At 43.6% G+C, this 71,714-nt stretch overlaps 2 protein-coding genes and 1 long non-coding RNA gene across 5 annotated transcripts; 1 reads left to right on the forward strand and 2 right to left on the reverse strand.

Annotated features, from left to right (window-relative positions):
- Positions 1 to 7,977: 7,977 nt before the first annotated feature.
- Positions 7,978 to 18,733, reverse strand: LOC309336128. Its single transcript, XR_014153898.1, has 5 exons — positions 18,616 to 18,733; positions 17,784 to 17,822; positions 12,488 to 12,582; positions 9,438 to 9,491; positions 7,978 to 8,170 (listed from the first exon to the last, which is right to left on the reverse strand). It is a non-coding gene; the product is annotated as an uncharacterized lncRNA (long non-coding RNA).
- A 5,200-nt stretch (positions 18,734 to 23,933) lies between these two features.
- Positions 23,934 to 42,275, reverse strand: FAM114A2 (family with sequence similarity 114 member A2). The gene is made up of 14 exons (XM_081851543.1): positions 42,124 to 42,275; positions 39,558 to 39,766; positions 38,348 to 38,447; positions 37,697 to 37,792; positions 34,718 to 34,830; positions 32,777 to 32,911; positions 32,434 to 32,592; positions 31,828 to 31,951; positions 31,044 to 31,123; positions 29,721 to 29,849; positions 29,370 to 29,509; positions 28,201 to 28,273; positions 27,393 to 27,446; positions 23,934 to 25,649 (listed from the first exon to the last, which is right to left on the reverse strand). The coding sequence occupies exons 2-14, from the start codon at positions 39,750 to 39,752 to the stop codon at positions 25,548 to 25,550; spliced, it is 1,500 nt and encodes a 499-aa protein (XP_081707669.1). The 5' UTR covers positions 39,753 to 39,766; positions 42,124 to 42,275; the 3' UTR covers positions 23,934 to 25,547.
- Positions 42,276 to 42,405: 130 nt separating this feature from the next.
- MFAP3 (microfibril associated protein 3) lies at positions 42,406 to 55,730 on the forward strand. 3 transcript variants are annotated; one of them, XR_014153897.1, is made up of 4 exons: positions 42,406 to 42,545; positions 48,599 to 49,016; positions 50,504 to 52,411; positions 54,548 to 55,730. XR_014153897.1 is itself a non-coding variant. In XM_081851568.1 (3 exons), the coding sequence occupies exons 2-3, from the start codon at positions 48,734 to 48,736 to the stop codon at positions 51,274 to 51,276; spliced, it is 1,056 nt and encodes a 351-aa protein (XP_081707694.1). In that variant the 5' UTR covers positions 42,406 to 42,545; positions 48,599 to 48,733; the 3' UTR covers positions 51,277 to 52,739. The 3 variants fall into 3 exon arrangements, 2 of the variants coding, with proteins under 2 accessions (XP_081707694.1, XP_081707695.1); XM_081851568.1 differs by lacking the exon at positions 54,548 to 55,730 and having other exon boundaries at positions 50,504 to 52,739; XM_081851569.1 differs by lacking the exons at positions 42,406 to 42,545; positions 54,548 to 55,730 and adding an exon at positions 42,753 to 43,084 and having other exon boundaries at positions 50,504 to 52,739.
- The last annotated feature ends 15,984 nt before the right edge of the window (positions 55,731 to 71,714 follow it).

The following is a 71,714-nucleotide window of genomic DNA, read 5'->3' on the forward strand; positions in this document are numbered from 1 at the left end:
TGAGCCATCAGGATAATTTAGTTCCCCTGCTGTTTGTCCCCCATCACAGGAGTGGAATGGCCAATCCATAGGCCCGTTTAGGTCCCCCAGGCTTCTCCATTTGGCCCACCAGACCATTTTGGCCAAGGCACAACCCTGAGATCAGGTGTGGGATACATAAACACAGGGGGGTGGGGATTGGAAGACACTTTGAAGCTCCAAACAGTCATCAGATTGAGCTTTAAAGTGCAAATTGCACCAACGATCAGCTGATTGTCAGTTCACACACATTCATCGCTGAGCTTAGAGCCAGTTTGCATGTTACCACAGCCACACAGAAGCCATCACAGGAAATGTTTTCTCAGACCATGGACTCCATTCCAAACCAAGACTTTCAAAATGGTCTTCAGTGTAGGAAATCAAGAGCTGTCTTCATTCTCTTGGGCATAACACGAATTTCCCACAGTTTACCAATGTCTTTTGATGCAAAGTTTGCTAATCATACACCATCTTATGTATCCTTCCCCTTAGTATTCAAAGTTACACATGACTTCCCACCCCCCTCACAAAGAAGTTATCGGGGGTAATTTCAAAGAAGAAAATTGGAATAGCTGATTGCCATGGAAACAAACTCTCTACGCATTACTTCGTCATGCAGATCATGGAATAAATGCATTTTAAGATGTGAAATGCTACCGAGGGGGGGGGTGTGCTTATGCAGTAAAATAAGCAGATATCTCAGGGAGGGGAACTTGGTGCCCTCAGGATGTTGCAGAACTGCAGCTCCCAACAACCCTCTCCATTGGCCATGCTGACTGGAGCTGATGAGATTTGGAGTCCAGCCAAAGGTTTCCGCATCCATGCCTGATATTGTGAGGTTAACAGCCTGTCTTTTTTTGGTTGGTTGGTTGATTTTGCTTGTTCTGTAGAGGGCCAGGCATATTGATGGTTGTGTTATATAACTAATTAATAACAACGTTATTAACCCACAAAGTATACGTAAGCACTCTTACATATTTATCTAATACGTATCTAAAACTTATCTAATTATTTTAACAATACTCAACAACTTTTTTAAAAAGTATTTTTTAAGGGAGTGGCATGCCCCACTTCCCTTGCTAGTAAGAAATTCAAGAGGTGTGCCACTTATTGCTCCGTTTCCTTGCAATTAAAAAAAAAAACAGTGAAGAATTATGGTGTATTTGTAATTTCTAGTTATTTTCGAATATGCCAGCATAGCATATTGAGACCAAGGAAACTTACATCAGACAGAATAAATGCTAATACTGTTTTGGATTCCCCATTAGCAATAGTTGCATCCCTCCTTCAGACAGCTCCAGCTCTCAGTCTGTCATTGTCCAAATTCAAACTGCCATTGCTTTGTTTTTCTGCCGCACACAAAGTTTGTTTTCAGTTGTGATTGGAAGGCATGGTTTCACACAACATGAGGGAGCCTGACATGCTCCATCTCCCCTTATTTCCTGTTTCACACCCCAAGATGGATATTATAAGCTTCACTGACTGGTTTCAAACAAGCCATGGTGTTATGATGTTTGAACTTTGGGAACTCTGGTTTGTTTAAACCCTGGTTTGAGAGTAAGATCAAAACACTATTATAAAGGGACAGCAGCAGCTGATTCAAAAGTTGGCAATCCTATTTCAAATCAAGCAACACTGCCAAAGCTTGCAACAGTATGAGTTAATATGAACTGGGGCTCATTACGGAATATATTCTAGTATTGCAGAGTGTGATTTGGCCATAACTGGTGCTTGACTGAACAACAGAATACAGAATATGATACCTTTTAATGAAATGTGAAAGGATCTCTATACTGTAGATGCTTCCTTCATGCAACGTTGGAATTTTAAACAGGTTTATTAGGCACGCCCATTAAGAAACAAATCTATTACTGTTTTGTCTCCATTTCACCAGTATGCAAGGGAGCATTCATCCAAGAGTCAGTGTGGTTGCCCCGCCTCCCCAGTAGATTTAAAATCACTTCTATTTCTCACCAGTTTTAATGTTGGGCCATTTTTTTTCATCCACTTCTTTCCTGATTCGGATGCCGTCTGTTGGTGAGGGTTTTTAAAGAATAAATAAATAAGTGAGCATTTATGTACCGATAGGGGATTTGTTGCCCAACCATCTCAATCCCTATGGTACTGTTCGACCAAAAGCTTTCATGTTCAGATACAGTTGCAACCCTGAGTGTGACTGAAATCAAATGGATTTATTATGGGGTTCTTTTAAAAAGTGCAACTGACAGAAGTTTGCTCAGAGCAAAATTTCGCGTGGATAATTCATTCTCAACGGTACCATCTTCCATTATTCTAATTGCTACTGCGGTAGGAGCAGTCGGATTCTTCAAGCTCACTTTCAACTCATGGTTAAGTTTGTAGCCACATCCTTCGCTGCCCCATACCTGATGACGTCAGGTGAGGGGTGGGGGGGCATGTTTTGGTGGAAATGGTTTTGTGGGGCAAGTTGGGATCCCAGGTAGGTTTAATTTGGCCCATGAGCCAGAGGATCCTGACCCCATCTAAATTATCATAATTATTTCTAAAGCTGTCATCTTTCTATTTAATTATAATGTGCAGATTTAATGCAAGTCTGTATCCTCTTTTGTCCTTGGGGGGGAGGGGGTGATGTGTAGGTGACCTCCAAGAGTGTGATGGCCTGGGATTCAGGCTTGTACTTGGAACCAGAGGAGATTCAGTCTGCACCAGATCCTTTGCCTCAGGCATCATCTGAACCAAGTCTGGGGCCTGATCCTGAAGAGTCCTAGTCTGCACAGGTTCCCCTGCAACAAACACCAGCTGGGCCGAGTCAGGGGCCTGAGCCTGCCCCACTACCGGTTTGGTCAGGGGAGGCTGAGGCGGCCCCTGGGTCTAGTAACCCACCGACGTCTCCCGAGCTGCAGAGACTGAAGTCTGAGAGATCTGAGAGAAGGAGAGACCTGAGTACTCGCAGGAGGAGTGCTCACCTTCAGGCGAGACAGGGAGGTGAGTCGCCGGGGGATCAGTACCGGCTGCTACCCGGTACAAAGATAAAAGGCTGTCGGACCCCGCCCCAGGTTGCAGGAGCAACATTGCTGTAGGCTAGATACTGCACCTGTCCTTGCCTCGTGTCCTGCCTTGGCCCTGTCAGACTGACTCCCAGTGGAACCTTCGGGTTTCACGGGTTACTCCCGGGTCCAGCGCAAAGAGGGAGAGAGATTGAGAGAGAAAGAGTCTGGTTGAAAGCAAAGCACCTTAGGGCTCTCTCTTGGAATCAGATAACAAATCAACGGCTTTGATGTCTGTTTACAGGAGTCTGTATGCTTCTGGTCTGCTTGTTGCAATCACATCTTAAGTCCCAGAGTTCTTGCAACAAGATGAAACTAAAGCTGCAGTTCTCAGTGGCACACATACCTGGAAGCAGGGTGGATTTGATTTAAATCACTATTAGGTAAGACATGATTTAAATCTTTTTTTAAAAAGAAAGACTCATTCTTGCTGGTATAATCTTAATATTTACAACCAGATGAAGGTTTCATTTTTTGGAATAATAAGTAGTATTTACAGTTTATATCAAAAATTACTGATTTGGTTATACTGTTAGAAATACATATACAATTATGAAATTATTGTGAGGTTTAATAAGTTAACTGTTTATATTTGGACAATTTTTCTGCTTTACTTTATTGGAAGGAAAAAAATAATAATTTCCTTAATAACAATTAAACAATTTATTTAACTAAAAGAATAACATTATAGCATCTGTATCCATGTTTCTTAACTGATGTGGTTAAACAATTTTATTTAAAAGAAAACGTAGACTGAATTTTAGAACACAAGAAAAACTTGAAACAAATCCTTATTTCCTGATGAATAGCCTTTGGACTCTAACGTAACTTAAATAGAAAACAATCTTTAGAAAGATTTTTCCTCCTAAAGCGTTTTATTTTAAAAATCCAATTTAAAGTAAAAAAAAAATTCTGATTTATTTTTTTTTAAATCCATTTTATTTATTTTTAAATCATTGATTTTTATCCACCCAGCCTGGAAGAAAGTCCCATTGAATTCAGTAGAAGGTACTTCTAAGTAAGCACGTGTAGTTCTGTCTTAGAATAAAATATAGGGTTACGTGACACATCCAGCCTTGCCCTGGATGTTTCGCCACTTGTGGGAGTGGAAGCAGGCTTCCATCAAGCCAAAACATGAGGGAATTGTGGGGAATTGTTGATGAGACTCCATCATCTGTGCAAAATTCTCATCTTTCCAAAGCCTGCAGGTGGGTGGACTGCTATTTAGAAGACAGAAATGCTAACCAGCTCTTAAATTGGGACAAATATGTAATCTGTGGGGTTCTCCTCACCACCATCACCGTCATGTACTTAAGTGAATCATACTTGTTTTAATGATTCAGCAATCACAGGGAGTCTGAACACCAGCTTTTGCACACGCCGGGAGGTTGCTACATAACAGGAGCTTTCAAGTTCTGTCACAGCAAAGCCTACCATCTCAGCAAGGGAAGAACAAAACATTTATGGAGTTCTATATCCTTCCAAAGCACTTTGGTCAAGCCTAGAGACCTGCAACCCACCCTGTGGCCTTTTCCCAAGGTGTACCTTCAAGTGCATTTAAAAAGCAGGTTCCAATTGTAGAAAAATGAAACCTTTCTGGGAAAGAATGCAATTGATGCACCAACATGGGGGAAACCATGCAGCCTTTTCACAAAAACAGAAATGTTTCCACAGATCTGATAAATTTTGGGAAAGGAACTCTTGCAGGTAATGTTGCCCATTAAAAGGTGGGGGAAATCAAGATCTCAAAAACATGTTGCTAGCAGAAATGGATTTTGATTGTTTTGTACTTTTAGCATTAGAGCTGTGAGAACTCGCTTCTGGCATGAAAACCATCAACATAGTTTCTAATCATTATGTGCATCGCGCAAGTGCAGGCAACGACTGATTCAGCAATGATATGAAAGTCCGGTCAGGTTGACCTGGCTTGCAGTTCAGCTCTTTATGGCTCATCCTCCTTTCCCAAGTGGCTTTGGTCACATTCACACACCATCCATTTGAAGCACATGACTTCTCCCAAAGAATCCTGGGAATTGTAGTTCACCCCTCACAGAGATTGAGATTCTCAGCACTCATAACAAACTGTACTCCCCAAGGTACTTTGAAGGAAGCCACGCACTTTCTTTGAAGACTTCTTTTTCCCTCTCTCTGTCCTTTGGTTCAAACCCTTGCCTCTGACCATGTGCCTTTTCAATCCCTTGAAATAGCAAAGCATAGTTACATTTAATTTTGAAATATATATATATATATCATCTGTCTGGTTCTCTCCACATCATACAGAAAATTACTTTGAGAACTGGAGGAAAGCTGGCAAGGTGGTGTCCCAGTTACAGGAAAAGGGGTTTCTGGGGATCAGTGCTGGACCCTCTTGCTAGGGCCATGGGTTTAAGGATTCCCAAGGATGCCAGCCACTAGAATCTCCCTGATTCTTCTTCCTCATAAGAACTTTGCTTTCTGGCCAGCTCACAAATTTTATAGACACTGATTATGACCGCTACAAACTAAATAGGCTCATGTGCTTCTGTTGCTGCTACTATTAATCCCATTTCACAACAAGCTGCAGCTACTGGTAGTCATTCACATGATAGCTATCCCAATGCCAAAACCACAGATACCTTCCCTTCCAAAAGGGTGCCCTACCGTAACATTCCCCCCGAGTGTTCAGAACAGAAATCCATTAGAATACAATCACAACATTGCTACCCAGATGTTATTTGTTATTTTTAGAGTTTTAGATCTTCATGACATGCACACATAAATGCAGACCAACAATACAGACTTTGTTTTTCAGACAGTGCCTGACGCACAGAGATCCTGTAATTATTCCTGTATGCATGAGCTCGCCTGAGTATTTCTTATAATTAAGTAAGATGCTGCTATAGTTGTTGTTCAGGGACTCCTAAAGGAAACCTGTGTGTGATGACATGGTTATATAAATATGAGTGGATGCATGTAAACAAGATATCTCTTAAGTAATCATTACTGGCTCTCTTGCTTTCTCTGCTCCACCCTTCAATGCCTTATATAACAGGCATTTGGTTTATATACTGATTATTTTATGCAAGGTTGTGTGTCAAAGGGGGTAATGAAATACATGTGGGTGTTTTTCAATCCTAGCAAAGGGATTGGCTGGTTGGCTAGAACCCTGGAAAGGGTGTTACATTATACAGCCAGGTTATACAGCAACCAATCACCTATACTTGGCCAATTTAAATAACAAAAAAACAGGCTCCTTTGGTAGGTTAAGCTGGGGTTAGCCAGTATGGTGACCTCCTGAGGTTGCTGGACTCCAAACTCCCATCATCCATGACCTTGCTGGCTGGGGCTGATGAAAATCCAACATCATTGGCTACCCCTGACTTGAATAGTTCTGCTGTCCAGACCCCAGAGCCATAGAGCCATTAAGTTGCAAGGGACTTGAAGGTCATCTAGCTCATTCCATTCCCATTGCGGGGGGAGGGGGGAGGCAGGATATAAATATGATAAATGAATCTATGCCTAAAAGCACAAAGAGCTTCTCTCCAAATTGCCTTTCTATTGTCAATCCACATGACTTAAAAAAACAAAAACATTTTTTCTAATTGGGTTTCAAGATAAGAATACAAATATAAAGAAAAAAGAAAACCTATAACCAAACTTATCTCCTGCAACATTAGAATCATAGGGAAATGACTGCCTGAGACCAGTGTGACTTGCCACAAAGCAAGTTCAGAGCTCAGTAGGAACTGGAATTTAGGTGACCCAAGTCTATGAGTCTCCACATGTGGAATCAGAGAAACCCACAACAAAACACATTCCCCTCTTCTACTTTGTAGACATGCTTCATTTATGTAAAACGGATTCAAGTTGCAAGAGATTCCAACTAAACATCAGGAATAACTTTTTAACAGTAAGACCTCTTTGACAATAGAACAGTCTCCCTTAGAAGATAGTGGACTCTCCTTCCTGGAAGGTTTTAAAGCAGAGGTTGGATGGCCACCTGTCGTGCATGATCTAGCTGAGATTCCTGCATTGCAAGGGGTTGGACTAGATTACTTTCGGGCTCCCTTTCCAACTCTACAGTTCTATGATTTCAGATATATCCTATGTTATTTCACCTCTCGCTCCCACATTACTTTTTGATGAGCCCTGAGACCCCTAACATCTTCTCTGCTTTGTTAGGGATCACACAACGTCATCTGAACACTTGTTCGACATTTAGGATTAAAGATAGTAGCTTCTAATTTGCAGCTCCTGCACAGGTCTCTTCCAGTATCCTCCCGTCCCCACTTTGTGAAGCAATTTTTTTATTATATAAAAAAAGTACATACCCATAGTAGTCATTAGTTAAGAACAAACAGCAGGAATGTTCAAACGTGTTTGGCTAAATGTTTGATGAGCATGAGATGAGACCTTATGAGAATGCATATTATATTTCCTTCATGTGCGGGGGAGAATCCTGACTTGCCTGTGTTCTAGTAATTGTTTCTACATGTGCAGATAACCGTTAGCATATGCAAAATCTGTGTCCTCTCTTGTCTTCTGTTCTGGGGTTGCCCCCAACCTTCCAGAGCAGGTTTAGGGACTGTGGGGTGGGAGACGCTGGGGGGGGGGGTGGGAAAGTCCCATTGCACAATTGGACCATGTTCCATAATTACTTAACGAGTGCCAGAAGCCTAGCCTGCATGCTTAATACATTTTTGTTTTCTGTTGGGCACTGTGGAGTCATGCTGAAAAAGGCTTGACAAAGCATCCATTAGATAAGATTTAGAGTATAGATGTAGCAGTTTTGTAGCACCAGCTGGTGGCACTGCTACCTCACTTTTATAGAGCTGATTACGCCATCCTTCCTGCAACAGGGTATTCCACAATGTGAATCTTACCACAATGGTATTTAGTTATTATCACCTTTCACTAAGGCTAGAAGCAGATTGCTTATGAAGGGAGCATTAAACAGAGTATTAAGTTTTAATGGAAAACAAAACAAATACACTTCGTTTTACATGCATTGAACCCAGACACTTCTTCCTTCCTTTCCAAATGCCCTGAAGACATTCTTAGGCAACTCGGCTCATGTCCTCTGCTAGTTGTTGGCTGCCCCAAATTTAATCCTTTTCCTTCTTTTTCTTCTTGTCACCACTGCGAGCCTGCGGCATACAAGAAGAGAGAATGTAATTTGGAGCTGAGGAACATTTCACAATCCCTCAACCCTCTTTCGCCTTTCATTATGATAACCACATTCCAAAAAGCAGCGGCTTCTGTCAGTTCAAGCAGGGATATCTTTTATCAGGGAAAGTGTTCATCCTCACTGCCATTGCTTCTCTTTTCTTCAGAGACACAAGTGCTTTTGCACCTAAGACCACACAGTTTCTCACTGTATCTGCTCAGAGCATGCAAATACAGGGTAGGGTGATGATAGCAAGAAGGAGGGCAGTCTGGCCCAACCACCAGCTAAAGAAGGAGCAGTTATAGAAAACTATTTACCCCCCTTCCTTGCTAGAAAAAACACATTCAGCTTCAGCCGCCAGTTGCACTGGGACTTCAAAGGAATCATCTGCCGACTGACCATCCATCGGCAACAGGACTTAAAAGTGTGGTGTGGGTTTCAGGCTTATAAATGTCCATACATTATTGCAGTCTACTGTAAGCCGCCTTAACAATCATCCAATCTTAAGGTGGGATATAAATATTCCAATACTTCTAACAGGGGTACTAAAACCTTCAGACTGCCATTGGATGTGGATCGGGGGTGTTATGCGTTTGTGTGATTCTCCATACAGTGGTACCTCGGTTTACGAACAGCCCTGTTTATGAACTATTCAGTTTACGAACTCCGCAAAACTGGAAGTAGTGTTGCAGTTTGCAAACTTTACCTTGGTCTACGAACGGAAGCCGAACAGTGGAAGGGCACCGGCAGTGGGGGGGCCTCATTAGGAAAAACACACCTTGGTTTAAGAACAGATTTTGTTTAAGAACGGACTTCAGGAATGGATTAAGTTCGTAAACCAAGGTACCACTGTACAATGAAACTCCCACAGCATAAACTGGCATGTCAAGGAGATGGTGCTTGTTGATACCATGGAGTGCCTTGCAACATGAAAGTCCCCAACTGAAGTCTGAAGTGGTACAGCCCAGGCAAAGGTTTACCACCTCTGTGAAGGACTAGACTGTGTCTGCTGCTAGTACATTGGCAGTGAATACAGACAGGTCTGCCAATTAGCTTTCCAGCAGGCCTACTGAAAGGCAAATATTTAGAAAGTGGCTCTTTCTTTAACTTGGATAAAAGGTGGAGGGGAAAGTGTTGTCTGCTAAAATAATATGGGACCAAATAATAATCAGCATCAGCCTCAGCATCCCTACCTACCTGCCAGCAGTTGAACCCCTTCCCATTCAGTCTACCAAGCATCCAATTACCTTTTCAGAATCGCTGTCTGAGCTGCTGCTGCTGTCATCATCTTTCCCATCATGCTAAGGAGCAAAAACCAAGCGATTAGACCAGTGGTGGTACAGAACACAGAACTTGGCAGTCACAGGAACATACCATTGGTCCACCTGGCTTGCATCATCTACCCTGACTTACAGCAGCTCTTTAGAGTTTGAGACAGGGGTCTCTCCCAGCATGGTGTAGTGGTTAAGAGCGGTGGACTCATAATCTGGTGAACCGGGTTCACTTCCCCCGCTCCTCCACATGCAGCTGCTGAGTGACCTTGGGCCAGTCACACTTCTTTGAAGTCTCTCAGCCTCACTCACCACACAGAGTGTTTGTTGTGGGGGAGGAAGGGAAAGGAGATTGTTAGCCGCTTTGAGACTCCTTCGGGTAGTGATAAAGCGGGATATCAAATCCAAACTCTTCTTCTTCTTCTACCCTGGACATGCCAGGGATCAGATCTGCAGCCTTTGGCATACAAAGCATCTGGTCTGCCTCTGAGCCACAACCATCCCCCTTGCTTAGGGGAAAAAACCCCAGCTTTGTATATAGAAGGTATCAGATTCAATCCTGATATCTCTAGAAAGGCCTGGGAAAGACTCATGGGGAGCTGCTGCTAGTCAGTATATTTGTTTTTTTCAATTTCTTACCTATCCTTCCCCATAAGGACACAACAACAACATCAATTTAAACAAAAGCAACCATTTAAAAACCACCAACCCCAAACAGCCATACTTTTCAGGTAGGTCATAAAAACAACATTCCACAGCTGTCAGGGTAAGGAGATGAATTGTCAGCCTATGCTGAAAGCTATACAGTGCCACAGACTGGGTGGGTGCAGTCAAAATGGGGGGAAAGAGAAACCAGAGAACCCAAATTGACAGATCCATCCATCCATCACCATCACCAGATATATGGCAAATTTGGGGAATTTTTTTTTTTTAATGTGGCAGATAAATGGGTGGGAATCTTTTGAGATTTTGAATCCTTGACATTTGCCAAAGCTTACATAAATGAACAAAGCCTACTGCATCTTGCAGGATGAGAAGGTAACTGAAAGAAGGCACCTGGGGCCGAATTAGCATCTTGACTTCAATGCGTGTCGATGCACTTTGTGCCAGTCATGGACTTCTATGCTGTGATGTGGGAACATGAAAGTGGATTCTAAAGGGTAAAAAAAATCTTCTAGCTTAAAAGCTCACTCATCATGTGCCCTTTGAAAGATGCTACACACCCATCCAGCTGTTTTTTCCCTACATTTCACAACAGCGTCTTTCTATCTCCCTATTAAATGCTGAGTTCTGTAGGCATTTTCCCCAATTAAAAATTTCCCTTTAGTTATCCAAGCTGGGCCCAGGTTGACTCACATACAGAGCAGGGAGGAAACAGTCAACTGAACTGCATTGCTTTCAAAGGTCTTAAGAAAACAAGTGATGAATCATAGCCGAACAGTGATTGTGGCATGTCATGTCTTGCAGGCCCACTGTGTGGGAGCCTCACAGTTAGATAAACAGTTCTTCTCAGCAGTGGTTTACCAAGATGCACAATCTGAGCCAGTGTCTGTAAAAGATTCTGAGTTTTAAGCCTTTTTTCATAGCCTCCAGTCATAGGCCTTTATTCCAAACTTTCACTACCCTTCACATTCCTATATCTATCTTCTTGCCACCTAGACTCACACTGGCACAGAGAATATAAAAGTGAAGCAACTACTGTATATATCTTTTGGAAGTGTTACACAAATAAATGAATTTCCTGATCTGCGTAAATGTATTCCTCGTGGAGGACTTTGGTAGACTGTGGTCAGTCCTTTGCAGCCACTGACATCACCTATAATTTGAACTCCCATTGTAGGACAAATTCTCACAAACTGCAACATCATGCAATTAATTGGATCAATGCAGCTTTACAGGAGCAGCTGCTGCCTCAGAGTGATAAATAGTTCTGCCATCTGAGCAGAAGAAACGAGCTTGCAGTAGCTCCGATGTGATGATTTCATATGGCACAGACAGTGAATGAGCTATTAAAGATTTCCATGCTACTTCATAAAATTGGATTGTGTTTACTGTATTGATTTTTGGAAGTTCATGCATCAGGATATACAAAGCTAGCCAATGACCATCATTCTGTGGGGCATTTGGAATGGTTTTAAAGAGTAGTAGTAAACTAAATTTTATTCACAGTAGATACACTGAAATGAATGAACATGACTAAGGTCCATTACTTTCAGTGGGTCTACTGTCACTGGCGGAGGAAGATGGGGGCAGGGGGAGCGCACCGTCCCCAGCAGCACAATCCTGGTGGGGTGCCATTGGGGCTGCCCCCCCTGCCCATGCTGGGCACCACACCCCCGCAGGCAGCGCACCACACCCCCCAGAACATGCACCACGCCCCCGGGATGAATGCCAGCCACGCCCATGCCTACGCCCGCTCTCCGCCCCCCAGTGCTGGAGCATGAAGCTCCGCCACTGTCTAAGTAAAACTTAACTTGAAAACTACTCAAAGGGTTTCAGGACATTGTACTGAGGAATCATCTGTCTCACCAAACGAAAGAGACTGAAGCTAGCATATGCATAACCATTTACTCCGACTCCAGTGCTCTCTCACCACTGATGTTTGAAGCCATGCAGTGGCGTAGCGTGGGTTGTCAGCACCCGGGGCAAGGCAAGTAATTTGTGCCCCCTAACCCGTGGATTTGCGCCCCCTAACCCTAACCCCCAGATGTTGCGCCCGGTGCGGCCGGCCCCCCCTGCACCCCCCACGCTACGCCACTGAAGCCATGTGCACCCTGACAATCACCACAGTCTGTATCTATTCTGTAGTTTGATGTGTTTGCCCTGAAACCAGCTTACATCAGACTTCAGAGTTAAGCTGAGATGTGTGCATATGAGACATTTGCAGGTGACAACTCATGAACAGGTGACAGCTTCACTTGAGGGACTTCACTTGAAGGGAACCAAGCAAGTAAATGTGCATTGGGTGGAGACACGCCTCCCAACTGTAAGAAAAGCCACCTCTAATTCAGCATCCTTTTTCTTACCTTTTTCTCCTTTTTCTTTTTCTTGTCTTTCTTCTCACCCTCTTTCTTGCTTTTTTCCTTTTCTTTTTCCTTTTCCTTCTCGTCTCTCCCAAACACTAATGGTTATGAGACGAAAGAAAACAGAGAAACAGAGAAACAAGGATGCTGTGACGTTTGCAAAGTGCAGTCAAAGATCCATCACCTTCATCTGCATTCCCCAGCCAAGAAAACTTCCAAACACTATTGCAGTGGTGGCCATCCTTGCTTTTGCCAAGCATGCCACATGCCAAGGCTTTGCAGGTCTGCTTCTCTTCTATAGGCACTTTAACAATGGCCCTTCAGCCTTCAGTCTAGGAATGCCACAAACCACTGTTGCGAATGCCACAACTTGGGCATCCATGCTTTTTTGCAAAGATGGGGAACCTATAGCTCACCAGATGCTATTGGATGCTTCAGCCGGTATGGGAGATGATGGGAGCTGTAGTCCAACAATATCTGGAGAGCAACTAGTTTCCATCATTGCTTTAGTGGATAGTTAAGGTGTCCTCCAGATGTTCTGAACTACACCTTCCATCACCACCGGCCATGGGCCATTCTGACTGGGGCTGATGGGAACTGGAGTTCACAGCGTCTGGTGGGCATCATATTGGCTAACCCTTGATAGTGTACCAGTAGGAAAAAAGCAAGAAATTAGCTGTACGTTTTACAAGAGAATAATTCTACTGTCTGGATTTTTCATAGAGGATCTATAATCAAGTAGATGGCTATCTCTGATGGCCTCAGAACAGAAGTGAGAAGGAATATGGAAAAAGGAAAGTCAGTCTTGAGCCTTCAGGAAGCCAAGAGTAAACAAAGGGCAGACCAGCTGGGCATATTAGTCTTGCCAGAAAATAGCCTGATTTAGTTTATGAATGGCATTACACACTCATCTCCGAAGATTAGAAAGTACAGGGGCAACTCAGATACGACACTGAGTATTTGAGGGCTTCAGTATCGTAACTGCTGTTCATGACACTTTCTGCTCTGTTGAGATGCAGGAATCAGGTGTATTTCAGAATGCCAAACATCAGCATTTTGTCCATTAGAACATAAGAAAGCACTGCTGGATCAGGCTAAAGGCCTATCCAGTGCAGTGACTCATCACAGTGGCCAATCAGTTGCCCATGGGAAGCCTGGAAGCACTTCCCACTTGTGGTTCACAGCAGCAGGTATTCAGAGACTCTGACAGTTGATGTAGAACATAGCAATTGGGCTTGCAGAATGCTGCACAAGTGGAAACAGGTGCTGGTGATATGAGAGAGTTTTTATTATGTTAACTTCTCAGGGCGGCCCAAGGGGTTCCAACGTTTGAGGTGAAATGCCCTGCTGCTGCCCACACGATGGGGGAATAAGCTTCATCATCATCATCATTATCATCATCATAATTTTATTTATATCCTGCCCTCCCCAGCCGAAGCCGGGCTCAGGGCGGCTAACAACACTAAAGTAGTGCAACATTATAAAAATTAATTAAAATCAAAATTGATGGCAACCATAAACTAAAGTTTTGTAAAGATTGCCAAAGGAGGGAGTCAGGCTGCGCCCTGACCAAAGGCCTGGTGGAACAGCTCTGTCTTGCAGGCCCTGCAGAAAGATGTCAAGTCCTGCAGGGCCCTTGTCTCTTGTGACAGAGCATTCCACCAGGTTGGAGCCGCAGCTGAAAAAGCCCTGGCTCTAGTTGAGGCCAGCCTAACCTCTCTGTGGCCTGGGACCTTCAAGATGTTTTTATTTGAAGACCGTAAGTTCCTCTGTGGGGCATACCAGGAGAGGCGATCCCGTAGATACGAGGGTCCTAGGCCATATAGGGCTTTGAAGGTTAAAACCAGCACCTTAAACCTAATTCTGTACTCCACCGGGAGCCAGTGCAGCTGGTATAGCACCGGATGAATGTGATCTCGCAGCGAAGACCCCGTAAGGAGTCTCGCTGCGGCATTCTGCACCCGCTGGAGTTTCTGGGTCAGTCTCAAGGGCAGCCCCACGTAGAGCGAGTTACAATAATCCAGTCTGGAGGTGACCGTCGCGTGGATCACAGTGGCTAGGTCAGGGCGAGACAGGTAAGGAGCCAATTGCTTAGCTTGGCAGAGATGAAAAAATGCCGTCTTTGTTATAGCTGCAATCTGCGCCTCCATGGAGAGGGAGGTATCGAAGATTACACCCAAACTCTTAACGGACGGTGCTGGCACTAATTGCACCCCTCAATCCCATATTGTCCCGTCCCAGCCAGAGGACCTCTGTCTTCGAAGGATTTAACTTCAACCGGCTCCCACGTAACCATCCAGCCACAGCTTCCAAGCATCTGATCAGTGTGTCTGGGGCCGAGTCAGGATGGCCATCCATCAACAGATAGAGTTGGGTGTCATCAGCATACTGATGGCAGCCCAGCCCAAAACTCCGGACAAGCTGGGCGAGGGGGCGCATAAAGATGTTAAAAAGCATTGGGGAGAGAATCGTACCCTGAGGCACTCCACACACCAAGGAGTGGCGCGGTGACAATTCCCCCCCAAGCACCACCCTCGGTCCCCGACCAGAGAGAAACGAGCGCAGCCATTGAAGGACTGTGCCCTGGATCCCCACGTCGGCAAGGCGGTGGTCCAGGAGTTCGTGATTGACCATGTCTAGAGCTGCTGACAGATCTAGAAGAATCAGCAGCCCCGACCCGCATCGATCCAGCTGTCTACGAAGATCATCTGTTAAGGCAACCAGAGCCGTCTCGGTCCCATGACCAGCGTGGAAGCCAGACTGGAATGGATCCAGAGCCGATGTTTTATCCAGAAACCTACCAAGCTGTTCAGCAACCGCTCTCTCAACCGCTCTTACCCAGGAATGGAAGGCGGTAATTGGATAGATCGAAACCGGGTGGTAATTGGATAGATCTAAGGGATCTAATGATGTTTTCTTTAAGAGCGGGCGCACCACTGCCTCCTTCAGTTCCCCTGGGAATGTCCCGGTGCCAAGGGACAAATTGATGATATCCCCCAGGGGGACACGCTCTAATCAGCCAGGACGGGCACGGGTCGAGAGGACAAGTGGTGGGCTTTCCAGCTCGGAGGAGTCTGTCCACATCGGCTGGGGATATCCGGTCAAAGTGGTCCAATACTGGACCCGAGGACAGTCAAGGGGCCTCCAGTTCCTTTATTGTATCCAAATTGGCAGGGAGGTCATGGCGGAGCAACAGGACCTTCTCCGCAAAAAAGCTCACAAATGCCTCACAGCTGTGTGTCAAATTGTTATTTAAATTTGGCTGTCCTTCGAGGGACGTTAAAGACCGAATTATACTAAATAATTGCACCGGGCGAGAGCTAGCGGATGCAATGGAGGCCGAGAAGTAGGACTTCTTAGCGGCCTTCACTGCCATCTCGTAGGTTTTCATAAAAACCCTATAAGATGTTCTTGAAGCTCCGTCACGGGCACCCTGCCATACTCGCTCTAGCCGTCTGAGGTCCCGCTTCATTTTCCGGAGCTCCTCGGTAAACCAGGGAGCCCGGTTTCTGCGGGGTCGCAGAGGGCGCTTAGGTGCGATCTCATTGATGGCTGCCAGGAGATGGGTATTCCAGCCCTCAACAAGCTCAGTCAATGAGTCGCCAGGGGGAGAAAGGTCCCGCAAGGCTTGACGGAATCTATCAGGGTCCATCAGCCTCTGCGGCTCGCCACCTAAGCAGGGTGGGGGTGGAACGTCAATCCTGGCTTTCAGAGCGTAGTGATCAGACCATGGCACCTTCATCGAAGGAAACATGATCACATCTATACCAACGCTAAAGATCAAATCCAGCATGTGGCCTGCTTGATGTGTGGGGCCTGAAACAAACTGGGAGAGCCCTAGTGTCACCATGGAAGACATCAGGTCCAGAGCCTGTGAGGAGGGAGTGGCATCAGCATGGATGTTGAAGTCCCCCAATACCAATTGGTTAGGGAACTCCAAGGCCCAGCAGGCCACCACCTCCAGCAGGCCTGACAGGGTGGCTGCTGGTGCGCTAGGTGGCCGGTACACCAGCCAGAAAGCCAAGCTCACCTCGGAGCCCCACACTAGGCCAACATATTCAATGCCGGGGATCGATGGCGATGGTAGAGCCCTGAAAGAACAATCTTCCCGGATTAATAATGCCACCCCTCCCCCCGGCCCACAGTCTGGGACTGGTGGAGGACGGAGAAACCCGGGGGCGCCATCTCTCGTAAGGTAACTGTTGCCCCTTCGCGCACCCAGGTCTCCGTCACACAAGCCAGGTCGACCCCCTGCGAGATGAAGAAATCTCGCAGGGTGGCGGTTTTGTTGCCTATAGACCTGGCATTGCACAACACCAGTGACAGAGGTGAGTAATCCTTGCTCACCCTACCCTCGTCTCTCGGGATGGGGCGCAGATTGGAAGGGGTATGAGCATATCCGTATCTCGATCCCCTTCGCCTATGACATCTGCCCCCACTGCCATACCTCCCTCGCCCCTCCACAGTAGGAATCCCAAGCCTCATACTCGCCTCCATTTACAAAATATAAAAGCAAACAAACAATTACACCAAAACAAAACCAATCCCCGCCCCACTCAACAACCATCCAACCCCAACCCAAAATAAAACAAAACAAAATAAAAATACATGGATAAAAACCACCGTTTGTGGTGGTACAACAAAGTAAAAAGTAAAAACACTTTTAAAACACTTTAAAATATATAAAAACATTTTAAACATTTGCTGCTGCAGCACCAGTGTCCTTAAAGTTGTGGCGGTGGTGAGTGTGGGCCCCGCCCCCTGGCCTGGTGAAGTGGGCTTGCAGGGGGAAGAGCCCTCCCTGCAAACTCACGGCGAAGCCCGAGGCCTCCTTGGAGCCTTATATGCTGAGGTGGAGTATGGGGCCCGCCCCCAGGCCCAAGGTGGAGAATGGGCTTGCAGGGAGAAGAGCCCTCCCCACAAACTCACGGCAAAGCGGCAGCAGCCATAAGAAGTCTCCCCTGCTAGGTGGTGGGGGAATTCCAGATCCCCTCCATCCCACCGGACAAGGGGTTTTGCATATCCTTTCAGGAGAAGCCAGTGCAAAGCCCCACCACACTACCAGGTGGTGAAACCCTTCTCGCTGACTCAGTAGGAGGGGAGGCATTCCACAGAGCTTTGCCACTAGTCCCTCTCTGCTCCTAGAGGCTGGGAAGACCAACAGCAAAGCTGGGCAACGGAATAGCGTAATGCTGCCTCAGAGGTGCCGCCTAAGGCAACCGCCTCACCCAGCCTCATGTAATTTCTTCTTTGTTAACAGAAGTATTCTCAGTATAGATAAAAAGCAAAAGTGACCCACCTTTTAAAATGGAAGACATTCTTCAGTCGTGATGTAGCTCTTGCCGGGAGGAAATGTAGAGGTATTAGTATTTAAACCTGTTTCCTAAGGCCACACAATGCACATTCCCAGTATATCAAGGGGACTGGTAAGGATTTGGAAGGGGTAGGAGAAAAAGACTGTGGAAAGGTTATTGGAGGCAAGGGGATTTTTACATGGGAGACAAAATATTTCTGCCATGGGGTTGGTCCAAATACTCTGATTTAAATTGTCTTCAGGAGACTTGCCTTGAGAGAGTATATATCATCCTAGCACATACAAAAGAATCTGGTTTTGCCTGTTGTTATTTGGCCTCGCCCACCTCTACCACTATATAACATACACGGACAGATTAGCCAGCACTGGATAAGCAAATTGACTAATTTTGTGTAGCAAAAGAGGAAATGTTTAGTTCCTCCCGATTCTCCAGCTAAGGCCGAATAAACCAGCAAAACCACTACAGAGGACTCAGGCACATAAAGTCAATGCAAATTTCCTGCATATGCTTATTTTCCTATGCAAATCTGGCAAGCCCTAACTTTTACTTCTCCTGTAGATTTGTCTCTGGGTGAAGTCTTAATCCACAACTGAGACAGCCTCTTTCTCCCCCTAAAAGGTGAAGAACCTATGCCGCAAGGCAAAATGTCCCAAACCTTAGTTCAGTAGGTGATATGTAATGCAAACAGCCTAAAATCAATAGACTCCTTCAAAATGCACATGCAAAATATAGTGTCTTCTATAAGCACAGAATGAGAATCAAGTTAAATTTTCTTAATGGGAGAAAAGGAAAGCAGGTAAAGGAAAGCAAGCTTACCTGGTAAGGAAGAAAGAAAAGCAGCCTTGCCTCTCCAATGTTCTTTTGACCTATGGAACTTCTGTCCCTGCCGCCTTGTCATTTGTGCTCTCTCCTCCCATATTGCAACATGGACAAGAAGAAAAACTTGTTCCACCCACCCCAGGCACCGCACACAATCAGGGAGTGTCCTTTTCGTAGATGCTGTCCTTGCTCAGGCAAACCTCATTCTGTAATCCTGGCATACCTTCTACCAGAAAGGTCTGGTTCAAAGCAGTTAGAACAATTCTGCGTCACATTTGAGATATCTTTCCCTTATTGCTCCACAGTTAGAATTAAGCCACTGAATCAAATGGTGGTCAGCTGAAGGGCAGCTCAATACTATTGGCCACCTGAGTCAAAGGACAGCCTTGCATCTCCCCACTCCCCACTCCCCATACAAGAGCTGATTGCAGTGATAGTTGAATCTTGCTAACCTTAAGGGATAGCAGTCTGGTTGAAGGAGTGTAGTGTAAGCTGCAGGTCTCAGCACTGGCTTCCTCACTCTCCCTAATATAGAGCTGTGATGGGTGAAAACTCCTCTTGATTCAAGAACTTGTTTTTTATTTATCAACTTTTTGGATGGGGGGATGTCCCAGAGTTCTCTCCTGGCTCGTAGAGTTTATTCACTCATTTCATTCTTATCCCACCCTTCCTCTAAGAACTCAGGGTAGCATATAAGATATATCCCCCTCCCGCTTTGATCCTCAAAACAATCCTGCAAGGTAGGTCAGGATGAGAGTGGCTGGTCCAAAATCTGACATCTCCGGGGCCCGTAATACAGTCGTACCTTGGAAGTCGAACGGAATCCATTCCAGAAGTCCGTTTGACTTCGAAAACGTTCAGAAACCAAAGCACAGCTTCTGATTGGCTGCAGGAAACTCCTGCAGCCAATTGGAAGCCACGGAAGCCTCGTTGGATGTTCAGCTTCCAAAAGAACATTTGAAAACCGGAACACTCGCTTCCAGGTTTCGATTGTTCAGGAGCTGATTTGTTCAGGAGCCAATGCGTTCAAGATCCAAGGTATGACTCTATCAGCATCTTTAAAGGATTGTTCCCTGCAGGCCATAAACAAACAAATATTCTGAGCTAGGCAACTTCACTGTGGACTTTGTTGTCTGCTCTAGGTGGCTGCTGCTCCAGCGACAGGTATCCCATCTGTGCAAGTGACTTGATGGCATGTTCCTCTTGTGTTTCACTTGCAGCTTCTTTGCTTTGCAAGGGCAACCTGCCTATTAGGGTCCAAAGCAGTAATAAAGTAGAAGCCAGAGGAAGAAGCCATTATGTTGCTTTCTGCCCAGAAATACCACTTCATTATGAAACGTTACGATGGAGAACTAGGAATAATGTAGTATACTATTTTATTATTAACAAAAAGCATCTTTGGGGTGTGGATTTGTCTGCAATAGTATTACTATTCCTAGAATGACCTCATTCAAAACCACAAACTGTAGTCAACACACGCATTCCTTTTCAGTATCACACCCACCACCTTCCCTCCAGGGTCACTATTTATCTGATGATCTGCCTTTCCATGCAGATAAATAGGTGATGTGTTGTCCACTGCTAGCATGGAGGAAATTTTTTATTATACAGCGACTTCTGTTGTCACATTAGGGAAAACACAAGCGCCTATATATTTCCCTTTGTGGGGCAGACAGTTGCTTAGATGACATTTGTATCGGCAAACTACCCTCTCCTCCTTCCTGGGCACCGGGCTGCCAGTCTCAATTCCCTCCTCCTCCATCTGAAGGTGCTTTTTGGGGGGGGAGGGAAATACGTTTAGGGAGAATGGAGACCCACTTGCAAATCTCCATCATCTCTTCTAATTTGACCATCATAGAAAGCCTAACCACAAGTACATGTAACACATGTGTTTCACAGGGGCAGACTTTAGTCTTTCAAATTTCAATGGCACCCTGTGCAAGGCCAAAACTCGGCACCCTCCCATGTCTTGCCTTCCATCCTGATCAATTCACTATGTCATATTTTTGATATCCTGCAGCACCCGCTAGGCTCAACACCCAGTTCAGAACTCATCGTACTGCCCTAAATCCGCCTTTGTGTTTCACTTTCACTACATTTTACTTTTAGAAAGTGCTTCTAGTCTTACCATTTGTTCTCGGCACTCTGAGTATTGCCAGTTGCTTGCCTGGCTGATGAAGCCCACGCTGTCAGCAGATGTTCATAACTGACGACATTCATGTCATTCATTGTAGAAAATGTGGCCAGTAGCCATATTGTTTGAGGGGCCAATCATTCACAACACTTCATTTCTGTTTCAGGTTAGGAAAAATCACTTAACATTTTTGACAGCTCCGTAATATGACATGAATTCAATTTTTTCTCAGCTGTTGACAGTGGATAGATTTCCATGGAATCTACTTAACAGGCTTATTAAATCTGATGCATCTGGTCCTGCTTAGCACTCCTGTCCTTTTTTCTTTAAGTATTACATGCTGTACGTAGTAAGTCACATACTAAACATACCAAGCTGCCCCTTTAATTTTGGAGCAGTCGTTAAAACAAAAGGGAATGGGCTTGCTTCCCTCTCCCCATTCTGATGTGACTAAGTGTGTACAGGTAGGAAGCAAGGCTTGGGGAAAGATTGTGGACAGCTGGCCACGTCAGAAACCATTGTTGTTTCCGGCAGTACCAGACCTCCAGCAGGGATAGGATGGGTGTACGAATGCACAGAAGCGACAAGCAAATAGTGCTACGGAATTGCTTTTATTAGCTGCATAATAGAAAAGAGATGTTATGTGGCCTGCAAATGGTACAATTATATTTGCATTGGGGAGATATTTCCTTCCCAGGAGCAGGGAACTTTTGACCCTCCAGATGATGTTGGACTCCAACTCCCATCAACCCAAACAAATATGGCTAATGGTCAGGGATGATAGGTTCCCTATCCCTGCTTTAGAATAGCACGTTCTGTCTTCTTAAATTCAAATTTACATGGCTGGTATCGCAGACATACACAAGCCTATGTTTGCTCAATCCCTGCTCAACATGCATCAGGTTTCCTGTTTTATGGAACCACCTTACTACTTCTATAACATATTTGTATGTGCATTTACTTTCAGATCAGGGCCTGCTTTTGAAAATGGTGCATACCTAAAACCCAGAGTCAACATATTCCTATGCTTTCTCACAGTATCAGGTAAGCAAGTCTCCGTGTCTCGAGGGATGACATAATCCACTTTTTAATAGGCAGGTACAAGCAGGTTCGGGGATGTGGGTGGCGCTGTGGGTTAAACCACAGAGCCTAGGACTTGCTGATCAGAAGGTTGGTGGTTCGAATCCCCGCGACAGGGTGAGCTCCCGTTGCTCAATCCCTGCTCCTGCCAAGCTAGCAGTTCGAAAGCACGTCAAAGTGCAAGTAGATAAATAGGCACCGCTCCAGCGGGAAGATAAATGGCGTTTCCGTGTGCTGCTCTGGTTCGCCAGAAGCGGCTTAGTCATGCTGGCCACATGACCTGGAAGCTGTACGCCGGCTCCCTCGGCCAATAAAGCGAGATGAGCGCCGCAACCCCAGAGTCGGTCACGACTGGACCTAATGGTCAGGGGTCCCCTTACCTTTACCTTTACAAGCAGGTTAAACTACTTAAATGTAGAGGCTTAGGGCCACTTCCTAGACCCAGGTCCTGCTTAAGATGATGGATTACAATAGGTTTAAGCATGCTTAACTCTCTATTAGATTGTAGCTATGGAGGGAATGGCTAGAAACAGAGACAATTGGTCAATACTGGAAACTGAGAATATCTATATTATTTTCAAAGCATTTACCCTTAATTTAATGAACACAAGACCATGCTGAATCAGGCCAATGGCCCATTTTTCTTTAGGGGAAAGATACCCTTAGGACCACCTCCTGAGTTAGCAGGAGACCTTTGCAACAGCATCCTTACTTAGCCCTGCTCATGCCCTTCCAAAACTGAGAATGAAGCTAGTCTATCATATTTCCTTCCTGCTACTTATATAACTTGACTCCACACTCATTTAATCTGAATACATTTGGCAGTGCAATTTCCCTCCTACTGTGTCCAAGCAAGGATTTGTTTTTAATTCCTGGAGGCAGCAGGATATTGACCACTCTTCCTTGGGGGTGCAAAACATTTTCTAGTGCTCTATATTTTATTTGAACAAGATTTAACAAGGAAAACTGCTGGAGAGAACACACTATTATTCCATTTGAATAAATACTCTCTCTTTTTTTCTTTATGAGTACAGCAGCAGGAGGGGTGATGCCTGCTAAGCCAGAGCATAATACAATTCCACACAGGAAGAGAAGAAAAATGATTTGATCTTGTTGATGTTTATTCACAACTGCCACTGCTATCTCCTATTCTTGGCACCGATTTACAGTTCTACTTTTTCTCTGCGGAAGGATAACCATGAAAAAGGAGTAGGTGGGAATGCAGAACTATGTGGGAAGCAGATGGTAGCAATAATTGGATGCTTCACAACAGCAGGAAACAAACAGTAGAGTGCACCAAAGAAATAAATTGGTATTACTGCTACAGAATAGCTAGTTAATAAATAGTCTGAACTTGGAAGAGCGAAGTAGCCCAGTCTGGGACTGGGAAATCCCAGAGAGGCTGAGAAGATCCCCCAGTTAGAAACATATTTGCTGTATCATGAAGTAAGAGTTTTAGAGACCTGCTGTTGCACGTTCCCACTATTAAAAAAGCAAGAGGAAAACACTCAAAATGTGTTGGGAAATCATGTTGTTAAGTGACTGCAGAATTACATCTAATGTGCAGGGGATGGAGGAGAGAAGAGGGGGTGACAACTAGTTCCTTCCCCCCTCCTCGTCCTGGTGCCTTGGGAGAAGCCTTATAATTTCTTGAACAACCAGCAAGGCTCATCACACTACAGATCTTGGATGCTGCTTGAAGATTTTTCCATTAAAATTATTAATGCCTCTTGGGAATTGTTTTCCCTTTCCTGCAATTTAACAATACACCCCCCTTTGTTTGTGTTTACAAGGAAAAACACAGTTGCTGTGAGTCATGGTTTACGCAGAAGCTGTCAATTTCTGCAAAATTCTCTGTTCACAGGTTCCAGAGTCAGTTTATCGAGCATATATACTCTCATCTCTCTTTATATTTCGAAACACCATATGCAGGACTGCCAGACTATGATACATAACACTGTTACCTGCTACTCCTTGGCAGGATAAAGCACACGTAAGGGAACAAGCTTTAGAGCAGTACCAAGAAGTGTGATTCACCTTTTGGTGACCCATCCTGGAGTAAGCATGCCTGCATCCTACAGACAGTGGATAGATAGCCTGGTTTTAATGGAAAACCTTCTCTTTATTGAATCACACAACAACATTTATTCTCTTTATATAATATACTGCAGATTTCACAAACATACATATTTAAAATATAGATTCTTTGGTAGAAAAAGAATCTGTCCCAAACAATAGAACATTTATCGAAAGCTGAAAGACGTTTGCCCTGATGTAGCCACGATTCTGAGTGTGCTGCTGCAACACTGCTTTTCTGAGTAACAGGGTATGCCAGTAGTCAGAGGATTTAGAAATCAGAGCAGTTTGAAGGCTGAAAAAGATGCTAAAAATATTACAACAAACCAGGGATAAGCAACATGGTGCCCTCCAGATGGTGCAACTACTATCATCCCTATTGGGGATGTTGCCCAACAACATCAAGAGGGCACCATGTTCACTACCCTGGCAATAGACCAATTCTGATAAAGATGGTGGAAAATTCACTCTTAAAATAACAGAAAAGTTGGGGGTTGGACTAATGACCCTTCCAACTCCATGATACCATTTCAAAGGGCTGTATCCAATGCTAGTCCTACTCAGAGTAGACCCATTGAAATTAACAGATATGTTGACTTAAGTTCATTAATTTCAATGAGTAAGACTTAATTGGATGCAACCCAAGCCTTTTCCCTTACTAGTCAAGCACTCGTTTTATTCTCTAAGTGGGGCAAATCATAGCAAGTTGCTTGGTTGTTTAATACAAAAATATTCAGGGTGTTCCTCCCAAATTGCAAGCACAAAGGGGGAGTGGGGGAGGAAAGCTTTCCCATAGCCGTGCAAGATATAAACAATGCAAAGTAATAATTCTATAAAAATAATTCTGTCCTGAAAGTCTTGGGGCCTGTCCATATGAATCAGCAACAAACCTTTGCCTAGGCATCTAGGCAGGGATCCCACACTCCTGAATACAATGGCCCAAGAGCATTCAGCCACTTGGGATAGGGCCAAGAGGAACAAAATACGACTGCCAACTACGTTCATTTAGCCTATATTAGCTTTTTATTAGCTAGTTCTCTTTGAGCTACTTTTCATCGATCACCGGAAAGCTAGACATTCCAAGTATATTGGCCAAATCTGGTCTACGTTTCTGTTCTATCCAAACAAGTAAGCTCAAAGAAACAGTGTCACTTGAAGAGTGATTTTTTTAGACTTCCCAATTTGTCTCTAAGGTTTGATTAATAAAAGAGACAAGGCTAGGAAGATAAGGGGCTGATCCAGGCCTTTAATGAAATCTCTTTAAAACACACATACTTGTAGTGTAACCCCATGTTTGTTCACTTGGAAGGAAGTCACACTGTGTCCTGTGGAACTTACTCCCGTGTAACTGTGCCCAGTATTGCAACCTTAATGATTCTTTCTCCAGGAACCTCTGGGGAAAAAACATTAACCGGCACAGTGACAAAGCTGCCCCATACTTTGAACTTGCAACGTTGTCTGCACTTTATCTTCCTTGCTAGCCTAGGCAGATAAATGATGGCCATTCAGCAAGTTATTACTGGTCAGTGAAACACAGTCAAAACGTTTTGTATTTTGTTACAAGCTCCTATTATTTTGCTGAACCGGGGAGGTGCCGTTTATGCCGGCTGGGGCACTGCTCTAGGTGCAGAGATTTGATTTATTGCTGTGTTAAATCCGTACGAGCCTTGATGTGAGAAATCTGTAGAACTGGCAGGAGTAGCTGGAAGGCATCTTGGATGTAAGAGGCACTGTTTGAAGCCTGCAAAGAAGAACATAAAAAGGCAATCACGCTGGGGGGCCCTTTCCATAAAGAGTGCCTGCTAATTCTAGAGGTTAGCATTTGGTCAGCACTCAAAACCACCACTCCCCAAATCAACCACTTCAATGGAACAATGGGACATTATGCAACAAAAGGCATCTAGGAGAAAGGGCTGAGATATAATAATAATAATAATAATAATAATAATAATAATAATAATAATAATTTTTTATTTATACCCCGCCCTCCCCAGCCAAGGCCGGGCTCAGAGCGGCTTACAAACAATAATAAAAACAAGAAGAATGATTACAACTTAAAAACAAAAATAAAATACAACATTAAAATAATGGAACATTAAAATATTAAAATGCAGCCTCATCGCAGGAGGAGAAGGAAAAGAAAAAGAGAGAGAGAGGGAGGGAGGGAATCAAATTGGCTCCAAGCCAAAGGCCAGGCGGAACAACTCTGTCTTACAGGCCCTGCGGAAAGAAATCAGATCCTGCAGGGCCCTGGTCTCATTAGGCAGAGCGTTCCACCAGGCCGGAGCCAGAGTTGAAAAGGCCCTGGCTCTGGTTGAAGCCAATCTAACTTCCTTAGGGCCCAGGACCACTAGGGTGTTGTTATTTATGGACCTTGAGGCTCTCCGTGGGGCATACTGGGAGAGGCGGTCCCGTAGGTACGAGGGTCCTAGGCCGTGAAGGGCTTTAAATGTCAAAAGCAGCACCTTAAATCTGACCCTGTACTCCACTGGGAGCCAGTGCAGCTTGAAAAGCACTGGGTGAATATGCTCCCATGGCAGAGACCCCATGAGGAGCCTCGCTGCAGCATTCTGTACCCGCTGGAGTTTCTGGGACAGCTTCAAGGGCAGCCCCGCATAGAGCGAATTACAGTAGTCAAGCCTGGAGATGACCGTCACATGGATCACTGTGGCCAAGTCGGGGCAGGAAAGGTAAGGGACCAACTGCTTGATGCGACGAAGGTGGAAAAATGTCGCCTTGGCTCTTACTGTAACCTGCTCCTCCATGGAAAGGGAGGCGTCAAGGATTACACCCAAACTCTTAACGGAAGGCAATGGCACTAATTGGGCCCCCACAAGAGAAGGGAGTTGGTCCCTCATCCCCATGCCATCCCGACCTAGCCATAGGACCTCTGTCTTCGAAGGATTTAGTTTCAATCGGCTCCCACAAAACCATCCAGCCACAGCTTCCAAGCATCTGGTCAGTGTGTTCGGGGTCGAGTCGGTGTGGCCATCACATATAGCCATGTCCCGTCTGGTAGCCTACATACCATCTTCATTGAAGAGCTATACCCACCCTCCACCCACTGTCATTTGAGCAGATAGTTCATATACTTTCTACATCTGCAATCCATAAGAGTTTGGGGAGTATTAAAGATTATTTTTGTTCCAAAAATCCAGATTAAAGTTTTACAGCATAACCTCCCGCAGTCTAAATGAGCAGTCAGAAATATTTCTCAACATCTTATCCTCTGCTTGCCACCCAATCAGCACAACAGAAAGATTACACCACACTTAGCTCTTTCAGTAATGAGATTTCAGAAACTAGTTACATAATATGAACCAGATGCTGTAACTTTATGACAATATTCACACACACACACAAGATTTCTCAACTTATTCTTTCTTCACTCCAGTCATCAGCCAGCCCACCTCAGACAAAGTCATAGCCAGTAAAAATATACATTGTTTAACTAGCTAAAATGTTCAAGTACATTGCAACTGACCTCCAAAAACACTCCAGTGATTAAAGGGTTAAGGACATCTGCCTTCTCTTCCACCTGGAAAGATTGGATATTTTAGGTTGCATTACCAAACACAGCACAAAACCTCTTGAATATTATCTGATCTCCAGTCCAAAAATGATTTAAAGATACACTGATTAAATCAGCTGATAATCCATCTCACATTATTTGAAAATGCAGCTCTGATGTATTTCACATCAAGAACATGTTACATACAAAGTAAAGTCAGTTTCTCAGATGAGCTTGCAAAAATTAAAACAACAGCTGTATTACTGGGGCATCCCGCTACTTGAGAGAGAAAAAGGTCAGTATGAACCAAGAGTACTGAGGGGGCTACCAGAAATTATGAACAGGAAGTTCATAATATGCAGTCAATGTCAGCCGCCAAAGGAGGGGGGGGGGCATAGAAACCAAGAAGATATCTCTAAAATAAGCATAGTGCAAAATGGACATTTTCCACAGATGTTGCTAAACAACAGTTTGCAAAATACTGTTATCTCACTAAGTCATATTATGATATTAATGGACTTGAATCCAATGATTTTAGTTGGTCTACTCTCTGAGTATGACTAACTAGATTATCACCCTATGGATTCCCCCCCCCTTCTTTTCTTTTTTTTAAAAACCTTTTAATAAAGAGAGAGTAAAGTCTAGAACTGACTGCTGCAGCCACAAGAGACCGTAGGGTGCCTCCTATTTAAAACAGCAAAACAAAGGGAAATCCAGCTTTTCAGATAACTGAAGTAAGATCATACCATTGTCCAACAACTCTTTAAACTTGACTTCTTACCCCAGCAGCTGTTAAGCACGTCACAAAGCCTTTAGATACAGCCGATAGTTCTTTGCACAACACAATGGTCATTCTAAGAAAGAACAAACAGCACACAGTAAACACAAATTGAAAGAAAATTTCCTCCTTGAATGCAATGCTTTTCAATAACCGCTCTTCAAAAACAAAAGTGATTTGATGAATTAAGATTCTTTTGAAAGAATCTGCCTCCTTCAAGCTTAATTCAAGCCTGTATTCAAAAGACAGATGGTGGAGGGAACAGGGATATTTCAAATAATCTGTCAGCATCATACTCTTACCTCCCCTCTGTGGGGGGGCTGATATGGACATCACTATTCTGTCTCATCAATCCACCACTTTGGGTGGTGAGATAAGTATAAAGTACCCTGTGGAGTGAAAACAAGCACATGGCCCCAAAGGAGTGGTGTGATCTCCTGGCACCACAAGCAAGCAGTAAGACAAGTCAGAAGTGATTTACAAATGAAATAGATGGAAGTATTAAGCAATCTGCCTCCTCCCTGTTTTCCCCACCCCTAGTTCTCTGCTCCAGACTGCAGAATCCATGGCTGAATTGGATTTTTTAAAACGCAGAGGAAAACAACACATAAGCGGGGGCAGTATGCAATGGACTTATTCCGTTGGCATAAAAATTTATGCATGCACAAGGAAACTTTCCTCCGCTCCCCAAATCTGCTCTGGAACAGATTAAAGGGGTGCATGGCAAGAGGAGAGGGTAGAAGTTCCATTACAGAAGCAAATTTTTTTGCATCAACGAAATGAGTGGTGTAGAGCTACTTTGGATACAACTCTTGAGTATAGTTTGGCCTAATAGTTCTCTAATATCAAAATCAAGAGAAATGGAACAGTAGTCTCAAAGCCAGCAACAAGGATTCTACAGTGGTACCTCAGGTTACACACGCTTCACGTTACACACTCTGCTAACCCAGAAATAGTGCTTCAGGTTAAGAACTTTGCTTCAGGATGAGAACAGAAATCGGGCTCCGGCGGCACAGCAGCAGCAGGAGGCCCCATAGGTAAAGTGGTGCTTCAGGTTAAGAACAGTTTCAGGTTAAGAACAGACCTCCGGAACGAATTAAGTACTTAACCCGAGGTACCACTGTACTTATCATCTTATACACAGCAGAGCGGCCAAGAGTGATCAACCTTACTGTGAAAGGGCTTTGGCCCGATCTAGGGCTAATGCCTCTTGCTCCTGCCCGTGAAGAACCAGAGCTGCAGTTTTGTGGAACGCTTCGATAGAATAAGCTGTCAATTCAGCCAGGCTCCTGATCGCACATGCGTGAACTTCCTGCAGAAGTTAGAAAAAGAGGTCAGCCTCCTGGCTTTAAAAAAATAAATAAATTATTGTGTTACTTTCCCACCCAATTCCATCCCACAGGCTTCATGCAGAGATTGTAACTGCAAGCATGAAGCAGCATGCTGTCAGCTATGAGCTTAGATTATATAAGCGCATTGACAGCTAGACAGCAGTGCAATATTCCTTCGGTTAAAATGATTACCTCCACTGATTTTTTATCCTCTTGGTCAGCATCCCCGGAGCCCACTTGCTGGTCTCCTTCGTTCGGCGTTTCTTGTTTTGCAGTTTGCGCGCTGAGGCTTTTTGTCAATTCATGAGCGGAGTTCCTTGCCTGTCCGAGAGGAAGCAGAAACACACCAGCACATCACCAAAAGGAGAGGCAGGACCATCCGGGTCATGCTGCACATGGAGGAAGTACAATTGCCTCTGGAATGAAACTATGCACTGGGGAACAAAATTTTTGTTGCATTGACACCTGCAGTTGTTCTAACCTAATTTTGACGTGCTGATGTCATATCTGAAGTGGGCTTTGTTCTGTAAGCTCTAGTTTTTTCCAATTCATGTTTTTCACTTTTCACCATAATCTTTGTTTTTTACAATGCAAGAATTCAATATTTTATTAAACACATAGCCAAAGCAGTACAATATGAGTATAAATGTAAGTGACTTATATAGCATTGAACATGACATGTATAGCATTGAAAATGACATGTATATCTATGTATAGTTGGAGGTATGAAAAAAAATGTATTCCTTTGGGATACACAGTATACTGGGGAACAATTTTTTTTTTCATTTTCTTTTGCATGAGATTTTTCAACTGTTCTTATATGTTCTTTCAATGCTGATTTCAAATCTGAAATCTATTTCTGTGTACATGCTATAGTTATCTTTCAATTTCCGACTTTTGCCGATATGTCATATTTAGGTAAAGGTTAGGTCCAGTCGTGGCTGACTCTGAGGCTTTTCGCTTTATTGACCGAGGGAGCCGGCATATAGCTTCCGGGTCATGTGGCCAGCATGACTAAGCCGCTTCTGGTGAACCAGAGCAGCACAAGGAAACGCCGTTTACCTTCCCACCGGAGCGGTACCTATTTATCTACTTGCACTTTGACGTGCTTTCGAACTGCTAGGTTGGCAGGAGCAGGGACCAAGCAACGGGATTCGAACCACCGACCTTCTGATCGGCAAGTCCTAGGCTCTGTGGTTTAACCCACAGCCCCACCCACATCCCTCCATGTCAGATTTATACTGGGGTAAGTGGACACTGACACGTTGATCTACCCTAACCACATGGTAATTATTGTTTTGCAAAGCTAGTTTTTCTTTATTTTTACAGTTTTATAACCTAAATATTTGTATTTTTCAGACCATGGCTTTTTCAAGTAGACAAAAATGTGTAAACAAGCCTGATGCCTTTTGTTATGTATGTGGCTGCTACGCACTTCCTCGTCAAAGATGCAATATAACAGTGTTTGTGAGGTGTGCCTAACAGCCAAAAGATCACAAAAAAACACTCACTCACTTGGGTTAGTTTGGCTGGCGCTGTAGAGACTCGTAATTGTGAAAAGAGATCTCCTACTTCCTTTGTGAAGTCTTCCTCCTCTGAAAGCAAGAGATGACAGGTGCTGAATGCTACATCTAATCATCAACATTAAAACTTACTAAGTTGCATTTGAATTTTGCATTTGTACTCATTTCTGTCCTTTTGTGTAAATAGCTTTGCTTTACTAATATCTTAGTCTCCATAAAATCTACCAAAAGGGACAGCCTCCTGCTCAAGGATTTGTATTATAATGGTCTTTTCCCCCTTTATGTCAGGAATGATGAAGGAGATTATCCTGTGGAGCTTAGCAGTGCTTCTCTTGCGAAGTCCACAAGACTTCTGCTGCAGTTTTCGTGATCCCACTGATCAACTGCAATATCCTTCATTTAAGCTTTGGATCACAGATTCAAAGAGTGAGTCAGTCAGAATACCAGTAGCGATTAACCAAGAGCCTGATGACATAGATAATCTTGCCAAAGGTATTCACTTGAAGAAGTTGGAAGTGCACGGAGTAGTCAATTAACAGCCTGTGTTATCTGCATCTCCTGCAAAGCTTCCAGAGAACTGTCCACTGTCAGAAACAGAATAATGGCAAGATGGACCATTGATAGGAATTAATGGACTGGTTCATATGCTTAGTTTTCCATCTTTCATGTGTTATTGCACCACACTCATAACGGAATGACTGAACTCACCATTCAATCATTTTACTTTTGCTATTCAGTCTACTGTTACTTTTGCAAGTGGGAATTCTTGTAATTACCCTTCTTTTCTTCCTCTTCATCATCATAAAATTCAGCTAACGAAAACGCTTCTTTGAGCTGTTCCAATTCGGCCTTCAAAGTATCTAACTCATCTCCGGAGAGGGCGCTTATCACCGACTTCACCTGATTTAAAAGGAAAGAAAGCCACAAAGAGAACAGTAAACCCATCAGCCAGAAACGCTTGATATTTGGTGTGAAAAGTTAAGGTGGCAGCACTAATGACAAGCTGACTACGGAAAGCAATTCACTCTTTGACAAGGGGAGCTCTGTGTTTGGCATATTCCCTCACAGCAGAGAGAGAAGGTGTGTGTGTAAAAATATCAAACTTGCTCTACCTCGCAGTGCCATTGATTTTTACCATCAATGGCTCAGTCATTCGGAGCAACAAAGATCGAGAAAGCTCTTATTTTAATAAAAAACACTACACAAGGGGTAAAGAAACAGCAGGGGAGGGCAGGGAGAGGTGTTTTTTCCTGCATTTACTGGCTTTCATTTACTGATGCTTGTGTGGAATCTATAAAAGGGCTCATCTGCCAGAGTTTAAAGAAATATTCATTTTTATTCCTCCTCAACTGTAAAAAAAGGAAATTGCTCAGGGCCATTACCTTTGATTCACTCTCTCTGGAAAGCATCTCTAAAGCTTCCAAATGAGAAAGACCCTGAAACTCATCAAAGAGTAGCCCATAATGGGCTTTCTTCTCTGTAGCCATGGAAACCTCAGTAGCTGTCCGCTGTTCTTCTCTCTCCTTTGCCTCTCGCAAGATCTACAAATGGAAAAGTTGAAGCATTAATGCTGGTGCATGTATATAGAAACACACACAAAGGAAAGGTTCATCCTGAAATATCTGGGGTTCTGCTGGGAACAGCTCTAGGGACTGATCATTTGCCATTAAGGGAATCCAGGAAGAAGCTACTCTTTGTTGCTGTGTGGAAGGTTGAAGCCAATACCTGAGAAAGTGTGGAATTTCTGATCATCAGGCCTTTTGTTTTCTTAAAACCAGGGTCACCTTCAGCTATCACATCCATGGTCTTCTTACCAATGAATTCTAATGCATCCAAACTTCCACTAATAACAGTCTTCCCCTGAAAGTGGGCAGGGTAAGGTGGGAAGCAAGAGAAAGAGAATAAACATTTGATTGATGGAGTTTACTTACGTGCTGCATTTCCACAATGAGCTGAACCCAAAGAGGCTTACAGCACATATTCAAAACATCAAAATACAGAGCATTGGAAATACAAATATACAAAACACAGAGCATGTCAGTAAATTCAAAAAATTGAAGGAACAGAGATCAAAACTCAAGTCAGAAATATAAATCACATGATGAGAGCCCTGGGAGTCAAGTGTTCAAAGTGCAGGGTGGGGTTTTTAGTAGTCTTTGGGAAGAATGATAATAGGTGGCAATAAGAAGGAATAACACAGCCTAACACCACTTTATCTTGATGCTGGAACAACCATAAACATGACAAATAATTTTTCAAAAGCATATAATTATATGCTGTAAGAAGTGGATAAGTTTGCACAAACTATATTTCTCATTTTGTTTTACAAACCCAGTGAGACCCATTTTGTCTGCTTATTGATCAAAAATAAAAAGTCACATCCACATTATACATTAAAGCACATTCATCACACATCTGAAGCACGTGGCTTCCCCCAAAGAATCCTGGGAGCTGTAACTTGTTAAAGGTGCTGGGAATTGCAGTTCTGTGGGTGGTAAACTACAGTTCCCATAATGCTTTGAGGGAACCCATGCACTTTAAATGTGCATTGAATGTGCTTTAAACGTATGATCTGAATGTGACCAAATAATGCTTTCCAAAAAAACCCCCAGATGATTAAAAAGCCATGTTAGGTTGCATTGACCAGGTATAGGTCCCCCCTGCTATTTTTACACTGAACTCCATATAGCATGAACTCCATATAGTACATTAAGGTGGAAGGTGACGATATTAAACTAGAAAATTACTATATGCTGCATTAGTCCAAACCAGGCCGCCACCACCTAACACCTTACAGTCTTTTCTCAGGTTAGATTACAAGCCAACCTTGAGAAGCACACCCCCCCAACCACTACCCAGATACAGAAATGACAGGCATGGATGTTTCTCTTCCCCTTTCTTTGTGTTTGAAAGCTGCTAAGGCAACATTCCTCCTGCTATCACTAGAGCCAGCAGGGGGGTAGTTTCTGGCTCAGACTGCAGTGGAAAAAGGCTATTAGAGGAGGAAATATAGGCTACTTCAGAATACAAGCATGTTAGGAATACATCACTTCTCTAAATGAAATAAAGTGTTACAAAGTTCAGCAACATCACTAATGGCTAGCAAAGTCCACAGAATACTACAAATCCAAATCTTTATTGCTTAGCCAAAGGTCCTTACCACCACAAAGCACCATGCAATGTACCTTTTGCTAATGTACTTGTATACTTTCAGGATATTTCACTCCACCCCAATTAAACATCAATTCTAGACTAAGGAATTCACTGAGATAGGTGCCCAGGTCTTAAGCACGCAGCAAGAAATCCTCCTTTATCAAGGAATGCCATTAAGACATTCCAGATTTTACATCTCAAGGATAGAATGCCCACTTCTACTCAGACGCCAATCAAAAACTTTTTCTTAACATATACAGCTGCTAGACAGGTCACAAGCAATTAATTAGCAACCAATAAGTTATGATAATGCATATTACACAACACTACAGAATCATTTGATGATTTAATGAGCCATTGCGCAGCATCAACCAACCGCTTGAATCAAGTTTTCCACTACTCAGAATTCAAAATGAAAGGCAAGCTTCCAATAAACAAATAAATTCAATAAATAAATAAATAATAATAAAATAAGCTGGTGTTAATTGATATATTGCTTGCAGTCTCACTCACTGTGCTCTGAACAGCAGCAGAGATGGTAGAAAACATTCCAAATGCACCACTAATGGGCGAGGGATTTTCAGTCTCTTCTTTGCCATCACTGCTTTCTTCAGAGTTTTGGATTTCTGAAACAAAGGGAAGGGAATAGGATTTAAGTGGTGTGTGGGCCAAACTTAGCCTGTGAGGGATTTAAATTTGACCTACTAGGCCATTTTCCCCAAACCGTGCACACCTCTCCACACCTGACATCATTTGTGGTGCCCATGTGTGGGGCAAGCAGAGATACAGCAGCTGCCAATGCACAATCAAGCCCCTTAATTGACCCCCCCAATTGTCCATTGGCAAATGAAAGCAGGCTTTGATTTTTCCACCCATCAACTGATGAGCAGTAGAGCCAAAGGCTGCTAGGTCAGGTGAACGAGTTCCCTTGCACCCCTTACTCCTAGGGCTGTGCGTGGTGATTTCATAGAATTATAGAATCATAGAGTTGGAGGAGACACAAGGGCCATCGAGTCCAACCCCCTGCCAAGCAGGAAACACCATCAGAGCACTCCTGACATATGGTTGTCAAGCCTCTGCTTAAAGACCTCCAAAGAAGGAGACTCCACCACACTCCTTGGCAGCAAATTCCACTGTCGAACAGCTCTTACTGTCAGGAAGTTCTTCCTAATGTTTAGGTGGAATCTTCTTTCTTGTAGTTTGGAACCATTGCTCCGTGTCCGCTTGGGTGCTTTGAAGTCCCTACTTCAAAGCACCCAATCAGCTGAGATCACTGTGAGGTCAAGTGATTGACAGGTGGTTACCACCACCTACCTGTCTAATTTGATAAGGATCTGGTCAAAGAGCCAAAAAGGTTCTCCACCCTGGTTTACAACAGAGGTAGGGAGAAATGTAAAAATGTCTGCTGGGCAATTGTTTTACCCTTTTTAATATATGCAATTGTTTCTATGGTATTGTGAAATTGCTGCAAGATGCTTTATAGGAAGCGATTCATTAAATAAATAAAGAAAGGTGTATACCAAATCTAAGATATCTCTCTCTCTCTCTCTCTCTCTCTCTCTGAATTGCATAAAACTGATGCTTCTACGAAAAAGAGGCAGCAAATAAGGTCCCAAGCATCTTTTTTAATATATCCATGATAATGCCACATAAAACTCATGCAATATCATAGATGTAGTGCCGACATGGATGTAGAGCATCACAGATGTAGTGCTTAATATCACAAACCTGTTGCCAATCTGATCTTTGTGTGACAAAATCCATAGTTGACTTCAGGTCAGTGATAAAACAGCTACTTGATAGAAATCTAGGAATTCTGAAGTGAGCTGTAGTCTTGTGTTCGACACTTGTGATTAAAAGGCAGTTCAACATTTTGTGACCCATGAGGTCGTAATTTGAAAACTGACTTGGATAAGCATGTGTCTTTGCTTTATTTCTTTTTCCCAAATGACGGTTTCTGAATACGGCCAAGTAGTCCTATTTTTATTTTGGGCTGAATCCAAAGCTTGAATTCATGAGTCACACAGTCCTTGCCATGAGTTCCAAATCTGTTCCAGAGGGTCAGGGGACCCTCAAGAATAGAACTGGGGTGTGCATAGGAAGCTGCAGTGGGGATGAGAGGAGGTGAAAGTCCCCTAATGCAAATATTGGATTCTGCCCTCTGCCTCCATGTCTACTTTTACAATTGACATTCTACAATGAAGGAATCTGGTGTTATAGTAACAGTACCATCCTAGGCAAGGACTCAGGTTGCACATAATGCTAAGCCAAACCATGGCTTACTGCGAATGCATGAGTGTGCAAGTACTAACAGTAAAAATAAGGTCTGCTTTGACACACACACCCAGATGGTTTGGCTTAGCGTTACATCCAAATCCATAGTCATGGTTTGTGTCTTTCAGACAAACCACAAGCGGCAAGGCAAGAACAAATCTTGGCTACAGCTTGTCTGGAGTGAGACCAACCACAAGTCTGGATTTGGACATACCAGCAAGCCAGACCATGGCTGAGCTCCAGCAACATGAAGATCACAGGATGAGTGAAGCAGGTAGCAGTTTTTACTGTTAGTACCTGCACACCAACACACCAATACTTAGCCATGCTTTGGCTTAGTGTTGCAATGTATCTAGGGCTTGATGCAGAGATATTCAGGCAAGGCCAGTGTAGCGTGACACTCCCTTCCCGACCAAAAGCAGACACATATGTCATCATCACAAGCTAACTTGAAAGTCCCCTTGATTTTCAATAGCTTGCCATGGGGAACTGCTCTTTCAAACAAGTTCAAAGTCCCTTTGAGTGCATGGAAATAAAAGTAAAGGTAAAGGGACCCCTGACCGTTAAGTCCAGTCATGGATGACTCTGGGGTTGCGGCATTCATCTCGCTTTACTGGCCAAGGGAGCGGGCATTTGTCCGCAGACAGTTTCTGGGTCATGTGGCCAGCATGACTAAGCCGCTTCTGGCAAACCAGAGCAGTGCACGGAAATGTCGTTTACCTTCCCGCCGGAGTGGTACCTATTTATTTACTTGCACGTTGATGTGCTTTTGAACTGCTAGGTTGGCAGGAAATAGTAATGCAATTATTTGGATCCCAGCCAACCTACGCCAGTAGTTTCACATGCAATAAGCTGAGAAATATGCATTTAATTTGATTGGGACCAGTAGTCATTTACACCATACAGCAAAGAATCCTCATGTGCAAAGGCATCTCCCACAGCCATACAGGAGGTGCCAGTGCTAGATAAGACCTAGGCTATGGGCTGTAGCTCCCATTCCTTTGTGTATGTCTTGGATAAAAGGAAGCAAGGGAAGCTGAGACTTATGAAGAGCCTCACAACCTGTAAGTAAGCTAGTGACAGCAAAATAGCAGCTTCTATTGAAATATATAACAGATTCCCTTGTACAAGAAGTAATAGCATTAAAACAACAACATCCATCATAGTACCACAAGGGGCAAACTTCAAATAGTTTATATATTTTTAATAGAAACCAACCTTCCCCAACATCTTTAGCCTCAGAAGATAATTCAGTAGGGCTGGGGATCCCAAGGGATGTTTCTGCTTTTTCAATGACATTTGAGATTCCGTGACCTAAAGAAAGCAGAGATATTACTTTAGTCCAAAGTAAAAATGAATTACTTCACCAAGCAAGCAGAGGCCATGTCAGCAGGATGAATTGCTCCAGGCAGTATGCCGCATTTGAAAAGCACAATGAATTGCTCAATCAAGCCAGTAGCTTAATATTTCCCTCTTTTTCCTCTCTGTTTAAGAGACAGCACAAATTGCAACCTCTCAACTTCTGTGCTGCTGCTTACATTTTTACCACGTTTAACCTGCTGCTAATTACCGTATTTTTTGCACCATAACACTCACTTTTTTCCTCCTAGAAAGTAAGGGGAAATGTCTGTGCGTGTTATGGAGGGAATGCCTACGGGTGGCATGCCTACAGATTTTCCTCCTCTAAAAACTACGTGCGTGTTATGGTCGGGTGCGTGTTATAGAGCGAAAAATACGGTAATTTTCTTCTGTTGTGTTCTGTTGTGTCACTTTTAACTTCTAAAGGCAAAAAAGAAAAAGAAAAGCAATTTCGAGCAGACCCAATTTATTCGATTCGGATTGCATAGCTTAGGTTTTTGGCAGCCTCACCTACGGTAGCCACTGTAGCAGAAGCAGTCGAGAGCAATGATTTTCCCCAGCTCCCCCAGTAACCCCATCCTGTCTGCGACTCTTCCATGGAACTGGAACTCTGGGGAAGAAACGAAAGGACATTGCCAACCATACTATTGAAATTAAACATCCAGTTTAACCAAAATTCATTTCCAGACAGGAAAACCAAGTCATTCAGGAATTTTTATAGCAACACAAGAGTCTTGAACCTTGCCATATGGGCACCCAGTATATATGTTTTAAAGAGGTCACATGCTGTTGGCCATCTGCCCCCATCAGCAGTCTAGCTGCTGCATTCTGCACTAGCTACATACCAGTGCATGGTCTACAGCAGCCAAGTTATCCCAATCCAGACACGGTCATAGCTGGAAAACCAGGCAAAGCTGGTAAAAGGCACATGCCCTCAAAATGTGCTCTAGGGCAGTGGTTCCCAACCTTTTTTTGGCCATGCCCCGCCTAAGCAACATATCATTCTTATTATTCAAAAAGTGAACGCCTATTCACATGGAGGAAGCCTAAAAGCCATTGACTGCTAACAAGTCATTCTTGAATTGTCCCCCTTAAAAATAAAATTGCCCCCCTGTGGGGCATGTGCCCCACATTAGCAACCACAGCTGTAGGGGGTCCAGAGCAGTTGTGGGTGTATATGGGGAGGAGAGAAAGGTGAAGTCTCATTGCACTAGCAGGAACCCGCTCAAGCAGTGTTAGATTCCACCATACATCGTTTTATTAAATAATTTTAAAAATAATTAATTAAACGAAAATTAAGCAGAGGAGAACACAGGTCATTGCTTGTATCCCTTTTGACAGGTTCCATCCTCCTTAAAGCACAGTTTGTCTCAGCCTTTACAGACTGTCACAGTTCCGACTGAGTAAGGTAGCAAAATCAACAACAGGGTTTTGCCACCGTGCTGTCCGCTGCTACATCCATGCACATCTTCTTAGCCCATCATAAGTTACACAAGTCTGACTCCTGTTTTCCTTTTGTCTCAAACAGATCCAACAAGATGAATATTAATGATGCACCTTACTATTTAGCACACAGGACAAATGTAGAACACAGATATCCACATCTCACAGTTCCACACTTCATTCAAATGGATCTTCTTGGCCCCCAAATCCTGCTAGGGAATGTGAACATTATTTGTGGTAAATGAGAATTTACTGATAGCAGGTTTAGCACCGATACCTGTACATTCTGACCCAGTGGCTGTTGTGCAATACTGGGCTCAGAGATTTTCGCTTCAGGCCTTTTCCGTGTCATAGCCACAAGCTCAGCTTCCCCTCCATTACTCTCAGTGGGTTCTGCCTCCTCTGTCTTCTGAACATTTTCCTCTAATTCATGAGCAACTTCATTCAAGGGTTCATTATCCTTTTGGGACATGACCACAGCATACCCTAGATTTATAAAGAATTCTTGTTAAAACACATACAAGAAGTTTAACAAGATAAACGGCATTTTTTCAGGAACAAACTTAACTGGAATATTTTCCAGTGGCCTACATAGATTGCGGAGTGATTTAACATGTTTGGATCATATATACTTTTGGTGCCAATCTACACTCCTTACAAAAAATAATCCTAGTATGTGTTTCCCTAGCAAGGACAGATGTGGGAGTTAATGAGTTAATTACATTTTTTAAGTGTCCTAATTTGGTAGGCATTGTACCCATTCATTATGATACTAATTCTATGAGACAATGCATTTTGAAAACAAAGGGTTTTCCATAGAAAAATATAGCAGTTCAAAACTTCCCACCATTGCTCACTACTAGTCCCAGCGTATAGGGGATCTAAAATCCAGTTTATGTCCAGTTGTGAAATTCTACATAATGAAATTACATGGCCCAGTTAGTACAGTAGCTACTCAAAACATTTTTCTTAAGATTGTTGTGCATTTCAAGATGTATTCTATAGAGAAGAGAAGTATATTAATGTTTTCCCTACTCATACCTACATCTACATTTTAAAAAATGTACTTGCTCTAATAGGGACCACCACTTGGACTTGAAGTATCCTCCCATTCACCAATGGCTCTTTGATCCAGCAAAAACTTCCATAAAAAGAAGAAGCAATTTTTTGCCTCTTTCGCTCTGAAGATTCCTGTGCCTCTCCCCCCTGTCTGTTCTAGAGGGCTGACTGGTGGAGCAGAGGTCTTCAGGAGACAGGGACTGATACACACAAGTCACTCCACTCCCGTTTTTCTTCACGAAAGCCTCTGCTGTATCAAACATGACAATGCTTGTCATAGAAAGTCAGCTATGTCCTGCTGGTCCTGATTGTGAAGATCACACAATACTGACAGACAGAAACAACATCAGTGTGTGTGTGTGTGTGTGTGTGCTAACATCGGGGAGCATTCCCCAATATCGTGGGAGGAAATAAAAGATGACCATGCCATATTATCTCTCTCTCTCACACACACACACACACACACACACTTCACATATGCAGAACCACAAATATGTCTCTTCCTCTCTCTGTCCATGTGCATGACACAAGGCAGACAGCCCATTTCCCCAACATTTGCTCTTCTCGGGTCATATCACTTACCCTCCAAGTGACCTGTCAGCCTTCTATTACAGTTTAACATTACTGAATGACACCAGTGTGTTCAGTTGCATACAACACTGTTGTGAATAATAAAAATGAAGGGAGGAAAACTGGCTTTATTCAGGGTGGGGGTAATAGGCAGCAGCTAAAATAGCCTTCTGCTTAAACACTAGCCTGGTAGCTTTGTTGTTGTTTAGTTGTTTAGTCGTGTCCAACTCTTCGTGACCCCATGGACCAGAGCACGCCAGGCACTCCTATCTTCCACTGCCTCCCGCAGTTTGGTCAAACTCATAGCCTGGTAGCTAAACAGGTGGCAAGAAACGACATATAGGCAAATGCACTGAATACCATATGGGTGAGTGAGGGAGCTGTTGGAGGAGGAACTCTGCACCTAGTATAGAAACCAGGGAAGCTGCCTTCTCATTCCCTCTGGTGTCTAGCACAGAAACACAAGATGCTGCTGCAGGAAGGCTAGAGATCTCTGCCCCTCCTTGGGCAACACCCAGCAGACAACTAAAAAAACCTCCTTTTCTTGACAGGCCTCTAACTTTCGTGTGCTTATTTGCAAGGCTAAGCTAAACGTGAATCAAAAAGGACTTTTTACAAGCTATATCTTAGGACCATGAAAAACAAAGCAAGACAAAAGTGTGTGTGTGTGTGTGTGTGTGTGTGTACAATTGTTACCGGGAAGTGGCGGACGGCAAGTACTGGAAATGCAGCATCTGTTGATACCGTAAAAGATCAACCTGAGGCTACAGCGGGCAAACAGAGCGAGAGGTTGCTTTTTCCACGCTTATGAGAAAACACCCGCTTTATGGAGCTGCTTTCAAATGGAGAACGGTGTGGGTGGGTCAGTGGGGGGGGGGGAGAGGAGGGACCCCCAAAACCCGCAGCGCCCCTGGAAACCCGTAAGTGGGTCAGGGATTTCGCACCGGGGCTCTCGCTCCTCCCTCCCGCGGATGCTCAACAGGCAGGCCCTGCTTCAAGAGGTCGGGACGGGGAAAGCCCCATCACAGGGAGGGACCCCAACAGAGAGACCTTCCTATCCCTGGAGGGGAAGCCTGATCCTGCCCTCTGGTTTGGGGGACGGTGACAGGCGCCCTCCGCCCCCAATCATCTCCTGCGAAGGTTTTGGCCAAGCGTTCCTGCTGCTCCCCAGGGCGGCGCTGCAGGGACACGTAGAAGAGAGTCGCGCAACTTACAGGCAACACAAACCAACCACCGGGCAACTCGCGGTCCTCCGCCTCGTCGGTTTCCACCCGCCCGAGGCCTTCCCCGTCCCCACCGCAGCCACGTCTCAGCAAGTCAAGCACACGCGCCGCTCCCCCAGCACAAACACGGACGGGCGGTCCTCCGAACCATAGAGGCGGCAGGAAAGAACGGCGGCGCGTGGGGGGTGGGAGAGGCGAATCATTCCAGGAAAAAACACGCCCGACGGGCGGAAGTCGCGTCGCTCCTCCCGTTCCCTCGGCGGACCTCGCGCAGGAGCAGAAGAGGCAGCTGAGAGGAAGGGAAGGCGGAAGGTCCGGAGTCCCGGTTGGAGCTGTGCGCGGGGGCCCGTCAGAGGAGGGGACCGGGAGGCGGACTGAGCGGGCCGAGCGAGGGATGACAGGGCGTTGCCAAGGTAACTCGTCACGGGCGCCGCTCCCGCTCGGAGTTCAAGGCCGTGTCGTAGGACCCGGAGCGACGCGCCGGGGTTTTAGTGGGCGCATTTATGACGTCGCGGGCGTTGGCCTCGGGGGTGAGCTGCAGGGAGCTGTGCAATGCTCACAGGGTGGTGTATTCGCGCATACCTATAAATCGTGTGTATACATGTATATGCATGCATGCATGCAGAGTTGAAAGGAAGCGTGCACTGCCGCCACCAGCTCCTGGGAACTTGCGCCTCCCCTCTCGCAGGGCAAAAGAGTCATGAGCGGCCCCGAGTCATGAGCTAGTGAGGATGTCGGTTCTACAGTGCTTGTTTTCATCGTCCATCCCTATTCCTTTCCCCCCCTTTCCCTCTTCCTATTAGGTTGCAGACCTTGCTGCTCAGGAAGGAAAAAAAACCCCACAGGCACTTTATACGTGTTAATAATAGCACACATGTGTTTACTCCCTTAGCAGGGCTAGCAGATAAAGCCTGCACAGGCTTGGAGGTGACATGGACTCAGTAGAAAGCGGGTAAGTCAGAACAGTACCTGGGAGGTTAAGGCAGACCCTTATGGATCCCTAATGGATTAGGACAGAGTTAGACAAGTTGGGGGGGGGGGAGCAGGTTCAGATCTGGTAGTTTGGGGTGGAGTTAGTGGAAACTTGTGGTCCAAGAGCAAAGCCTGGCATATATGGTGGAGAGGAAGCATTACTAGTTTTTCAGGCTCCAGTGTTGGTTTTTCCGCTGAACACAATTTTACTGGTTGGACCAGTGAAAAAGTGACTGTTTGATAATCCAAGTGCCTACCATAAATAGAGTTTGTATTGCTAGTTGTATTGGGCTTCCTTTTTAAAAAGAAAGCTAGATGCAATCCGTGAAATGATCTGGTTACAAATGAGGAGGCTTATCTGGTCTGTCACACTGAAACCTGGGTGGGCGAACAAGGTGGAGTTGGTCTTACCCAGCTGTGCCCACCTGGGTACTCTGGCAGCATCAGGGCAGAGCAGACTTAGGGGTGGGGAGTTGTTGCAGTCTATAGAGATTCCATCTCTGTCTCCAGGTTCTCTGTCCAGTTGTGTGGGGATCTAGAGTGTGTGTTTCTGGCACTGGACAATTGGGACAGATTAGGAATTCTGCTGGTTTGCTGCCTGTCTCCCTACCCAGCACTCTGCTTGCCTGAGGTGATGGAGCTGGTTTTGAAGGCAGTGTTGAGGACCCCCAGACTGCTGGTTCTGGTGGACTTCAACATCCATGCCAAGGCAATTGGCTCTGAGATGGCTCAGGACTTCATTGCTGCCATGATGACCATTTGCAGGATGTGCTGAACTGTTGTCTTGCCTTGGTAATGGATTGGAGAAAGCCAACAAACTGAAGCTCAATCCAGATAAGAGTGAGACATTGTTAGAGGGTGGTTCCCTAGATCATATGCATAGGAGGTTGCCTGCTCTTGGTGGAATTACACTCCCTCTGAAGGAGCAGGTACATAGCTCAGGGGTAATAATAATAATAATAATAAATTTTATTTTATTTATATCCTGCCCTCTCCAGCCGAAGCTGGGCTCAGGGCAGCTAACAACACTAAAATAGTGCAACTTTCTAAAAACATTATAAAAATTAATTAAAATCAAATTGATGGCAACCATAAACTAAAGTTTACTTCTGGCTCAGGTGGCTTCTGACCTGGATTACCTTCCATCAGCTTCAGCTGGTGGCCAAGCTGCACTGCATCTAGACAAGGGTAGCTTAACTTCTGTTTCTATTCTCTGGTAACCTCTAGGTTAGATTACTGCCACATGTTATACATAGGGCTGCCTCTGAAGATGGTTTGGAAACTTAAGCAGCCAGGTTGCTCACCAGGACAAGACAGTTTGAGCTGATTGATAGGAAGATGGAAAGTCTGGGGTAACCATTGCTTGATGCGATGTTGTGTAATCTCCCCAGAAACAAACCAGAAAGAATGCCCAATAAAAACCAGTGTTGTATAACACACACACCCTCCACTCCTGCAAAGTGTGCAAACCAGGATGAATGCTCAACAAACAGATAAACTGGAATCAACCTTCAGTGTTTTTCTTTGTGTTATTCCATCTCAGCATCATATTCCTGTGGTGTAATCTGCATATGTGTCAGGCATGTGTAAACACATTTGAAGTGCTTAGATATAAGCATTGCATTTAAAAATGTCTGATATGGTTGAAAAAAATTACAGGTATGTAGGATCAACAGCATATTTTAGGTAGAGAGTTTATTGGGATAGTTTTCTGCACAATGGTGGGGAGTAGTATTTGGGGCTGTTTGTCTAGGCCTTTAAAGCAGGGGTGGGAAAATCTACTCCAAATGTTGTTGGACTCCAACTCCCATCGGTAACAAATAACCAGTAGTTTGGAATGGTGGGAATTGTAGTCCAGCAAGATTCCCTTTTTTGCTTTAATTGCAGGCACCATCCTCCATATTATGTAGAACTAGAAAATATATATTTTATCTAATAAATAATATCAGTGTGGTGATCACTTAAATTCATTAAATTAGTCTTAGAAGTTAAATAAACAGCTTGCCCCTGTCACTTGGAGTCTTGGAAACACTCAGAAAGCTGCAAAGTCTAAAGTTGAACACTGTCAGTCCTTCATTAAGGTAAAGGTACCCCTGACTGTTAAATCCAGTCATGGATAACTCTGCGGTTGTGGCGCTCATCTCACTTTACTGGCTGAGGGTGCCGGCGTTTTGTCCACAGCCAGCTTTCCAGGTCATGTGACCAGCATGACTAAGCTGCTTCTGGCGAACCAGAGCAGCACACGGAAACACCGTTTACCTTCCCATTGGAGCGGTACCTATTTATCTACTTGCACTTTGATGTGCTTTCGAACTCCTAGGTGGGCAGGAGCTGGGACCGAGCAACAGGAGCTCACCCCATCGTGGGGATTCAAACCGCCAACCTTCTGATCGGCAAGTCCTAGGCTCTGTGGTTTAACCCACAGTGCCACCCGCATCCCTCAGAGAGGAGCCTTACCCTCTCCTAAATAACTACGTGGGCAGGAGCTGGGACCGAAGAACAACCGCCAACCTTCTGATCGGCAAGCCCTAGGCTCTGTGGTTTAGACCATAGCACCACCTGTGTCCCTCTCAGTCCTTCATATGTATACCTAAAATGTTTCTCGGAGTTCAAACCTGATTCTGTACATATGTAAGCACAATTCTGCATAACATCGGGCTGTTTCAGGAGCTACTCCTGAAGAATCTACTCTCAGCTTTAAAACACCTTGGAAATTTGGTGTGCCAGCGTCTTTAAAAAAAGAAAGAAATATAAATTCCAAAAGTATGGGTATGCTCTTTCCCCTAATTTCACCTTTGTAAATATTGTCTCTCCGGATCACTACAGTAAAATGAAGCATCACCCGACTCTCTGTGATATATCAGTTTTGACATTTTCGTTTGCAAAAAGAAACGTTGTAAACTAGCAAATGTGGCGAGTGATTCTTAAGGGCTCTTAAAGCAGGGTGGGTTGAAACATGGTAACTCAAATATCTGTAAGATCCTTTGCTTTTGCAGTGATCTCCGTGTTTAAGTGAAATTCTTGCTCTTGAAATAGTTCTGTGAGTACTGGAGTTGCTGAAGTTGATAAAAGTGAGACTCTTTGGAAGGATAACTGCAATTCGATAAAATGTCGCCATCCAGTAAACATAGGAAACATTTGTTTTTTGTTCTCTTGGGGCCATAGTCTGAACTTTTTGCTTTTCCACTATCTATTTAGGCAGCAATATTGTAGATATTTTTAAAGTGCTGCAGAAACAGGAGCATAGGCTTCCTTCTGTTCTCTGAGAGTCCTGATGATTGTACACTGCATAAAATTGAGCATATGTTAGTTTTTACGTGTGCAGATAAAATGAAAGACATCTATTCTGCTTCTCAGTACGTATACTCTGGACTGAATCTGTCTTCAGGTATAGTGCATCTGTGGCTCAGATGGAGCATGCTGAACCTGTGTTAATGTTCATTCATAACAGCTACTTTATGATATGCATAGCTGTGCTTTTCTTGAAAAAATTAGGGCATTATATGGTCTTTTCTTCCTAGTGGTTTATCAGCCACAGAAGCTGTTTTATATAAATATGATGGCTTTGTCATAAAAATGTAACCTCTTTTCCTCAAAAGACAAAAAAAAAACCCTGCAGCAGAAGATCTTTGCTTAACAGTAATGGGTTTGCATAAAAGAAAATGGGATAAACAGTTTAATAAATCAAACACTGAAGGATTTAATGGCAAAATCCAATGACCCATCACAACTGCTGCTGTGCATTATGCAAACAATGTACAGTGTAGTAGAAAGCATATGCAATTACTGCTGATAGTTATCTCAGGTCTTTGAAGGACAATGTAACTGGATTTTTCCCAGTTGCAAATAACAGCCTCAGGATGCTATCCAAGCCCTAGGTGGTGCCTGGTCAGGCATAACAAAGTGGCAGGGCCATCACAGTCCTACTGCATGTCCTAGCTGTGGCATAAAGCAGGTAGGTACAAAGCTGTGAGTCTGCAGCCATCACCCCAATCTGAGTCAATGCTGTTATTTGATGGCAGTTGGTATTACAGTGGAGCCTCAGAATCCAAACACCTGTAAACTTGAACATTTTGGCTCTTGAACAGTCGAAAACCGGTAGTGATTGTTCCAGTTTCCGAATGATTTTCGGAAGCCAAAAGTCTAGCACAGCTTCCGCGCCTTCTGATTGGCTGTAGGACACTCCTGCAGCCAATCGGAAGCCATGCCTTGGAAGTCGAACTGACTCCCAGAACGGATTCCATTCAACTTCCAAGGTACATCTGTACTTGAGATCCAACAGCTCCCAAGTCATCTCAGTAGCACCCCTGCTTGGAACTGATACCGCTTCTGCCCACCCACCTGTTTGGTGTGCAGAACAGAGAGCTCTGCACTAGCAGAATAATGGAACCAAATCTCATTAAATTTATATTGCTGTAGTTTAGATGCATATATTTCAGGATGGAATTAGTTCACTCTGGGTTTTTAGAGCACTTTGAAGATATTGATGAGAACGCTGCCATGTAGTAGCACTGTGAGCTGCCCTGTTTTGTACTCTGAATTACTGGGAAGCATTGCAGAAAGAGGTGGTTAGGAAGGAAGCAGCTAGGATAAGAATAGAAATGCATTAAGGGTTCAAGTTTAGAGAGTATTGTCTATACTGACTGGCAATGGCTTTCCAGGGTTTCTGGCCTCTCCCAGCCCTACTTGGTGATCAACCTTCTGCAGGCAAAGAAGCTGTGCTTCTTGGCAGCTGCTCCTTTGGTTGGTTTGCCTTTTTCAGTTTCAATCCAAGGGTGAACAAAACCTTGAATGTTGTATGCAGTGGACCTTTTAATTTTGTTTCTGTTTATAATTTGAGCCTACCAAAGGAAAGAATGGCTAGTTTTTAGGTCCCATTCCTTTTCTGGAAAGTTGCTATTTGTGCCTATTTACCTTAAGCTCCTTTCAGCTCTAGACAACTAACATTTTATACTAGGGGTGGCTAACCTTTGGGCTGCTTTGATGGTTGACAGCTCTCTGGGGACTGCATACCAGCAGCTGGCATGGCTAAAGTCACCAGTGCATACTCAATTGCATGTGCACACTTACCACACATTTTGATAGGCAGGCAGACATGCAGACATATTCAAACAGCCAGTCAGCAGAGGATCGGGTGGTTTCCTTCTCATCCCATCAGTGGGCTGGGAGTAGTTCCCCTCTTTCTTACCCAGCACTGATACGGGAAGGAAAATACTGGTAAGTGTTCTTTTCTATTTCTGAAGCCTTTTTCTTCTGCTTAAGGGGGGAAAGGCACTTTTCCAAGGTAAGAAGAGGCAGATTTTGACAGAGAACAAGGAAGCCACTGTAAGTGGCTTGGCAAGCTGAATCTGGTCTGTGGGTTCGCCTTCCCTGTTATATGCCATTTCATTCTGGAATTGTATTGTTACTTATTTGAGTTCGAAAGCCAAAAAGCTTTGCGTTGTTAAGAATCCTGACTTGCATCTTTTGTTTTGTTTTGTTTTTTACATTTCAGTTGGATTGTTCCTTTACTTGTAAAGAAAAACCCAAAGCCCTTTCAAAGTTGATGAATCCATCAATATCTTCCATTGTGACTGGTGCAATACAGACTGCTTAACTTTTTGCAGCGTGCTTTATACTTCAAGCTTTCATGAAGCTCAGCTGCTGCCTGTTGACTTTGATTCTCAGTTCTAGTGTTTCTGCACTAGAAAATGTGGCCTCCAACCTGACAGCTGCTACTGGGTCAAGGTTTCTTCCTCTCGATGCATCATTTCTTCCCACCCTACAAGCCTTCACAAAATCGGCAGTACCTCAAGATATCATAGTGAAAGAAGGTAACGGTGCTTTCATTGAATGTAAGCTGAACATCAGTCAGCATAACAGCATCCTTTGGTTCAACTCAAAAGGGCATCTACTGAAGCAAGATGGAGAGGGTAAGAGACAACTGTTTGACTTGCTTTACACAATGTACAAGGTGTGCTGTATTGATCACAGAAGTTCTCTTGTATGTCACACTTTTAAGAAGACGTTGAAGGGAAAGCCACTCTTCCTAGGTTCGTCACCTCTCTGCCCAAACATACCTACATTAAAACACAATACAAGTCTATTTTAACTTAAAGTACTGGATTTTGGCTGAAGCTAAACGGGCTATAATTTACACAACTTGCAATCTAGGTACTGTTACATAATATTCTAGCAGTTAGTAGTTTTCATTCCGAATTAGTTGCTTTAGGAGTATAGCTACTTGATATTTTAATCCATGTGCTGATTGCATGGTTTATCAGGAGAGAATGCTCACCTCATCAAACCCAGATTTACATTTAGATTGGGGGACGACAGTGCAGCAATAATTTTTGGTGACTCAACCCTCTAGGGCAGCCTTTCTCAACCTGTGGGTCCCCAGATGATCTTGAACTACAACTCCCATCACCCCTAGCTAGCAAGGCCAGAGCTCAGGGATGATGGGAGTTGTAGTCCAACAACATCTGGGAACCCACAGGTTGAGAACCGCTGCTCTAGGGGCTGCATGCCAGCAGAAGATGTGACCATCTCATATGGGCAGTCAGTCACCTCAGCTGAGCCATGCAGATCAGCTGGGGAGAGGGGGTTATTGTCTGTTATGCAGTCATCAAATGATCAGTCTGGTGACTGGGGAAGGGAGTGGTTTGCATCCCCATCATGGGGCTCTGTCCAATCCAGCAATACATTTACCTTTTCTTTTCTTTTTTACCTTTTTGCTGTTGTTGCCAGAATAGGGTATTGGGAAAGCAGAAAACATTGCATGAAAAAGTGAGATAGCACTGTACACATATTTTGTCCAAGTGTCCAGCTTTTACAGCCCACCATGCTTTTAAGTACACATTTGCCTGCTGTCCCAATCCAGTGAATCTTGCTACATTTGGTAATAGAAACATTTGCAGTTTAACAATATAATTTTCACAAGTAGTATTGGGGTTGGTGGGAAGGGCCACCCTGTAGGTATGAGTGCCTTTGCAAATGGATAGCAACATTATAATGTAAACAACTGCCCAAATCAGACCCAGGGCCCAGCTCTAACCCAAACATGCATTTGTAGATCTATTTCTTCCTTTTTACCATATATTTATATGTTGGGAGTGCTGTTGTGTGACCCACCTTAGATCAGGCAGTGACCCAGAAGTGGGTCTCAACACACCAGTTGAAGACCAGTGACCTAGATCAAGTACATGAGATGAATATTTTCTTGGCTAGGTAAAGATATTCAACCCTGCTTGACTAGTAGGTTGGCAAATGACCGGACATATGTTGTTATCCATACTCCCAATTCATTGTTGCTGGTTTCGTAATACAATTCACGGGGCATGCATATATATATATCAGAAAAGATGCAAGTATGATCTGTAACTTCAATGTTGAAATCTTTTTTGTATTTGTGTTTTAGATGGAAGATGGCTGATCTCTAACAGTACCCTTAATATCACAAGTGTAACCTTTGGTGACCGGGGGCGATACAATTGCGTTGTCACTACCCAAAATGGCTCTTTCCATTACTCAGTCACCCTCAGGGTGGTCTCCACATCTGGGGACATGGGCATTTACTACATGATTGTCTGCCTGGTTGCCTTTACTATCACCCTGATCTTAAATATAACACGTCTGTGCATGATGAGCAGCCATCTCCGCAAGACAGAGAAGGCCATCAATGAATTCTTCAGGACTGAAGGGGCTGAGAAACTACAGAAGGCCTTTGAAATTGCCAAACGCATTCCAATCATTACCTCTGCCAAAACGCTGGAACTGGCCAAAGTCACCCAGTTTAAGACTATGGAATTTGCTCGATACATTGAAGAGTTAGCCAGAAGTATCCCTCTTCCGCCGCTCATCCTTAACTGTAGGGCCTTTATGGAAGAGATATTTGAAGCAGTGAGAGTCGATGACCCTGATGAAGTTGGAGATGGAGTCAAACAAGCCCTTGGTGTCCAAGATGGACTCTATCCCTTAAACCCAGAAATTAAGCGCAGTAATTCACCAACAGCAGACTCGGATGATGGTTCTGTAAATGACCATGGTAAAGAAATAGCTGTTGAGGTATCCATCCACCTTCAGTCAGAAGCACAAAGCATTGACACTGTTTCCCACGACAGTGTTCCCTCCATACCTTCTGAAGATGATGCAGGTGCGGAAGCCAGTACAGCAGCAAAGGCAGATGTATGAAAGCTTCATCTGGAAACTTCAAGAAAAAAGGGGAAGCAAAAAAAAAAAAGCAGCTGGAGTCACAAATGCACAAAAACCTTATCTCTTTTTAAAAACTCCAGTGGCTATAAGGTGCTGAACATTTAGCAAAAGTATGGATTTGGATTTTTCTTTTGTAACATATCTCAGTGTTCACCAACCAATTAGGAAAACAGCTTAAATCATGTTTTTTAAACATTCTCCTTGGTAGGAATGCTGCTGGGGGCATTTTACAGAAGGGATACTTTTCTCCCAGTTTTTGGGATCTCCAGTTAACATCAACAAAAGAGCAAGGATACATTGACATAAACTGTTTTTGCCTTTCTTACAGGGAGGTTTGAATTCCTGAATATGTCCAGTGATGATTTCATAGTGTGTGATGGCATAGTTCACTAGAACAGTGCTTGTCTTGCTTGTCTGAATTTATAATATCTGATCAAGCTTATCTTGAGTTTGTAAGAAACATACATTTTAGCATTTCTTATAGTAATAGTATGGGATTATTACACTTTTAAAATGAAGAGTTGGATCCGGACTGACTCATGTTTAGAGTAGATCTATTGCAATCAGTGACACTTAAGTTGGCTTGAGTCCAGCCTTATGTCAGTAAGCTGTGAAATTACCAGAGCTGCCAGTTTGTCATGTTGTACATGTTTGCTTACATTGCAATCACATGCAATACTTGAACTAGAAAATGGAAACCAAATGCAAATTTTGGCATCTGAATTTCTCATAGCAGCCAAGAAGTGGTAATTTGGTTGTTTTAAATGTGCTGCTTGCCAAGCAGTTCAAAAAAGGCCCTGTCTGTTTGGGGTTTTTTTTTAGTAAAGCTCCAGATGTCAGCACTTCAAGTATTCTTTCTTCTCTGACACTGCTGAAATTCCAATGTATTCTAGTGCCATCAGTATTGCTACGAGGAAAGCAATGACAACTTAAACAGTTATGATCTTGTTGAAGAGTTTGCAATAAACTCTCACATTAAAAAGGGAAATAAAACCTCTTTGGTTTCTCAGGCAGTTGTTTCTGAACAATATTTATAAGAGGCAAATGTGTGACCAGAGTCTTTGGAACTAGTCATCACCCAATGGACGTGCCTAACACTCTCCTAATGATTCAGGTAGGTAGCCGTGTTTGTCTACTAATGTACATTTGTGTTTGATGAAAAGCAGCCATGGGTGCAGAATGATTGGGGTAGAGGAGGTGTGCAGGTGGATGAGGAGGTTGTGGCTGGCTTTTGCATGAACATACGCTGTATAACATTCTTTGGCACTTTAGTAAAATCTGATGAATGCAACAAAGGGTAAATGGTTAACACATTGAGTGACTTCTCTCTTGTGCTGATGCTTAGCTACCTCTGCATGTGCAGCAGGTGATACAATGGACTGTACCACTTCAGATGGGGGATACTACATTTGAATTCTCACACACACATTTTAAAAAAATCAGACAAAGAGGTTGTGGCCTCACTTCTTATTGGCCATTTTGTTTTTTGTTTGCTATACAGGAATCTTCCAAATGTTTCACATGATCTAAGGTGGTGCAGTCCTTTCTACCACCACATTGTGTGGCATAAGTAGACTGATATTTAACCAGCAAATTATTGCTGCATGACAGGTTGATTTGTTAATAGCCACTATAAATGTTTCCAGTGGCCATTTCCCCATGTCATGAATTGGGCCATGTTATACCATGTAAAGCTGAAAAATAGAATGAATAATTGGAGGATGATAAAATTAACTTTTGGCATCCTTCTGTACTCTGAATAATATAGCTGGTTGGCTTCCTACTTGGCCCATGTTCTTTTTTGTCTTTCATGTGGCCATAGCTGTGCAGACCCAGTTTTGTGATAAGAATGTGCCTCTGCTAGCTGCTCATTAAGCTCCAGTCAAGGCAGATTCTAGCTTTTGCTATTTGGTCCTTGTTTTTATATATATACTTTAAGAGTGTGTCACTTTAATTGCATCTTATATTCAGTTTTGTTTTAACGTATACAAAGCTTGTCTACATTTTTTTCACGATTTAAAACATAATGTCATATCGTTTTAACAATTGGCAATGGGGGTTCCCATTAATTTCCTACAGCTCTTCTTCTGCTGTTTTATTCATAGAAGCTCATTTGAACTAGAAGTCGCTGAAGGGGAATAAACACAATTTTCAGGCGGATTTAGTGTTACATCTATAGCACTAGAAGTGGGTGGCAAACAGCAACAGTAATGCAACCTAGGAAATGAGAGTCATTGGCAGTAATGCTCGCTATGTAACTCATAAAACGAGTAAATGATATTTACCTGTTAGAATTTTGCTTGAATTTCTTCTGACAAAAGTTCCTAAAGCAAAATAGAGATGGTGCAGACATTAACTTGGCAGTGGGATATATCTGAGTTTCCCCTAACCTCCAAAGGTGCTCTTCAAATTAAGTTGCTTGCTTCTGGCCCTTGCTTCATGCTCAAGTAGCCCATTCTTCTCCACTTGACTGCTGCTTGCTGTGAAGCATAAGCTGGACACCTGCTTGGGAATGCAAATAACAGGTAGGATCTCTGGGTCAGGAGCTAGCACATCTACACTCCACCCAGGCCCTGTTCATTCATTACTTGCATGTAGGGTGTAATTGTGTTTACATGTAGCAGGGCTGTGCTTTTTGTCCTGCCCGCCCATATCATGCCTCCTTCCTCAAACAATTGCAGACAAGCAGGAGGTCACATGTTAGAGTTTCTGTTCGGTAGTGGGCAGCTTGGTTATTTGAGGAAGGAGGTGTGACATCACGGGGGGGGCAGGGCTAAAAACATATATCCTCCTTCAAGGAAACACAGCTGTGTCCTACATCAGGCATGTGCAACTCCCAAGAGACTGTGATCTACTCCCACTATAAAAAAACTGTCAGTGATCTACCCATTGGATTGACCAAAGTTGTTGAGCTTTTTTTTTGGAGGGGAGGGCAGGGAACACGCAATCGACCAGGGACGCCCCACGATTGACCAGTAGCTCGCGATTGGCCTCTTGGACATGCCTGTCCTACATGTAAATAAGGCTGCAGTATTTATCTGTTGACTCCTCTGGGCTTTCCACAATGTTTCCTGTGCTACCTGACTCTATCCTAAAGATAGAAACTGTGGACTGATGCATAATAGCTTCACTTACGTAAGCTAATCTGGCAGCAATGAGTGAAATTACTTTGGCAGGCTTGGCTGATAAATGTATTCCTCTGGGATTCCGCTCTGTCCTAGATCATAAGAACAGGTCAATTTATTTTCAGTGTGTCTGTTAGATGAAGAAAGTCCGCAGGAAGGAATTAGAATGCGACCCCTGCCTCTTGCTGAATACCGCAATCCTGATTTTTCACAGTAAGCGTTTATCAGCAGCCCCATCCTTGAATGTTGAAGCACACAGTTCACTGTTTTGCACTGAGGGGAGATGGTGTTTAATACTTTCCAGAAGTGTAGGCTCATCTAACTCTGGAAACAAGCAATTAAATGTTTTGAATCCCACCAATTTATTCCTACAGTTACAGTTTACAGCAGTAAATGCTACAGGCTATGGATTCCACTGTGCCCAGTTAGCACTGCAATTCTTACATGGCAACAGTGTCAACACAGTAATTGCTGAATGGATTTGTAGGCCTAATAAACAAGTCAGATTATCGTAATTGTCCTTGTGAATCTGCAGAACATGATGTTCTATGTATAATATGGAGGCACAACTAGCAAATTCGGGGCTTCCAACCCAGCAGATACAATATAGTGATGTTTGACGTTTCCATAGAAAAGTCGCTGGGAAATTCCAAATAATCATATGACACTGGAACCTGGGTATAAGATCTGTGCAAGACAATAATACTTATTTCTGTTTTTTCAATTTCTGTGTATGAAAATATAATGTACATTCAGGTATACCGTTGAAATATTTTGAACTTATATCGTCTACCAGGAGTAAGGGGGTGGGCAATGGGGAAAGCAGTTCCTCTGAAACCTAGAACATGATCTCCAACCCGCACTCTCATTGCTGGTAGACAGTCCATATTTGTTCTGTTCCAGGATAGAAACTGTGAGGTTTATTTTCTCTAGACTCTTCTGTAAATAATTTGCATTTATGACACAGGCATAGAACCCCGCCTGTGCAACAAAGGCGCAACTGAAACATACAGTATATTTTCAAGACTAAGTAAAAAGAAAAGTGTTAAAACTGGATGCATGATGAATTTGTTGTTGGGCGTGGATAAGCTTTACAAAATGTTGATGTAATATTGTTAATTTATATGGAGAAGATTGATTGTGTTTGCATTTGTTTGATGCAGCTAACTAAAAATTGATGTAAGATTACTCAGATGGCCAACAAATGGCAAGAGTCACTTGCAGATGAAATGTCACTTGCAGAATGCCTACTGCCTCACTGAGTATAAATTATACCAATGCTTGACTTAAACTAATGTCTCTTGTCAATCATGAGGTTGTCTTGTCTTGTTTCCTTAGCCTCTGAATTTTGTGGCAATCATAATGATCTACTTTTAACTGAAATAGTATTTAAAACAATATTGTAGTAATTTGCATTCTGGCGGGGGCAGTGTCAATTTTCTGTAACAGCACAGGATTTCATACTTTCATATAAAAGGTGGTGGGTTTCCCCCCCAGAATAAAAGACATTATTAAAAGTTTGGGCTGTTCCCCCCCCCCCGATTTTTGCATGTCTTCCTGCCAGAAAATGACAGAAAAATGAACTGTCCAATATAGGGTTTGAAGAGCTGGCTTTCGCTAATTGCAATAAACCTTGCAGCAAACCTATCATACAATCAAAGAACATTTGCTAGAGTATTTGAGTGTCAGGCCATATAATAAAATATTTGGCTTGTCGTGTTGATGGTCCTGTGACCATCTAAAACAATTCATGCCAGGTCTGGAGAACTGTTGTTGTGAAATAACTGTATTACAACTAATATCCCTAGCAACAAAATGCCCCTTTCCTTTGCTGAGCTTACATAAGTTCTTTATTTAGTTTTCATAAAATTCAATTCTGTGCAGAACAATGGATTTTTAAAAAGGGAAATGCGTAATTAACCTTCAGCAAATCTATTATGCAAGTGATGGAACAATTACAACTTGATAAGCACAGGATATTTAGCCTGGCAGAATCTCAAATGTTGCCCTGTGAGTAGGCCACAGGTTAGACCATAACTGTCACAACCCAACTGAAACCTATTTCTCCAAGGAAGAAATAACTCCTTAAAGAGAAAATGGGAGAATATGTTTTATTTGGTTAGTGTTCATAATGCAGTGTATGATCTTTTAGATTATACTTCCGGGTTTTAGGCATTCAGGAGCCAAAATGTTCGAAAACAGAGCCGTTCGAGAACCAAGGTTTGACTGTATTTGTGTGTGAGCAGATGAGTTGAGTTCCATTGCAGTAAAGGTAAAGGTAAAGGTACCCCTTCCCATACGGGCCAGTCGTGTCCGACTCTAGGGTTGTGCGCCCATCTCACTTAAGAGGCCGGGGGCCAGCACTGTCCGGAGACACTTCAGGTCACATGGCCAGCGTGACGAAGCTGCTCTGGCGAGCCAGCACCAGCGCAGCACACGGAAACGCCGTTTACCTTCCCGCTATAAAGCGGTACCTATTTATCTACTTGCACTTAAGGGTGCTTTCGAACTGCTAGGTGGGCAGGAGCTGGGACCGAAAGACGGGAGCTCACCCCGCCGCAGGGATTCGAACCGCCGACCATGCGATCGGCAAGCCCTAGGCACTGAGGTTTTACCCACAGCGCCACCCGCGTCCACTGCAGTAGCAGAAGTCAAATTGCTCACATAATGACTTCGAGACCTAGTCTTGAAACCAACTATCTCCTTTCCCTTTAAAAGTATTTGGTCATCAGTGGAGTGTAAGAGGGGAGATCCAGATGCCAGCTGAGCCCACAGAACGGACCTTGTCTGACTACTGTATATTAAAAACCTGGGCAGTGAATGTAATTGTTTTGTGTAGAGCCTTTTACACAGCAGGGGCACAAGAAAATGTTTGAAAATGACAGTAATAATAGTATTTAAATCAGGGAAAGGATTCATGAGTCACACCTGATAACAAAATGGCAAGAAAAACTGTAGTAGGCATATATTACCTCAGAGCAATGAAGAAGCAAATGCACTCACATATTAAGAAAATATCTTCTTTGTACATTATAATCTCCATATGTACCTGCTGTTTTAAAACTTCTTTTGTAATTTGCCTGTTGGATGCTACATCAAACCATGTGGGTGATTTATGTATCATAAGTGCTAGCAAAATGCCTGTTGATCTTCCGTTTAGCTTCTCTAAGACCAGAAACGTCAATTTTTCCAAACTGTAGCTATAGGCATTTAACACTAGAGGCAGCTGTTGCTTTGAACACGAAGGAGACACCGAAAGCTAGATGACTTGAACAGTGTTTGCTTGGTGGGGTGTGCTGATATTCAAAGCTCTCACATGTCCAAAAGGTTCTGGTTTGGGTCCTGTGCATAGCTTGAGGTTTGCTGACCAATTTTGAATTTGTAATGGATTATAATCCGTGTATTTGTAGCTGAACTATGGACATATTTTTAAACCATTCTGTAAAAACAGGAAGGCAAAAATGTACTTCGCTGAAAGCTGAGAACCTCACAATTAAGTAGGGCATGATCCAGCCAGTTGTAAAACAGAGTAAAACTATTCTTTTACCAGAGCTGCTCTGCTTAAAAAATTAAATGTGATGTTCACTGGGTGATAGTCACTCTCCTTCAACCTAAACTACATTATAGGGTTATTGTGGGACTAATTTGGAGGGAAGGGAGAAAACAGATCATTTACACCAGCCAGAACGCTTTGGAGGAAAAGGAGGAAATTATAATTGATTAATCAATAAGGGGTTAGTAGAGGGGCACAGAACCCTTGAATTACTATTCCAGACTTCCAAATTATAAATCCCATAAAGAGATCCAGGTTTGGGCAGAAGACTTAGTAAAGTGTTTTGGCCCTTTTTAAAAATCTGGCTGCCGGTTTAGCAGGCAACGAATTCCACAGTCCCTTAGCTGAAACCTAACATCACTCCTAGGCACTATGGTCCATGGCTCTCTTGCTGGGGTTGGTAAAGATATCAGTGCATTGAGCCCTGCAGTAGAACTGGGGCCCTTGAAGATGCCAGATGCTGGCACCAGACCTGTTCCCATGGACATCTTAAGTAGGGTTATCCTTTTTTTTTCCTGGCAGGACTTTGGCCACACATGCTGATGGAGCACATGTTTGGTGAAGAACAGAGCCGTCGCCTTTTTTGCTGCAGGCCTCTTGTGTCCTCAGCCACTGCAAATGATGCAAAGAGTCTTTGAGAAACCAAATCTTAGGGGCAGCATATGCAAAACAAATACAAGAATGGATATAAAGCTAAAATTGAGACGAATTGCATCAGGGGAGGCATAGCAATGAATTATCACCAGCTAGATGCATTAACATTAGAATCAATTTTTGTAAGCACTCATTGTGTAAAAAAACACACCCAATAAGTTATAAGTTTATAATAATGCCCAAATAAATTGATATAAAGTAATGATTTCATTCCTTCCACTCACAAATATTTTTCACATACAGTACATATTTTCCCCAATCTTTGTGCAACGTAGTACAGTCACTAGTGCCATCCATATAGTTTATTCCATGTGCAGTTGGACAGCCCTAGTAAAATATTTTTCTCTGATTAGAAGCTAGATCTATCAGTCATAAAAGAACTCGCCCTTCTTCCCACCCTGGCATTTTCCTTAAATAACAAGCTTGGGGATAAATGTTTCAATTTTCAGGAGCTGGATCTGAATGTTGATTCTAATTTGCCATCTGGATTGACATCCCAGTTGAGTCATGGCCATGTTTCCCTCTATGCAGTTATGACAACACTCAGCAAAGGTGCATCACTGTTTCAAAAAAAAAAAAAGAAGGCAGCCCCAGGTGGCCAATTAACATCCAAAATTGGATTCAGTACCTCACGACGTATCCAATGAGTTGGATCATGAAAACCCACATCCAAGATAATCCCCTGTATAAGAATGTTCCCCGGCTGTATTTGATCTATAAAGCCAATTTGGTGAACACACCTTCCCTCCTTCACATGTGTCCTAGTCGGTCTTCTTATTATTGATGGTTTCTGTAATTTGGTTTCAAAGGGGAAAACAGAATGTGGTAAAAGGAGAAGAGAATTCCCTGGATGTCTCAATCCAGGTTTGGGGCAAGTACTCATTGGTGAGAGAACCCCAGCAGAGATTTATAATCACAAAACATTCAGCAAAGTAAAGCATGGAAATACAGGCTATTAGATCTTTAATATATCCCATTATAAGTTGCTTCCAAATTATTTGTATAGAAACACTCATATGTCTTGCTAAAGCCAAGTCTAAGCTTGGAGCATTCAACTTTGACCTTACACGTAGGGTTCACATGGTGGAAGAAAGACAACAAAGAGTTTGGTAACCCTCCCAAGGTGAGGGGTTGTGACCTAGCTAAGCCTGGCAGGACAACTTACTCTGTGGTCTTAACCCCTTCATGCATTAACTGGAGTTAAGCATGCTGGTTATACGAGACTGGATTTATCCTATAATTATAAGACACTAAAACAAGTCAGTACCGTAGTTTGTTTTCCTTTTTGCAGTGTTCCAGCTTCAAGAGCAAAACTCCTATATTGACAATTCAAAGGCTCGATGAATCCCTGGGGAGCTTCAACAGCTCACTGCTTTCTCCCCCTGTGCCACAGAGAGGCTTTGTATGTGCGCTGCTTCTCATTAATTTGATCACAGGGCACGAATGGGAAATGTGATTCAACTGCCTAAAATGATCTAGTTGGCTCTTTCACTTGTAATCTTCAGCTCATGCCTTTGAATTCATTAGCTGTGAACACACACATACTGTACACCAGTACACACTTGTAAAGATACTGCCTTGCATTTCTCAAAGCATCATTCTTCAGGGGAGCCATTGACAAAGTCAGTATTTTTGTAGTGCCTGTTCTAAATGCATTAGGACACTTACGAGATGCCTGCACCATCCTCAGGCTTACAGGCTTACATAGCTATTCTGTCATATGCAGTTGATTTTATCACTATGTATATGCACAGCAGGCGTGCTACATGGAGACAGAAGTAGCTAGGAATAGGCAGGGGTGGAGATTCAGTTCAGATTTTAATGCAAACCTAATTCACATTCTCTGGAAAAAAATGTGCAAAGCATAACGTAGCTGACCCTTGAAATTTGCACTTCTCCAATTTTTGTGATGCAGTTCTCTAACCCTGAGTGAAAAAAAATGTGTACGTTAGGGGAAGGTTTAAGGGGACCAAATGAAGACCCAGGTTCATTGTGATCAGTGATGAATGTGCTCTTACATAACAGGCAAGAAGCATCTTTACCTCCATCTCATGGAAGCTGAGGGTAGAAGCGGTGGAATCCCTCTTGCACCTCCTCCTTTGAGGCAGCACTGACACACCAATAAGGCTGAAATGTATATATATCACTTGAAGACTGGAGAGAAGCAAAGAGCAAATACGCAATAAGAACAAATGCTGGTGTCAGGGGAAAAACCTGGGCATGGAATATAAATGTTTGTGGTAGTTTCAGCAATTCTGAAAACACAATCAGAGCACAGAGGCTGTGACACGAAGAACACTTTGGATTTGAACCAGCCAGCCTTGCAAGTTGTTACCCAAAAATAACACAATAAATTTGTCATTGGATCTGGAATATCATGATAGGCTAATGGAATGACTGAACAACCACACCATTTCAGCATTCCTATGTAATGTGTCATTTCCCCAGCAGCCAATGTGGTTGTTTGGTTAGCTAAAATGATATAATTCATGGGATTAGTTTTGCAAAGCCCTGTTGATTCCTACTAGAACCTTGGCTCATGGTTCTAGAAAGTGTAGTTTTTAGTTTCATCTGTGTGCATCCTCGGCCAAACTGTCTTTATAGAATGAGTGGGATCTACAAAAAAAAAGTTAGGATTAATATATTCATTTTGGCTGTGATTCTGTGGCCAGCCATGTGCTCTAATACTCACCTATTTCAGTAGTCACTTAGTGTACAAAATTGTGGGCAGCAAAACTTGGAATCAAGAGTCTCATTTCATTCATAATGCCAAGGGGAACCCGGATTTGGTACTGAGCATGCACTCAGGAGAGAGGAGCAGCCCATCATGTCTCTCTGACAAAGATGATATACATGTTTCCTACCTTTCAGACTTTAGGGTGCCAATCCAACAAAGCACACATGGAGTAACTGGCTTTGACTGTGAGGGGCCCTTTCTTAGGAGCTGAAATGCTGCCAATCTGTAAGGAGGAAAAGGGATGCTGAATTTGAAAAGTGCAAATTACCAAGTAAGCCATGTTAGGATGATTGGTACCCCAAGAATAAGAGCACTGTGAAGAAGGCAAGGCTGGATCTAGTTACATCAAAAAAGCACCTCAGGGAAATGTGTTCTAAATTTCATAAAGGGAAATCACGTTGGTGAAAGGCGGGACTGCACAGCGCCATCTGGTGTCATAGTGTTATGACGCATATAAAGTGTTTTTTCTTTGCCAGTGTAGCTGAGTCCCAAGTCTGTGGTTGGAATGGTGGGCCTCGGGGGCAGAGGAAGGGGTGTGTGGTGGGGGGCCCTGGCTGCTACCACAGGGGGGGTGACAAAATGCCAGGCAGCACTCACCACAAGGCCTGGGAGTGACGCAGTGGCTTGGGCGCCTGCAGGCTCTGTGCTGCCCCCAAACGGTCCGACCACCGCCTCCCCCTCAGCTTTAGGGCAGCTGAGTGGGAGGAGTCAGGCAGACTCCTTGGAGGCCCCACAGAGCGTCCTGCCCCGGCTGGCCCTGCACAGCATACGGCTGGCCCCACTCCTGGGTGCAGGGCATGCACACCGCCCCAGGTGCCCAATCGGCTTGCTCGGCTGCTGGTGGGCCTTTCACTTCCTGAAGGAATACATGCCAAGGAAAGTAATGAAGAAATGAGAAGTGGAGCTAGTGCAGGAGATACCAGACTGTGCTGCTCAAAGACTACAATCTGAGACACACTACCAAGGAGTAAGTCTGATTCACCCCCATAGATCTTACTTCCAAGTAGGAAAGGATAAGGTTGCACACCATAACCACAATCTAAAATACACTTAGATTGCAATCCTATACATTTTAGTTCAATAGGACTTAGGCTGTGTATGTAATGAATTCTGCTCATATTGATCCAGAGCAAAACTCCAACATATAGTTAGCAGAGTAAACACTTAAACACGTTGCAGGATTCCCCCCCAAAATAGACCAGAGGCAATTGTATTTCATCCAGCAGAGGTTACTGCTGCTACTGAAGGTTAATGAGCATAATGGTCACAAATTCATACATTCAGGATTGGCACTGTCCATAAGAAATCCAGTTGCAGGAGACTTAGCTTAAAACTTACAAGAAGTTACACTAAGACTGAAACCTTAACACTTAAGCATACTATGTACAGAATACCACACCAGAAGGAAAAGTGAAATATACTCTTGAGTCGAGTGTGAATTTCATGCTCTTTATTCAGCTCATAGCAATGAATGAAACTTTCCCCAAAACGTCTAGCTATATTTACATTATTTACACAATGGGCCCTGCGTGATTGGCTAATTACGGGCTGCTCCTGTAGGCCAATCAGGTTGTGGATTCACCTCCTCCAGAAGCCTGATTGGCTGCTCCTGCAGGCCAATCATGTTGCAGATTCACTTCATCCAGGAGCCTGATTGGCTGCTCCTGCAGGCCAATCAGGTTACTGATTCATTTCCCCCTGGAGCTGGATTGGGTGGCTCCTGCAGACCAATCAAACTGCTGCATTCTGGATCCTATTGTTCTAGGATTCAGCTCAGGACATAACAAAAAGAAAGATAGAAAGTGAAACTCAGGCTCCGTCTGGCCCATTATAGTCAGCATGACCTTGAGTGAAAGAGATAACAGAACCAGTTGAAACCAGTTGTTCACCTTCTCTGAAGAAATAACCCAAACATCAGGAACCTTCTGCCAGTTTCTAGGAAGAATAAAGACTTATGTGTCAGTTACAAACTGGTGCAAGCTGGAAGTTTCTATCACACAGAGAAGCTTCCAGAACCCTCTTGAAACAATTAGACTAGACAAGATTTCTATACTACAGCTCAATACTTTCTTCAAAAAGAAAAATGCAAACTGACAGTGTACACACTCGTTTCTTCCACATCCAGTTGGCTCCTGCCATTGGTTTGAGAAGCAGTGTGCACACTTAGCCACAATCCATATCTAGCCTGTTATTTCTTATGAAATACTGCATTTTGATGCCTGTCACCCCCAACCAGCTTCCATCTGATTTGTGGGGGAGAAATGAGTTAGCTGCATTTTAAGCCAGTAATGTGTACACAGCCTTATTCCCAGGTATGTATGTCCAGGACTGCAGCCTCAGGCAGCAATCTTATATCCACATTCCTGAGAGCGAGCTGTATTGAACTCAGTAGGGCTTGCCTCTGAGTAGACATCTATAGGATTGCACGGTTACTAAAATGTAGGGCCTATCAATCTATGTGAGTGGGGAAGCTACCATCCTAAGTAAATGCCCTTGGGATTGCATTGCATTTGTTATTGATGCTTAACCCCTATTCTTGTCATGTCCCTGCCAGAAGAATAATCTTGGGAGGACAGCCTGGAGCTCCCTGAGGGAAATATTGTAGAGGAGCAGGCTGTGCTAGGGGACCAGGAGGCAGGCCAGGGGGATCCAGGGCCCCAAGGGGAGACAGTAATCCAACCTTCCCCTCACAACACAGGTAGCCCCTTCACAGACTGAGAGGCAGTCAATGAGCGATAGGAGTGCAGGCAAAAAAAGATGCAGGCTCATGAGTAACATGGTCTCCTCGGGAGTAAATGAATGCTTGTTGTGAGGAAGCCACTTCTCATGAGTAGACCAAATCTGCACACAACACCGATGGCTTATAGCTGTGTTCTGCGTGGGACTCTAAAGTATGGTTACTAGATTTTTTTCTCAATGAATCCGGGGGCACTTATTATTTTATTTTATTCTTTGAAGCTGATTAGCAACAGGGAGTCAGTAGTGGGGATGGTGAGGCAAAAGATGCTGGGCCCAAGCACACATGCAGATTGTATAAAGGTGCAAAGCCCTTCTTTCACGCCCTGTGAAACATAAATGCTCTGAGTTTTTTAAAAACTGGGCAACGGCACCGCCCGCATGTGACTCCCAAGCCTCCCCCCCCAATCTCCTGCCCCCTCCCCCCTTTGTTTTGACTGATCGGGGGAGGCTCGGGAGTCGCGGGCGGGTGGCCATTGCCCAGTTTTTAAAAAAACTCAAAGCATTTATGTTTCACAGGGTGCGGAAGAAGGGCTTTGCACCTTGCCTGGCAGAGAAACCACACGCCTTGCGCCCCTCCTGGGCAACAAGTGCTGGAACAGCATCTTTGCACTGGCCTCTAGCTAGTTGCTAGGCCCACTGTGTGCAAACCTTGGACAGTTTCTGGACCCTACTTCTCATGCTGCCCATCTATATGGACTTTGCACTTCCCCATTAACTTGTAGCTGCTCAGCCTGTGCACTGCCTTAAATATACAGTAGTACCTCAGGTTACATACACTTCAGGTTACATACGCTTCAGGTTACAGACTCCGCTAACCCAGAAATATTACCTCGGGTTAAGAACTTTGCTTCAGGATGAGAACAGAAATTGTGCTCCAGTGGCAAGGCAGCAGCAGGAGACCCCATTAGCTAAAGTGGTGCTTCAGGTTAAGAACAGTTTCAGGCTAAGAACGGACCTCTGGAACGAATTAAGTACTTAACCCGATGTACCACTGTATTGGATTGTAGTGGCCCGGCCAGGTTCAGAAATGAGTTCAGATGTGCATTTCTCCCTCTAACATTTGCATTCCTTTTAAAGTAAAGTGGGTAACCAATAGGATATGCTAATCAAAGGGGAAGCTTTCCAAGTGACAGGGGACCATTGTCAACCTCTCCAGTTGTTTTAAAGCTGTAGGCATCCGCAGTACCTCATTTTAAAAGTTTTCTTCGTGATTCATCTGACATTAAGCACTTGTCCTGCAAGGAGAGGAGAGATGGAATCTAATTTTAGAGCTACTCCTGGGATCTGATTTGGAGAGCGCGGCAGCATAAACAGATGCCCGTTTGTCAAGCTCAGCAAGACATATTGGTGCACAAAATTAAAAGCTGAACATTTGCTTTCTTGTGATACCTTCCTACATGCAAAATGTGAATCAGGGATCAAAGCTGCTTTTCAGATGAGCAATCTGCAGCTGATGGCATTTAGAAAAAGAAGAGAAAAAGTTCCCCCACAATTTGCTTGCTTTTGTTCATTGTCATTATAGCTTGGGAATCTGCATGAAGATGCAGCAGATCAACATGAATCTTTCACCTCCTCCTTCTGCTGCTGCTGCTGCTGACACAATCCCATGGAGGCCCTCTTGGTGTACAACTACAAATCTGTAGCTTTTCTCAACCCACTGCATAATTCAGCTGATCATAGGAGCAAACACAAAGCTGCTTCTTCATAGGCAGCAAATGTTTTAAAGCAATATTTTAAAGCAAATATAATGATGGCATTAAAACAGGCCCATCTAAAACAATGCTATCTGTTCTGTTCCCCACATTAGTAGGCTATGATCTGATTAATAATAATAATTAATAATAATATCACCATCATCATCCACAACAACAACAACAACCTGATGTCTTCAATTAACATATAGTCCATTTCTCCAGGATATCACAGCTCTGACAAATAATACAAAGACTACTGCTAAGTTCATTCTACTACAGCTCTACAGAACGGTTCAGAAAAAGCAGCCCAAGTCTGAAAGGCTAAGAAGGCGGTTTTCTGTTCCAGCCAGAAATGCTGCTTAAAGCCTGCACCTCTCCAGCCATGCTCAGTGCCCCTGCCCGATGACAAAAGAACCCTGTGTCAGGGAGAAGATTGATTATAGCGCAACACCTGCAAAAAGCCAGAAAATCTAATGATTCCCTCTAAGTTCTCATCCAAAGGGGAATTGGGGAGAGAAAAGTGGAATGGATACTGCACTGCCAGATGAGCATGGAAGCAACACAGGTGTCAGAAGTGGGTTTTAAAAGTTCAGTGTCTCCAAGCAGTGGTCCCGTTGGCAGGGGTTGGCTTCTTGACTACTCTGCAACTCAGTATGGCTGAAGGTTCAGCAGGATACTCAGCTCGGTGGAACACTGATGTGGTCCATATCCAGGTGACTGATAGATACAGCAGCAGCCATTAGCCATGCATTCCAGAGAGGTAAATCAAAGAGATGGCAATGCTAGAACCAGGTCTTTTAAAATAAAGCATGAACAAATGAAGAACTCAAACTTTTGTGTTTGTTATAATAAATTTCAAAGTTTGGGAAACAATAGCCACTAGGTAGAAATTTAAGTGCAAAATAAGATGGCACATTATAACCATTAGGAAACATAAAATTTAAACACAAACATAAATTTTGGTGATGTGATATCCTCACCAATTTCTGCACAATATACACTGTGTTCCTTAAACAATGGAAAGTATCAGCAGGAATAATGGAAAAAACTTGGTCCCTCTGAGCGAATCATTTCATTATTTGCATGCCATTATTTGAGATTTGTTGTCAAGTCTCTCCCCGCCCCCCCTTGTGAATCATTTATCAGAATATGACTCCATGCAAACAAAAGGCGTTTGATACTTTAATTAGCACCTCTCAATTTCTGTAAGAGGGCTTTGTTATTTGTTTTTTTACAAGTGATGAAAGAAAGTATTGAATTGTAAAACAGAAAACATGGAGTTGGTAGTAAATGATGTAAAATCCATAAATGAACATATTTCCCGTAGTTGACATGTGGTTTGGTATAATACAGGCATTCTAGATTACTTGGAGAAAGATTTCTATGAGAAGCACCTCATAAACAATCATCTGATAGAATATTGAAGATTATGTTTCTTTAGCTTGCATAAAGTCCAGAATTGTGCTGGTATATCAAACCAGCTAAGGTAAATTTCTTTCTTCAATGTCTGGTTTGGCTTTGACAAGATAATTAATCCCCCTGTTAGACCCTCTGCAATGATGGCTTTGTGTCTGGAAATCTGCCTGCACCTAATCCAGAACTCAGAGCTGGACTTTGTGCAATAGGCTAGCAGAATAGCAATAGCTTCTTTTGGTTTTCAGTCTCTCTGCAGTAGTAGTTTGGATTCTGGGCAAATGACCACCATAATTTTCATTGCCTCTGGTGAGATCAGTGTGCAAATTCAGGTCATTATTCTTTTTTGTTAGGGGGGCAAAAAAGATGTGCAACACACTTTCCCATGGTATGGGTGAATTGGTCAATTTTGGTTTATCTATTTCTCTTTTTTCAGTCTTCTCCACAACAGTTTGAGATTATATATATATATATATATATATATATATATATATATATATATTCCTCACAAAAATTCAACAGCATTTTAGTGCATGTTTCTCCAGTATGCACATTTTAAAGCAATCTCCCCAAATATAGGTATTTATGAAAGCAATATAATGCATTTTATCTTATTTTCATTTGTGCACATGTTCCCCCAATATACACATTTCTGGAAACATTTTTCAGCTGGACAACTGCATTGCAGAAGCTGGAGAGGTGTGAATTGCAAAAGATAGCGGGGTTTCAGTAAGTGCAAATTGTTGCTGCTCCAAATTCCTGGGTGCGTTACAATTAAAAACAATTTTTAAAACAGTTCAAAACAACTTACAATCACAGAAATCAGGTGGGTCCTAAAAATATACATCTCAGGAGTCAAATGCTAAAGATAGGGTTGCCATATTTCAAAAAGAAAAAACCAGGAAACCACCGAAATTGTTGAGGGTTTTTTTAGGAAAATGCCCCAAAACCATGGTTTTTTTATTGACTTGCCTAAGATCCAGGACAAGTGCCACCTTTCATAAATTCCCCCCAGAAGTCAATTCCACCTTTTAAATCCCTACATTGTCAAGGAAAATCTTTAGCATTCATCAAAAGTTGCATAGCGAAGGTGCCAGAAATACCTCTGTGGGAGGGGGGAGTTCCCCAGAGAAGGACATCTCCTAGGTTGCCACAGACAAAACCTCTGAGGGTGGTGAGACAAGTAAGAGGGTCCCCTCTGCCAATTTTAACACCCAAGAGAGGCTGTAGATAAAGATGTTGTCTTTCAAGTATTTGGGGCCCAAGTCATTTAGGGCTTTAAACACTCACATGAGCACCCTGAAACAAATTGGCAACTGGAGCAGCTGTTTTAAAGCAGGCCTTATCCAAGATCTAAATGGGAACCCCCAGAAGGAATCTGGCTGCTGTGTTTTGAACCAACGGAAGGTTTCAAGCCACCTTCAAGAGCATCCCCATGTAGAGTGCATTGCAACAATCCCGTCTGGAAGTTACCAGAGCATGGAGTAAAGTAGCCAAATGATTTCTTTTCAAAAAGGGGCCAGAGCTGGCAAAGCAGCCAGAGCTGGAAAACGGCACTCCTCACCACCAAAACCACCTGGTTCTCCAGTGACAGTGCTGAACCCAGAAGCACCATTAAGCTGCAGACTTGCTCTTTCCAGCAGGTTGAAGTCTCACTGTTATGTACTGAGTTGAATAGGATCCAAAATGCAGCAGTCTGATTGGTCCACAGGAGCCACCCAATCCAGCTCCAGGTGGAAGTGAATCCGCAATCTGATTGGCCTACAGGAGAATCCCGGAATTAGCCAATCACGTGGGGCCCATTGTGTAAATAATGTATATAAAGCAGACATTCCAGGGGAACTTCCATTCCTCCTCACCACTATGAGCTGAAAAAAGAGCATGAAATCCACTCTCGACTCCGAGTATATTTCACTCACCCAGGACAAGCCATCTCCCTACCTCCCAGAAATGAGAACTTGGAACATGTAACACCTCTGTCTTTTCAGGATTCAACTTCAGTTTGTTGCCCCACATCTAGCCCAGCACTGCCTCCAAGCACTGCTCTAGCACCTCAACTGATTCAGATGGAACAGTTTCTCTGCCAACAAAAAGGCCTCCAGCATAATAGACAGCAAGGAAACCTAAATAAGGTGCAAACAAGAAGACAGTGAACCAATAAAGCAATAAAAATGGGAGGTATTTTATAAAGCACCAAAAATGGTTTCCAGTTCTCAAAGGCCTCGTGAAACAGCGGCTTGATATAAGCAGATCAGTGCCGCCTAGGTATAGGGAAGCGGCAAACATTTCAAAACTCCAAGCATCTTTCCTGCTGCGGTTAAAAACAAAAAGTCCTCTTCAGGTATGCTAATTGTTGTTCACGGTAACTAAATACAAATCTGAATGTGTCAAAGTAATTGGAAACAGTGCCGGGGAAGCCATTTTCATTGTCTAAGCCAAGGGAGCGACATTTATTTTTAGCACTGAAAAGGTGAATTGGTACTAGGGAGCTTTATGGTAAAATGTGAGCAGCCTGTCATTCCAGAGAATGGAGGGGAGAGAGCGGGGAGAGAGATGGCAGTGAAAATAAATAGCAAAATCCCCGAAACATATGGCTCATGCACTCTATCTTTCCACATGAGACAGGCCAAATAAAAGTTTAAGACGGAAAAGGCAAATGAAATTGATAATCTGCCCAAGGAGAGTGATTCAAAGAAAGCCAGCCTGCGACAAGTGGATGTCTGATTTACCATTTCCTTCTCTTTGCCATTTTATGACTGCTTGAGTTATTCTTGCACATGCCGTTCATTACGTTTCCATTCATTCCCGGGAACAAAAATAAATAAAAGAGATCTAGAGTTTATCAGCCCGTAGCAGAAACAATGAAACACTACCACAACGCATGGTTCTTGTTGTTTTGGGGGAGGCGGAATCAAAGTCAGAGCAACAAAGTATACTCTGCAGAATTGGGCACTTAATATATATATACATTAGAGAGCCCTATGCGTGTGCTCAGCTGAATGATTAATATCTGTTTGCAAGATTTCCTAGGCATCAGGTTGACCACTGAGAGAACAGAATGCTGGACTAGATTGACCTTTGGCCTGATGCTACAGGTTCTTCTGGGTTGTTTTTTTACTCTTGCTCTGTACAGTGCTGTTTCCATTGCCACCATTCCCTACATACTAGACAAGGTTGACAGAGGTGTGAGTGTGGAAGGTGGCTGGCAGTTGCTGAGCCTGCTGGTGGGCTCAGTCCGACTCAGTAAGCCACCAGGCTTGCTTAGCATGAGAACAAAATTCAAGTGGGTGCTGGTGAGCCAGGGTCAACAGTGAAGGATGGTCTGGGGGAGCCTGAAGACTCTGCTCTTAATGTTATTGTAACAGATTATGCAGCAGGTCCCTCCTCTGATCAACAGTCCCCCAAGTCAGCCTCTGTTCTGGGCCTCTACCAGTCCTACCTGTAACAAGGGCAGCTGAGACAAAGGTGGCAAATACAAAGTGGAAGGAGACTGTCAGGCTGGCAGGTCAAATTGCTTGAGCCTGCGCGGTAGCTGGAGCTAGAGACCTCCCCGTGCATGCGTACCCTTACATGCACTAAAAGCATTTTCAAGAACAATTACATAAATTTAAAATGACACACCTGCTGCTTCCTGCAGTCTGCCGCCTGAAGCTGTGCCCTTTAGCCCACTTCACAGCAGAGCTGTTCCTGGCAGGCTCTCTCGGTGCCCTGCTGGTAGACGGGTAATATCCTAATCAACTCCCTATCTTTGCTTCCCACCTGCCCGTCACATGCATTCCACGGCTCATTTAACTCGGGCCCATTAGAGAGGAGGACTCTTTCCAGGTAAGAAACCACAGCAGACATAAAGCCTGTCACAGCCGAGTTTGCAAAGTGAGGCTGCATCTCCTAGAGCAATAAGTACATGGATATGCACTTACGATTGCTTACGCAGTGGTTCCCAACCGGTGGGTCCCCAGATGTTGTTGAATTACAACTCCCATCATCCCTGAGCTCCAGCCTTGCTAGCTAGGGGTGATGGGAGTTGTAGTTCAACAACATCTGGGAACCCACAGGTTGAGAAAGGCTGGCTTACAGGTTGCACTGTGCTCCATACCAGACCTAAATCTCTTGGCATCATTTGCACCAGACAAATTATTGTACAGCATTCCATGATCACTGAGCAGGGGTCAGCAAACTTTTTCAGCAGGGGGCCAGTCCACTGTCCCTCAGACCTTGTGGGGGCCCAGACTATATTGGGGGGGAGGGATGAATAAATTCCTATGCCCCACAAATAACCCAGAAATGCATTTTAAATAAAATCACACATTCTACTCATGTAAAAACATCAGGCAGGCCCCACAAATAACCCAGAGATGCATTTTAAATAAAAGGACACATTCTACTCATGTAAAAACACGCTGATTCCTGGACCGTTCATGGGCTGGATTTAGAAGGCGATTGGGCTGGATCTGGCCCCCGGGCCTTAGTTTGCCTACCTATGAAGTACCTTGCACATGGCC

Source organism: Podarcis erhardii, assembly GCF_964252035.2.
Source record: "Podarcis erhardii genome assembly, chromosome: 2".
Lineage (NCBI taxonomy): Eukaryota > Metazoa > Chordata > Lepidosauria > Squamata > Lacertidae > Podarcis > Podarcis erhardii.

Bases quoted from the DNA above. Each gene is read 5' to 3' on its own strand.
- MFAP3 (XM_081851568.1), top strand. From the start codon at position 48,734: ATGAAGCTCAGCTGCTGCCTGTTGACTTTGATTCTCAGTTCTAGTGTT. The intron at 49,017-50,503 runs GTAAGAGACAAC...TTTGTGTTTTAG, and splicing joins ACTGAAGCAAGATGGAGAGG to ATGGAAGATGGCTGATCTCT.
- FAM114A2 (XM_081851543.1), bottom strand. From the start codon at position 39,752: ATGTCCCAAAAGGATAATGAACCCTTGAATGAAGTTGCTCATGAATTA. The intron at 37,793-38,347 runs GTGAGGCTGCCA...TGCTTTCTTTAG, and splicing joins TGCTACAGTGGCTACCGTAG to GTCACGGAATCTCAAATGTC. The intron at 34,831-37,696 runs GTTGGTTTCTAT...CCTTTGTTTCAG, and splicing joins GGCTAAAGATGTTGGGGAAG to AAATCCAAAACTCTGAAGAA.